General features: G+C 40.4%; 2 protein-coding genes across 5 annotated transcripts; one reads left to right on the top strand and one right to left on the bottom strand.

Moving 5' to 3' along the window:
- Window positions 1-5,532: 5,532 nt before the first annotated feature.
- MDH1B (malate dehydrogenase 1B) lies at window positions 5,533-27,690 on the bottom strand. Of its 2 annotated transcripts, XM_032479993.1 has the most exons (12): window positions 27,665-27,686; window positions 25,648-25,760; window positions 22,156-22,290; window positions 21,810-21,952; window positions 19,758-20,254; window positions 16,438-16,579; window positions 14,902-15,065; window positions 12,443-12,582; window positions 12,095-12,146; window positions 7,336-7,398; window positions 6,439-6,504; window positions 5,533-5,619 (listed from the first exon to the last, which is right to left on the bottom strand). In XM_032479993.1, exons 1-12 carry the CDS (start codon window positions 27,684-27,686, stop codon window positions 5,591-5,593), a joined length of 1,566 nt encoding a protein of 521 aa, XP_032335884.1. In that variant the 3' UTR covers window positions 5,533-5,590. The 2 variants fall into 2 exon arrangements, with proteins under 2 accessions (XP_032335884.1, XP_006182198.2); XM_006182136.3 differs by lacking the exons at window positions 5,533-5,619; window positions 6,439-6,504; window positions 7,336-7,398 and adding an exon at window positions 11,216-11,265 and having other exon boundaries at window positions 27,665-27,690.
- A 146-nt stretch (window positions 27,691-27,836) lies between these two features.
- FASTKD2 (FAST kinase domains 2) lies at window positions 27,837-42,929 on the top strand. 3 transcript variants are annotated; one of them, XM_014557125.2, is made up of 12 exons: window positions 27,837-28,059; window positions 29,131-29,563; window positions 31,879-31,982; window positions 32,642-32,750; window positions 33,054-33,177; window positions 33,454-33,593; window positions 34,742-34,914; window positions 36,940-37,103; window positions 38,090-38,302; window positions 38,711-38,798; window positions 40,494-40,608; window positions 41,585-42,929. In XM_014557125.2, the coding sequence occupies exons 2-12, from the start codon at window positions 29,348-29,350 to the stop codon at window positions 41,702-41,704; spliced, it is 1,566 nt and encodes a 521-aa protein (XP_014412611.1). In that variant the 5' UTR covers window positions 27,837-28,059; window positions 29,131-29,347; the 3' UTR covers window positions 41,705-42,929. The 3 variants fall into 3 exon arrangements, with proteins under 3 accessions (XP_014412611.1, XP_006182197.1, XP_032335883.1); XM_006182135.3 differs by having other exon boundaries at window positions 27,843-28,059; window positions 28,746-29,563; XM_032479992.1 differs by lacking the exons at window positions 27,837-28,059; window positions 29,131-29,563; window positions 32,642-32,750 and having other exon boundaries at window positions 31,887-31,982.
- The last annotated feature ends 22,519 nt before the right edge of the window (window positions 42,930-65,448 follow it).

Genomic DNA, 65,448 nt, shown 5'->3' with positions numbered 1-65,448 from the left:
TTAACTATCTGAAAAATAAATATCCACTTGATTTCCTTATCACACATGTCATATGTGTGTCTGTACATAGAATTCAGTTTGCTTTCAACAAAAAGAATGGGGTATATTATAATAAAACCATATACGGTTCTAAGAATAAGACATTTCTTAATTATGAGCAGTTGAAAACCATTTTTAAAAGTTATATGATAATTAAGCTTAAGTTTAGATATTACTTTTCCTCCTCTTCTAATGAGTGTATTAATTAAGGCACACATTGTTGGACAGATAAACAATGTTTTACAAAGAGAGAAACTCAAATAAACCTGATAACATTAGTTTTTTAAAAATATAATAGCAATGGTGATAATCCCAGACATGCCCCAAACCAGGAAGGTTCCAATTATACTCAAGTAAGATTTGTTTTGAAAAGTTGTAGCAAAGGCAATAAAGTTAGACCTTGTCTTGGTGTAGAAACACCCCCCTCCCCCACGGCCTCCTGGAGTCCCCAGGTGGGTGCAGAAGGCTCCAGCCTCCCATCCTGCCAACAGAGCACCTGGAGATACCATCCACCTGCCTCCACCCCAGGTCCCTACCTTTCTTAGTTTCCTTGGAGAAGCAGTTTAGTCAAACACTGTAGAGGTTTCTCAGCAGTTTTGGAAGAAGGAAAAGCTGAGTTGTAACAGACTTCCAGATGTGGCATTCCTGTGGAGAGCTGATGTCTTGTTCTCACTGCCCAGCAATTGCGCAGAAAACTGATGTTCAGGCTGCCCTGTTTTTAAGGGCTCACAAGTTCATTCATTAGTAATAAAGATGCTGCATAATTTAAGGCCACTCCTACATCTCTGTTTCCAAGGGCTGTTTCCATATTGATTTCATGCGTGGGAGAGACAAGTAAAACTTCTTCTGGGTGCTGATGAGAGCAGGGGTTACCACAGAGATGAGGAAACAGTTACGAGGGCTCCACATCCCGGGTAACAGCCAACTTACTAACCATCCCAGATAAGAGTGACCTAGGTGTGGAATCTAATTCATTTGATTATCAATTCTTTTCAAAATACTGTGGTGCGGCTACACATTTTTAAAGGGCATCAAATGTAATATAAGTCTTCAAAAGGATAATAATAATTGGTTATGAGTACACATTTCCTCTTAAGTTAAAGTGTAATCTGAAAATATATTTTTAAGTTCAAATTAAAAATAAACCTGCTGTAATCCTAGTAGGGTTTCATTATTTAAAAAAAAAAATAGCTGTCCCATGGACCAAATGTATTAGAACTTCACCATTAATGTCTTCAGGTGGCTGGAGACAGGTCTTTCAAAAGGGCTGGAACCCAGAGCACAGGCATATTACTCCTGTGCTCTGGGTTCCAGAGGGCCAGAACATCTGGGAGTCCGTGGTCCCAACTGACACTCCTAAAACAATTATGATAAACGGTCACTGATCCACTCCAGAATATTCCATAAGAAAAATCAGTATGATATCCGAGAACAACCAATTTATTCCTTTCTTTTTGAAATGTATTAGTATCACACGACTGGTTCCTTAAAAACAAAATCCAGGAACATTTTAAAAAGTGAAAGTTGATTAGTAATGGGGTAAGAATGGGATCAAATGCCGGGGGTAAAATCTACCGTTTGCTTTTCTCTGTATAAATTATGTTGGTTTTCTGAGAGCAGATAAGACAGTGTAGAAAGAAAGAAAGTATATCTCATGGAAACAGGAAATCTATATCTGTTTGAGTGCTAGAGACTCAAAGCTGAAATCACATTTAGAATTTCATTGTATTTCATCATATCTCCATCAAGACTTATGATAAAATCTGAAGTATTGGCAACAGAGGGAAGTTGGAATGTTTTCCTAAACGCTCCCATGTGGAGATCTGAGCAGATCTCTGGCATTGATCAATTCAGTGGATCAAAAATCTTGGCACCGAAAAAAAGTTACCTGAAGTTCCAATCAAAATGATGTAATTAAATAGACGAATGTTTAAGTACATGAGCATGAACCAGGGGAGGCTGGGAAGTAATTTAAGCAAATGAGCGACCGATAGTTGTGAGCGCTCAGCCTGGCTGGCTTTGGACAGCTGAGATGAAAGACCCGAGGACTATTTTGGTTTCTCTCACTTCTCCTAGCTGGAAACTTTTAGTTACTGTTGCATCTTCTAGTTCAAGCTCAGACAGACTTAGCCACATTAAAGTCGTCTTTTCTCTCCCTTTCTTTCCCGTAGTTTGTTTTGGGTTATAAATCAAAACCAGTTATTGCAATTTTACAATATTATAGGTAACTGACAAGGGGACATTTTTTACTAGTACAGCAGTAGTTTCTGTAAATCCTAACTTTGTAATTGACACTGTCTTTACCTTCTGAAACAAGCAGCTTCACCCTGAGGAAGCAGGTAGAAAGGGGGTTCAATCTTCTTGTACAATAACGACTTGCCCTGGTTTAGACAGACTCCACACCAACCAGAAATGGGGTGACTGCTCTTTATTGTGCATGGGTACTGTTTTTTGAGGCAGCCAATGTTCTGTTCAGTGTCTGATAGCTATCTCTTTGCACATACATCTGAAGACTCTAATCCCAAGACAGAAAGAAAAACCTTGACACATCATAGAAGGTAGGCCCTTATTAAATTACAGGGTAATTTTATATATATACATATTTACATACATGATGAACAATTTTAACAAATTAAATTACTAAAATTGACTCGAGAAAAAATAGAGAAAAAGGAACCTTTGTACACTGTTGGTGAGAATGTAAATTTGTACTGCCGTTATTGAAAACAATTTGAGATTCCTCAGAAACTTAAAAATAGAACTACCATATTATCCAGCAATCCTACTTCTGGGTGTATATCCAAAGGAAATAAAATCAGTATCTCAAAGAAATATCTGCACTTCTAGGTTCATTGCAGCATTATTCACAGTAGCCAAGATATGGAAACAATCTACACGTCCAACAGTGGATGAATGGATTAAAAAAATGTGATGTACCTACACAATGGAATGTTATTCAGCCTTAGGAAAGAAAGGAGATCCTACTATTTGGGACAATATGGATGCACCTGGAGGATAGTATGCTAATTTGAAATTAGTTGCCCGTTATGGAGGGTGAGGGGAGGTACACACATGCCTGAGGACTCGTTATGGGATTTTTTAATCATCACGGTAACTTCTGGGGGATGCGGATGAAAACTTGACTTGATGGCATTACTTGAGTGTGACTATTGTGTATCGTTCTTAAGCAAGACACACTTGGGTCTGTGGCCACTTTCCAGAGATAGGTGATATACCCACCGGGAGGGAGGAGACCGTGGCTCTGCAAAACCCCTGCGTATGGCCCCTTTGTATAGAAATCATGCTTCCTTGGACCAATAAAATGAGAAGCTTGTGATCATAGATTTCTGTGGGCTCGTAGTTTCTGCCCAGAAGAAATTAGTCTGAGGCGCAGAGCAGCTGCTCAGTCTTGGGAGGGTTACCACTTTTGCTTCCAGCAGCTCAGCTGCAAGCTTGGGTAACCTTTCTGTGTCCTCTGCAGAATGAGTAAGGATTCAGCTCTGGGCCAGGACCAGTTGAGAGTTAAAGATGCTCATGTTAAGGCCAAGAAAGGAGCAAATGAAGGTTATAGAAAACATTATTTCCCACCTTGTAAGGAGTAGAGGGAGGAAAAGGCTCTTTAACCCATTTCTGTCTGTTGGAATTCCACAATTTTCATTTCTCTGATAATAAAAAGAAATAATGTGGCCAAAGAGGGAAATTCACCCCATTGTGTCAGACCTAGAGGCTTCAGTGAGATGAGATTCTATGCAGGGCACATGGTCTATGCAAAGGTGGGGAGGCAGCAAACCTAAGGCTCACAGGATTTTGATGGACCAGCCTGGATGGCATTAAGAAGTCTTAAAACAAAGTACTGGTAAGTGGGGAGACGAACCCTGTGGTCAGAGTGAAATCCAGACGAAAGTGTCTGGGGTATGGTGGATAAAGGGAACTGAGGAGGGGGCTGACTTAGGAGGCCGCTACCCATTGGCTGGGGCAGTGGTTGTCAAAGCCTGGTCCCCAGTTCAGCAGCATCAGCATCACCTGGGGACTTGTGACTTGTCTTACCTAAGACCACCCGGATCAGAAACTCTGGAGTCCAGCAATCAGTTTTTAACAGATGATTCCGATTCATGCTAATGTTGGAAATGTTAATGTTCAGTCTAGGACCGAACTAGGCTGATGCCATTTACTCACTGGAAGTGAGAGTATTAAAGATACGAAAGTCAGTACATGTTTTTGAACTGAGAGGGAGAACTGTCTAAATTATCTAAATATATTTCTTATTCATTCCCCTAAAACAAATAACAGCAACACATTGAGAGATATTTCTCTATCAAGTTATGTAGCTTTTGGCTACAAGTATATACAGCCATAGACATAAGTATGTATCTGTTGGTTACAAGTAATAGAAACCACAACTCACAAGGGCTTAAATTAAAAAGTTATTTGTTATTTATTTGACAGAAATTCTGAAGTTGATTATTTGTTATTTACTTGACAGAAATTCTGAACCTATTCCATCTAGGCTAAAATAAAAGTGTGATCTATTATAATGGTACTTATACAAAGCACCTCCAAGGGAAATCAATACACAGCCCTCTCCTGTGAAAGGGGTGAGTGAGTCTGACCAGCGCTGACGACCTCAGACGCAGAACTTCGCGGCCTTCTCTTGTTCGCTACCATTACCATCACTCAGACACCAACTTACTCTTCCATTTTTCTTTTTCTTTTTTTTTTTTTGAGAGAGCAAGAGAAAACTCTGATTGGTTCTCCTTGAGTCAAGTGTGCCCATTTTGTTTTTTAAAAAAAACATTTTGTTTTGTAAAAAAACAAAAACAAAAACAAACAAACAAACAAAAAGCGTAAATAAAGGACAGAAATAGACTCACAGACAGAGAATACAGACTTGTGGTTACCAGGGGGGTGGAGGGTAGGAAGGGATAGACTGGGATTTCAAAATTGTAGAATAGACTACACTGTATAGCACAGGGAAATATACACAAAATGTTATGATAACTCACAGAGAAAAAAATGTGACAATGAGTGTGTATATGTCCATGAATAACTGAAAAATTGTGCTGAACACTGGAATTTGACACAACATTGTAAAATGATTATAAATCAATAAAAAATGTTAAAAAAAAAAAAGTGTGCCCATTTTGATCCAATCAGTGGAGGCCAAGGTGGTAAGGACGCACGAGCAAGCATGGCCTCCTAGGGCCATGTCTCAGGTGTGACTTACAGGAGGAACAGGTTCTCTCAGCAGGATGTATGGGCAGGGATGCAATGACTGACAATTCTATTTTAATGCAGTTTTTAAAAAAACAGCAGTTGATACCAAACTATTTATAGGAAGTGCAATAATAAGAGAAAATATACATGGATACAGGCAACACAAAATGACTAACTGTTTGCATGTGTGCTGTCGCTGTTATTTAATTGTCTAGATAATATTATCTCAGACTAAAGTAAATCTTTCAAATTACTCTTCTGTAAATACAGATATTCATGGGTCTTTCCATATTTATTACACTACCAAATAATTTAGTAGTTGGTCTCATTTGGTCTGTTACTCTTCCACACTTTTGCCTTCAGAATCTGTAAAAGGAAGAAAATGGAAGGATATAACCAAATTGAAAATACATTAATAACTTATGTTTTGATTAGCTTTTCTTTGGCCACCTTCTTCCCTCTCTTTACGGGATTCCTGTATTCAACCAGCCGAGGGAGTGTATGTGTGAGAGGGCTTCTGTGAGGGAAATCAAACCACAAGCTCACCATTAGATACTTTAATACAGCAGAGCTAAATTCTAACCACTTTCCTGACCTTAGTCTATTTGATGCACAGTCTCTCTTGGCTCCTTTGCTTCTCGTTCTGAATTCTGTTTGCAGCTGTATTGTCCGTTCCATTTTCTCTTTTGGCCCTGCTTCTCCTCTGTGCACCAATTCTAATTCCCCATGGCTAGCCCCACTCCAAAGCCCATCGCACGGTACATTTTCAGAATGGATGGTGCCATAGATTTGTTCATTTTATCAGACCTTTAAATAAAATTGTGAAGCTGTGGGTGAATATCCTGACTGATCAACCACAAAGAAATCTACATCTGCTTTGTCTTCATAAAATATTGTGACAATTCAGTTACATAGTTTGAAAATCTGGACTTTCAGACTATATTTGCATCCATTTCCTTAGTTACTCGTCCCGAGGGAAGGATTTGGTTGTCCCCGTCAGCCCTGGTTATAAAAGTCAGAAGCTATGCTCTAGAGAGTCAGCAAACAAGGCTGTGTTTCTGGGGATATGGGAGTTGGGAGAGTCTGAAAAAGAACTGTATCACAGAGACACTTGACCTCTTCTACCTAGTTCCATTTATAAAAGAAAAGACCTCTTTTTAATGTTAACGTCTGTCTGCCACCTACCATTTGTGTGTTCTTGACTGTGTGACTTTTCAGAGCTGGTCTGAGGAATCAGATCTAAAAAATCCCCTGCAGTAAATAGAGAATTAAAAGAGTTTTTAGTATTTAAAGTGCACTGATTTTTTGCAATAAATCTCTTTTTCTCCAATCTTTTTTCTTCTACTCCAAGTTTCTCTGACTGCCTTGAGCTCTTTGAAAGATACAGGCTGCCACATCACTTTTATATGGAATCTCAACCCAGTGTAGTATCTTTCTACCAACCTCCCTATGAAACCTTGGTCCCCACAAAATAAATCGCTGGTAGTGTTTCAGTGTTTGCCAGCTCCCTCCAGCAGAAAGAGTTTCAGGTAAAGAAGTAGTAAAGACAGAAACAGACTAGATACATTATTACTATTTTCTGGATACACAACTTGTATAGGCAGATTTAGAAAATATGCAAGCTCTACACAAATACCTACCATATACATGTTTGTATGTATGAAAATGCCCAGATTTCCCCTGTTAAAGAGAATTCTAACTTGGCCTTCTTGGTTTCCTCCTTTCACCCACCTTCTGGGGAGGATCCTGACTTGCCGCACCAGCTATTTTGAGCTTTGTAAGGAAGAATTGAGACGAGGTGGGAAGGATGAGCTATGAGGGGCGACAGCTGAGGTTAGAGTATTTGGGGAGAGTTTGCGATGAGTATGGCACAGAAGAAGTTTCAGTATTTAGAAAACATATTTTGCTGCCATCTTTTATCCCTCCTTCTAAGTGTTTATGAATAAAACAAGTGGAGTATTTCAAAATGACTTTGGTTGCTGGATTACGTTCTTTGGACCACAACGTCATTCTCTAAGACTGGACGACGTGCGTCGTGACCAACAGCACTGCAGAGGTTGCTTTATCCCTCGACTGACTTACCATCTGACATAACTAGATCTTTTTCTTCAACTGGGATTAGACCAGCAAACAGATCTTTATAGTCTGAAACTAAAATTACATAAACATGGTGGGTTTAGAATATAACTAACAACCTGTGAGATGCTCTACGTGGGTGCTTTTCAAACTCTGTTGACTATAACCCAGTGTTCAAAAAATGCATTTTACATTACAGTCCAGTACATGCATGTGTGTGCATATAATGAAACAAAATGTTGCATGAAAAAATACTTACCCTTTTCTAATCTATTCTTACCCTTCTCGTATCTTTTCTACTTACCTTTCTCTTTCTATTCTAGTCTCCTAACTTACCCTTTTATTATCACTTTTATTCCAGTTCAAGGAAAATACTAGTAATTAAGTCCATCTCATGACCCACTGAATTTTTTCACAACTCACCTAACCTGCAGCACGGAAAGCACTATGTTGTTATATTTGATTCCGGTGCTCATCTAGCAACCCCCACAACTTGAGATCATCCCCGTTTTCCCTACTTCACCACCACTGAAGTTCTTTAAGATGATGAATTAGTTAAGCCTAAGAACCTAATATTTTCATGAACAGCTTACATCGTTCTGATGCAAAGACTTGGGAATACATGCATACTCTACCATTTGGCTTTTCGTCCTCCATCCTGGGAAGCTGCCCGTCAGCTCTTTCATGGCAGATCTTAGAGCTTTTCTCAGTTCTCTCACAGGGGCCTGAGTGCCCTTCCTTCTTTCTGTGGGTGTTGCTCAACCCCAGCTGGGCCAACTAGGATCACAGTGCTGCCACCAGACACCTAGAGATACTATCTGACTGGGCCTCTTAAGATACGTATTCTGGCTGGAACTGAGTTCACTGCGCTCCTCTGGCCAGTGATGTGGGCTGCCTGCTCATCTTTCCTAGTGGGCCAATGGTGAAGCCAGACCAGTTCTCTAAGCCTGACCCCATCTACTTCATGCTTGGTCCAGCCACCCACCAGCCATGTTGCTGAGCTCTTGACCCACCATTCAGTCAAACAACAGCTGGCCTCTGCCGACCATTCATTTCCAGCTTTCCTCATCCTTTTTGGATCCTCTGTTCTAGTCCAGCTGCCCTGCTTTATCATCTTCTGAGTCTAATTTGATGCCACCACAGGTCCATACTTCTGGCCATGCCTCGATCCCCTGACACACCTGCTTTGCCCCTGTTTTTCCTTCTGGTGGGACACCTTTCACAACCTCTTTCCTATCTGCCCCTCCACTGGCACCCCTCCTTTTCACTGAAGTACCCAAGAAATTCCCACTCCTCCTTCTAGACTCAGCTCCCATTTCATCTCTCCCTGAAAGCCTTCCCCGATACTCTCTGTGGCAGGAGACGCCCTACGAGGTCCCGTTATGCCCTGGGCCTCTCTCTATCACAACACTTTCCTTTCAATATCATAGTTTTGCTTTGCTTTGCATTTCCCACACTAGATGGTGAGCACTTGGAGAGCAAGGATGATGCCTGATGTATGCTTACGTCCCTAGCGCCACTCAGTTACTTTTGTTGTGATGGTGGTGGTACAAACACACAACATGAAATCTACCTTCTTAACAAAATTTTAAGTGTACAGGACAGAACTATTAACTGTATGCACATTGTTGTACAGCAGATCTCTAGAATTTTTGAATCTTGAGTGACTGAAGTAGCACTGTTTCTGAATAAATAAATCCTCCTTTGATTATCCTTAGCCATCCTTAAGTCCCAGCTAGATTTCAAGATATCATTAAATTTCCTCCTCCATGCATTACAAGGATCTTTTCCTATCTTGTGAGTTTCTAGATTGCTTACATACTTTCCTTCCTTGTAACTTACCTTGTCCTGTTTTATTGAGCTTTTTAATTCACTGTGTATCTTGGTGTTCACTTTTTCATGTCCTCACGGCTCCTTTCCCCCAGATGTGTTTGTGTGGCCTCAGCTCCCTTAACTGTGGACCTCAGTGTCTCTCACAGTGACCACCATATAGAAGTGCTCAATGAGTATCTGGAAACTTCCTTCAAAGGTTTCAATAGATTTTAACCATCATTTTATTTTTGAGGATAGGATGAGGGTGATGAAAGACTTAACTCCCATTTTATGGCTATTAGATGATCAAATTCCTTTCTTTGAAATTCAATGTTAAGCTTTGGATAAAAAAGGGCATTTTTTTTTCAAGTGATAATACCTACCATCTGAGAATTTTTGATGTTCCTCATTGTCATCTGTGGTGGGTGAGGTGGTCTTTTTATCCTCTTTGGCTAAGTCAGCTTCTAAAAGTCAGGAAATTAAGTATTAAATTAATTGAAAAGATTAAACAAACTTCGTATGAGAATTATTTCATTGATATGGTAATAAGCAGAGATCTCCAAAATCTGCAAAGCTCTGATTACTTTTAATGCTCTGACCTTGGAACTTCTGAAACAGTGTTTTGGCAAAGTCCAATGGTGACAGAGTCAAGACCAATTGAATGGACATTATAGAATGTAACTAACAACCCCTGCTCTCAGCACCCAGCACGTTCCTCAGCCCCACAGCACGGAGCACACCAGCTCCACAGCGTGACTGTGGCTCCGAAGGCCGGGGTCCTCCCCTCCCACTCTGGTTTCATGTCTGTCCCTCCTCCCACCCCACCCCCCAACGCCATTCCACAAAACTGCTCTCATCAAAGTCACAAATGACCTTTGTGTCATACATCCACTGGGTACTTCTTAGGCCCCATTTTCTTTGACCCCCCCACCCCACCCTAGCCGGGCAGCATCTGACAGTGTAGACCAATTCTCGTTCCTGAAACACTCTGCCTTTAGGCCTTCCATGACAGGAGATCTCAGGGGCTATCCTGACTCTCTGGTAGCCCCTTCCTCGCAGTCCTCTGTCAGCTCTTCCTGCTCTACTTAACAATTAAAAGCGAAATCCCCTCAGGTCTTCTCTCTCTCCCCCTCTGGTCTCCATCATACTCACGGCCTCATTTCTATTTACGAGACAAAAAACTTCCAATTTGATAACTGCAGTCCGGGTCTTGCTGAGCTCCAGAAAGTATGCAGTTCTCTACCTGATGTTTCTATTTTAGGTATTTCATAGGTATTTCAGAATCAAAATGTACGGAACTAAACTCACCCTTCCTCTCCTCCGACACTGTACCCTTCCTCTCCCCTGACACTGCACCCTTCCTCTCCCACCTAACACACAGGCACACACACACTCTCTCTCTCTTTCTCAAATGATGATCCTTTACTGTCTTTTCCCATATCACTAAATCCACCCTGTTGCTCAACCAGAAGAAGCCCAAGTCCTCTGGGATTTCCCAGAGCCAGTCCGTCATCAAGTCGCTATAATTTCATCCCCTAAACATGTCTCAGAATTCTCCAGCCTCTACCCTCAGCTGTAGTATCTCCTCCCGTGACACGTGCTAACCTCCTCATAACCAGTCTCTCTGCAGACAGTCTACCCTCATTCCCATCTGTCCTCCAAACTAATCCCAACCTGATCGGGTCGCTCTCCACCCAGAAGCCTCTGTGACTCTCATCCACCCGCCATGGCTCTGTCTCTCAGGTTCATCTTGTTAGGCTTTGGCCACACAAGCTGCAGTTTTTCGAACACGATGTCATCTGCTTTCCTGTCTCAAGTTCTCTTCTTACATCCCCAGGCATAAGCTCCCACAGCATAGCACCCTGTATTTCTCATTCCTGAGACTTCCCATAGCTGCAGTCATTTGTAGAACATATGATCCCTTGATAGACTGTAGGTTCCAAAGGTCAAGAACAGGTCTATCTTATCCACCCCCATGTTTCTAGCTCCTGGTGCTGGCTTACAATTGCTATCCCGTAAATACGGGTAGAAGGAAGGCACACTGGGCTTTCAACAGGCTAAAGCACTCTGCGTAAGTGAATTTACCTATTTCTGTTTCTATTTCCATATTTCAGATGAGATTTTCTTTAAGGCAAGAGAAAGAAAGATGACAACACTTCCTTGTGAGTTTATGATTAGAGAAAATACCAAGAAGGAAAATAAGCTTTTTGAAATTTATTTTTTTTTTACGTTATCTAAAAGTAGTTGTAGAGTTGTGGGTTGAACCATGTTCCCTAAAAAGACACGTGGAAGCCCTGATCCCCGGTACCAGTAAATGTGACCTTATTTGAAATATCATTTTAGCAGACATAATCAAGTTAAGATGGGGTCATACTGGATTAAGGTGGGCCCCCAGTGCAATGACTGATGTCCTTATAGAGAGAGAGAGATTTGGAAACATAGACACACATGGAGGGAAGACAGACTTACGAACAGAGGCTGAGATTGGAATGAAGCTGCTAAAGGTGAAGAATGCCAAGCATTGATACCAGAAGCTAGGAGAGAGGGTCAGGGAAGCATTCTTCCCTAGAGCCTTCAGAGGGAGCATGGCCTCACCGACATCTTGAGTTAGGTCTTCTAGGCACCAGGAACATGAGAAAATACATTTCTGTTGTTTCAAGCCACCCAGTTTGCAGTAATTTGCTATGGCAGCCCTAGGGAACTAATACACATGGCACACACAAACTTTATAAGGTTATAGGTGTTTTTAAGATATGATTTCTTCAGCATCCTTATGAGATGTTTTATTTCAAAGGACACACTAAACCTGGCAGTTTATTTTTTCAATGATTTACCTTAAAAGTGGTGAACCATGGATTATTCTTATCTATATTAAATAATGATTCAGTTTTAAAAAATATTTTTAATACTCTTTTAATAGCAACCCAATAAAACATCATATCTGAAAGATTACCTGATTGATATGGCTGAAAATTGATCAGCTCTCCAAGTGCAACAAGTTTCTCCTATGGAAAAATTTTTTAATCAGAGAATTAAATGACCACAATGACTAACTTAATCATTCTTTAATTAAAAAAAACCCACTTTGATTCTTAATTTTTAAGTCATCCACAAATGTCTCTAATGTATAGAAATTATATAACCAAATGAGTAGTGTGTTCTGCTGATTTCTTCAAACTTGTATTGTCTCCTTATTGTTCTTAGGAATAAGATGCAAATTGGACCCACAAAGAAACCAAAATGGGGAATTGTTTTAAGGCCATTATCGAAGTCAGTTCCCCTGGAGCTATTCTGACATTACCTGAATTAGATCACTTGTCATTCTGGTCATTATTTGTTCACTTATTTCAATATCTTTGAGATCGGTAAGAACCACCCACGTTCCATTCTCAAATTTCACAGGCATGGAAAACACGATCCCTTCAGGGATACCAAACTGGCCTGCAGGGAGCAAACACAGAGCAAAGCAAAACAAAAGCATTCAGATAAATTAACCTTCCTGGTAACACTGTAGAAAAGGATAGACATGGTACATGATTTTAAATGATAATGGTGGATCTAAATTTCTATGAATTCCTCCCCAGGGAAGACTGAAGCATTTACTCAGCAATTATTGACTGAGTGCCTCTCCAAGTCCTGACAACTCCCTGTTCTGGGTGTCTCTCGGAAGGAAGAACCACTTCTTTATCCTTCTGTTCCTGCTGGGTTCGGACACCCTGCCTCTACCGCGGGGACTAATGCAGCCTTTCTCCCCCATCTCGTCTGGATTCCTTTTGCCTCTGCTTCTTCGGCTTTTCCCTGTCCCCCTAGGAAGCCCCTGAGCACAAGCTGGCCTGTGCTCTTCTCACTACTGCAGTCACGTGGCTACGCCGCGAGGACAGGGAAGGGATAGAGGCGGCGCGGAAGAGTCAATGATTTCCCAGCCTTTCTCAGTTCCCAGCTTAAGCGTGCTCCAAATAAAAAGACTGATAATGCTTATTACTAAAGGAGCAACTTCAGATAAAATTGCCCCTCATTTTTTGTGCCTCAATCAAATAAGAAAATTATTCCTGCCATTCTAGTCATCAAAAAAGTTGTCACTAGGGCAAAATATTGAGGATAATCAAGAAACCAGGATCTAAAAGACTTTTCTGGAGAGGATGTCCCAAGTCATCTGTTCACTGTGTGTTTTATCTGTAAAGAGCCAGTCTTATGAACGAACAATAGATGAGGGTTTACCTACATGGTACCATTCCAGGGACACAATGATCACTTGCTCCTCACCTCCCTTGCTCCAATATTGCACTACTTATTGATGAATTCCTATAGAGATTAATTAAACTTTTAATAAGTGAAGATAAAGCTTTAAATGCCTATTTCACTAAAAAGGTAACTGTGATTTGAATTCACACTCTGGGGATGCTCATGCACCTTAATTTCAATTGACTAAGACTCACTGAGTATCTACCCATGAAGGAGCAGCAAGAAGACCCAGCCAAGGCCCTGCCTTCAGGGTGTATGAACTCTAAGGGGGGATATATGCAACTAACCATCCCATCAATAAAGGCGGCTGTAATGTGCTCGCTGAGAAAGGAACAGATGCTATGGGAGTGCAGAGGAGAGACAGAGATTAACTCTCTCTTGGGGGATTTTGGGAGATTTCCTTGAGCTGCACCATAGTCACTGAAACAATGGGGAGGATCTTGGTTCCACTAATAATAGAAAGAATACAGGAGGTGGGCCAGACTGGGGAGGAAGACAACAGGTTCAGTTTGATGCGTGTTGGTTTGAAGTAAAGCGTGACATCCAGGTGGCAATGTTTTGCAGGGGAGAGCTCAGCCGTGAGGCCCAGGCCGGAAGCTCTGGTAACGTGTGGGCTTGTGCAGGGAGGACGGAAAGCATGGAGGGAAGAGACACTGTAGCTGGAAACTGCAGAGCACAGGGCATCAGCTATTCTCTCTCTCCTATTTTTCAAAAATGGTAGAAGTGTTCTGAATAGTTTTTAGCAGATGAAAATAGTAAGGATGTAAAAATATATATACAGTACTTGTGGTTGGACAGCCAGTTTTCCACATTCCCGCTGCTGCCTGGTACCCTAAGATCTGGGTCCTGCATGCCCTTTGCATCCTGCCTCCGTGTCTTTGCTCCTGTGGCCGCTGTGCCTAGATGTTCTTCCCATACTTGTCTGTCAGGTAACCACTACTCAGACTTGCAGGCTTCCTGGAGTGTCACCTCCTTCATGAAGCCTGTCCTGATTCTTCCCGCCGCCTGCCTAAAATTGACCTTGCTATCCCTTCCTCAGTTGGAACACAGTGAGGAAAACTTAACAGAACTATTTCATTTGTGTCTGTGGCTCTCCTTTGCTCTGTCGTAGGTTTCCTAAAAGGCAAAGGCCAGGCCTACTCCCTGTATGTGTGCCCAGAGCATGCACACAAAATACTGTTGCATTTCTGGATGGATAATTGAATGAACGTATGAATGAATGAATGAATATGGAATTGTGAAAATCCAGATAGCTTACAGACCCTGTGAAGAGGTAAGGACACAAAAGCAGGTGCACAAGGCATACGTGGAGGATTTTTTTAAAATATTCTTTTTGTTTGGTTTTGGGGGGGAGGTAATTAGGGTTATTTATTCATTTATTTACTTATTTATTTATTAAATGGAAGTACTGGGGATTGAACCCAGGATCATGCATGCGAAGCACACACTCTACCACTGAGCTATACCCTCCTTTCTGAGGTTTTTAAATATCAGGAGATATGAAAAACCCAGATTTACCTTCACTCAGTACCCCTAAAGACACGATCTCCCCAGGAGGTGAGCCATGGAACCAGTATTTCAATGTAGTGGCTACACTGTGTGCAGCTAAGATGCCTCCAAATTGTCTTCCTGTGGCGGTCAAATTTTTAAGAGTTATCACAAAGTCTCTGTTTACCCACTCACTGTAAGGAGAGAAAGAAACAATTTTACAATGGAGGAAGGGATGGAAATGAAAAAGAATGTTCCCAGGGTCAACAGATCTATATACAAGAAATCATCTCCACGAGACAGAAGTATGAGCTCCTGTGCCCCTTCTTCAATTCTGTAAAGAGTCAATTGAAAAGTAATGAAATATAGCAGAAAGGAGTCCTGAAATTTCGAAGTAAAAACACACTAACATAAATATAGAACACAGAAAAGTGGTCAAAGACCGCAAGAACAAAGACTTTCATCACAAAGAGTTTATTCCATGTAGCTGCTATCTTGGAACCAGTGGGATCCCTCATTTGAAACAAAATAATATCATGAAATGTTGGAATTATTCACACTGAGAACTAGGGAAACAATTAAGTATCTATAATCTGAAGTTTAAATTCAGGGTGTGGTCCAGCTGGACTAGGGCAAGCATTAAACCGCTGCCTCTGTTAACCCAGCATGATGCAGCTCGAGACGCTGCCCCTCCCCAGGAGCAATGCAGAGGAACTGCATCCAAGAGGGTGAATCCAGGGACACGTAATTTCTAGGCATGGATGAAGGTCCTATGCTCTGAGGAAGGAAAGGGAAGGAAGGAGTGATGGAAAGGAAATGCTACAATGGGGAAAGTGCTGCAAAGTTTAGCAAACTGTTTCAAAGGTGCTCCTCCCTCTTCTCCCCCCATGCCCTTTCATCATGGTGGTGGTGACTGTGACTGGCACAGTTCTAAGCGCTTTGCCTGTCTTAATCCATTTCATCTTCCCAATGACCCCATAAGGCCCATACTCTGCTACCATTTCCACTTGGCAGATGGAAAACCTGAGGCACAGAGACGTTAAGTAACTTCTGTAAAGTCACACAGCTAATGAGTGGTTATGTGAGAATCCCAAGCCAGGTGGTTGGCTCCAGGGACGGTGCCCCTCCTCACGTCTCGATTCTGCCTCTCTTGGGACAGAACACCCAGCGTGGCCTGGGCCTGCTCACATCATAATTCCTCTTTCTTAAGGATGTTTCAACTCATTTTAACTTGGACACATATCTCTGTCTTTATGTTAAATTTGATTCACTTTACATATCCTTACTTCAGCGATAACGTTAATGGAATATGTGAGCCACTTTAAGGATAATCTGAAATATAAACATTCATAATTCCAAAATCATATAAATTGGGGACAGGGACCAACTAGTTGAAATTCTGTGGAACTCTCTATGTTTCTTCAGTTGAGAGCATAAACAAGGATGAGTGTCAACAATGTCAACTTATTTTTGGACACAGATTTCTAAGATGATTTAAAAGACTGTAACAGCTATTACACATTTATTCAATATTGTGAGAATACTTCACTTAAAAAGATACCGTACCTATCAAAAATCAGGCTTAAAACAGGGCGAGAATAGTCAGGTGGTCCCCAAACAGCACTCTCATATCTGTAAATCTTGGCTTTCCTCAGATCAACATAGTTATTTCCACTAATATTACCCCAAATTATCACATCTTTGATGCCTGTGAAGAGAAGGCATTTAAAAATAACATAATAATGAACATTAATATTAAAAAACTGCCTGCAGCCTACTTTCTGTTTGTGTGACTGTTTTATGATTGGTCCGTTTACAAACAAACTGAAAATAGACTTAAGTTTCTGCTCTGTAAAAATGTGCAAATGATGTGGATCACCTCCTTAATCATTCAGGTTTGGCCATTCCGAATAATGCTCACGGATGGTGTGGGCATATGACTGAAATACTGAAATGCTCCCCAAAAGAAACTGCTAATGAAAATTATACGATCACTGTGGTCCTAACTTCACCACTCTGCTTGCCATGAAAACTTTTTACCTGGTTTGATTCTGACAAAGAGTCCTCGATTCCAGACTGGAATGGCAATTTGAGCGAGTCACTTGACTCTCTGGGTGGCTTCTGTTTCCTTCGGGATAAGGGTGCTGGAATAAGAGGACCCTGAGGAACATCTTAATCAATGAGGAGTTACTGACTTGGCTTGTAGGTGTGCGGCACTTTTAGATGGGAGGCTCAGAAGAAAATAAATCAGCCCAAATCCTTGCAATATTCTGGGCATGGAGGGGAGTGGTGGTTGAGAAAACAACTATATACAACATAATATGTACGACAAAGGAAAATAAGAGGATGGGGTTAGAGAGAAATGGAGATTGGTATTTAATATAAGTCTAATAATTGTGGATTTTCTAGGAATGTGTCTGAAGTGAAAATCCGAAGTTCTTTATGAACTTATTTATTTGATTAAAAATTAAATTCTCTTATAAGGTCACACTGTTTTCTATCATGGAGATTAAATTCTTTCCTGCTCTGTATTACTGTTGGCTTCAAGGAACAGAATATCCTTCTGACTTGGCTTAACTAGTAGGAGTTCACTTTCTTCAGATACCAAATCTAGGCAGGCAGTGACACGGGTGCTTGTTTGACAACTCAAGGATGTTATTCTATTGGCCTTCCCCTCCTGGTCCTAAAATGGCTGCAGCAGCTCCAAGTATCATACTCTTAAAGACTTGTGTTCAAAGGCAGGCAATAGAGAAAATTTTTTTCCTATCAGTTTTAAGGCCCTTTATGACTCTAAATGCCTTAAATTATGCCAGAGAAAACTATGGTGGACATCTGCCTTTTTTTTTTTTTTCCTCCTAGCATCTCTTCTTACTTTTTTCCCTTTAATGGAATACTGGCTTTTCTTTAAATAGCTACCCTCCCCCAATTTCAGTCCATTTGGTTTGAGTGAGGCTGTCCTCACCCCTCAAATCTATCAATAGACCTAGATCGAGATTCCTGGCCACAGCGATTTATTTGGAGAAGGGCATGTGGTCGAAGCCCAGCCAATGAGATATTAGCCTGCTACTTTTGTACAGAGAATTGAGACAGAAATCTGTTTCTACTGGGGCAGCTAAGCTACTGATGCCGGTGGCCATTTTGCCACTTTTCAGAGAAAGCCTGCCTGAGAATCAGACCCACGCTGAGGAAAGCAGAGCTGAGTGATGGGCCACGAGAGGGCACAAACGAGGCTTGACATCATCATTTGAACCTAGCATCCGGCTATGCCTGAAATAAGAACCCCCTCCTGCTCTCCTCGCAAAAAAAATCTCTCCATCTGACTTCAGCTGCTTTGAGTAGGCTTTTTGTCATCTCCAGAGAAAGGGTCCCAACTAAGCAATGCACAGGGTTAGGAGTGAATTGAACACAATGGATAGCCTGAAAAGGTTTGCTACCCTCTTGGCATCTAGAATTTTCCCGGAATGATTCTCCTTGATGGTTTTTCTAGTTCACATCACTTTGTTTAACTCAGTCTTTGTCATTGCCAACTTCCTCCTTGGTACTCTACTGACAAATCCACTCTGGCTGCTGTCCCTCTAATGTTTCTCCTTCCGTGTCCCAATTTGGCTCCACTTTCCTTCTTTTTGCTTCTCCTATGCTTATTGACTTTGAATACGGCAGGGCTTTGAATTTATAGTACCACCACACCCACAAAAGAGCAGCTTTCTGGTTGAAAGCACCTGTCTTCTTTTAAATTTTATACCACTGCCTCTTTTTGACACTTTTATCAGTGTATCATAGATCTTTTGTAAGAAATCAGTATCCACACGTATACATATAAGGTTGATAAGAGATAAATGATTAGGAAATGTTTTCCTTTCCTACTGCATAATTTTGGTATCCATTTGGCTGAGGTAGGCACTGACGCTGGGGTAAGACACTAATGATTTGTATGCAAGAATGCCAGAAGTCATGGTCCTAAGGCTTTGCTGTAAAGAAATGGACAATATAGCTCTTGCTGTAATGTGTTAGGGGCTCACCAAAGTCCTTTATAGCTCTGATTTAGAGCATTCTAGGCTCCCATTTCACTGTCTTCCCAATTTTGCTTGAGGGAATGCCTTGTACTTCCTTGCATTCTCAACGGACTCTGTTGCAATGGCTCCATCTAAGGGCACAAATAGCTGCCGTCTGTCAAATACGACAAATATTTTCAGATACAGCACTCCCCCTTAAACACAATAATCCATTTCCTAAATCGGTCTCATCCTCATATGATTCTGATGTCTACCAGTTCAAAGATTACGAGGAGCAGAAACTGATCAGATACCATAATTCCTTTAACAAGTTTAATGTCCTTGCGAATGTTTTTCATGTGCCAGGCACTCCTCTAAGCACTTTAAAAATAGTCTCTTTTTGAATCTTCACATCAGGTTTAGGAGACAGGTGCTATTAACACCCTCCTTTTTCAGATGAGGACAGTGAGGCACAGCAAGGGTGAGTGGTTAGTTACCCCAGGTCACGCAGGTGGGAAGTGGGGTGGGGCCGCTTGAACAGAGTGCTGAGTATTTTTTTTTAAAAACACTGATTGCCTTAGTTGACTATTGTCATGGGAAAAAAATTGGAATCTTAAGTTTCAAATTACTACTTGAGAAATATAAAACGTATTATTTAAAATCTTTGTTAATTTTTATAATTATTTTTACAATGATGGAAAAAATCAGATAGTCATAAAAGCTGGTAAAAAAAAAATGTTTGCACAGTAGTGAAATCACACAATCAGAAGTTCTTTGCATCTGTTTCATACTTTCTAGTCCAGATATCCCGAATGGCTTTAGAGGGGACAGTATTTCTAGATGCTCTGAAATCATGCTGTTTAAAACCAGAAACAGAAACGGGAGCTCACTCACATGAGGGAGTTGTCTTCAGTTTCCTGGCCAGCGTGGCCTTTGCTTGGCCTTCCACCCCCAATGCCACAGCTATAATATTGCGGGAGAAATTTGGGGCATATCTCATAAGTAAGGCCGTTTTGAGATTCACGAAGCTTTTTCCTCCGACAATAATTCTGACGGAATCGTGAGCATTCTTCTCAATCAGGGACCCGTAGAGCTGACACAGAGGAGCCCTGCTTCGGATGCAGTCTTCTAAACTGTACACCTCCCGGTCAGTGCTGTGGTCCAGGACGATGATCACCTGGGCCTGGCAGAAGGCCTCTTCTGCTCGAGTGCAGATGGAGACACTGCGGAGGATGGGCGAGGCCAGGTCCTGAGCCTCTTTCATGAGAATTTTGAGATCTTCTTCTGCCTGCTTATGGTCAAATAGGTTTATGCTAATTTCCGTATGCTTTCCGAACACTTCACCACTTGTCAAGATGGGAATCAGGTTGTAGCAGGCCAGAGAGGATGCACTAACAGAAATGAAAAGCTGGATTATGAATGGTTAAATCTTTTGTTCCTTTTCAGCCTTTATTAAGAATAGACATTTTTCTGCATGTGCATTAACAGGATGATTTAATATCTTAAATAGGCATACACAGCTGCACGGACTTGTTTTAAATGGAGGTACTGGGGATTGAGCCCAGGACCTCGTGCATGCTAAGCATGTGCTCTACCACTGAGCTATACCTACCTCCATGTACAGACATTTTTAACCCTAGAAATCAAAACTAGGTCAAAAAAATTCTCACTATTAACCCCTTGCTCTGGCCATCTTAAAACAATCCCAAAGTAAGAAATGTACCTGTTTATAAGGCTTTTCAAGTTAAATAGAATACACAGAAAGCAAAACTTAAAAAGAACTGTGTCATATTACTCAAATTACATGTTTACATTTTTTTCTTAAAAAGATAAGGAAATCAGTTTCATTTAACCATAGCTCTTTTCTATATCATACCTTTAGCTACAAAGTAATGACATCTTTAAGAAGGGAATATTTTTTCCAAGTCCTTATAAAGAAGCCTAGGACCAACCCAGGCGAGGTATCATGTATCTGTTCCTACGATTCAGCAGGTATCTGAGTGCCCTGTAGCTTGTCTGTCAACTGAGAGCCGTAATGACCCCTGAGGGAGTTCAGAAATGCATCTGGGCATTTTGGGTTTTCAGTGGGTTCAGGGAGGGGTGCAATGGGGGTTTCAAGAGCATCTGTACCATTTTAATCCTTTAAAAATATCTAAAGCAGATGTAATCTTTATTAAATCTGGGTGTTAGGTTCATTCTCAATTATTTTCTGCATTTGAAATATTTCATAATAATAATTTTTCAGATGAGCCTCTACATTAGGATATAGGCATATGTAGTAAGAAGGGCAGTGTGAGAGACAGGTGGGGAAAGGAAAAGGTGGTGGTGGGGTGTAGATAGAGCAAGATGGACAGCAGGAGAGAGAGAGAGTGCAGAGATGGAGAGAAAAAGTGATGACAGGGACTGCGTGTGCCCATGGCTGAGAGTGACCAGGAGTGAAAGTGAGAAGGAGAAAAAGTAAGATGGGGCGAGAGTGTGGGGGGTGAGGTTACTGAGAATGAGTGCATCAGGAAGAGCTAAGGACGAGGACAGCTCTGGCAAGTGGGAAAGAGGTAGAGGGCAACGGTCAGTGAGATGGGGGAGGGGAGGAACTAGGCAAGGGAAAGGGACAGAAGGACAGACAGCAGATGGCCTGAGACACAGAACAAGGGGATGAGAGCTGGAGACAGTGATGCAAAGTAAGTATCTTTGCTATAAAGTTGCTCTTAGATTTAATATGTATGTATATTACATACCTATTAATAAATTATTATATAATCTAAAACTCAGGCATGGAGCTATATTAGGGGATATATATGCATATACATATTTTATATACACATAATATACATACAAATCTTAAATTTGACATTCGGATATTATTCCATCATGGAATTAATCCACATCATTGTCCTTTCTGAATATAAAATACCCAGTCTCACGAACCCTGGGATTTGACTGTCCCACCTGGTGATCCAGACCTGCAAGGGGCCAATGAGACCTTTCTGGGATTCTTCCTCCAGCTCTTTTTCTATGTGTGTCCCCAGGTTCTCTTGAGCAACCATCGTCATCAGCTCAGTCGTCATGCTAGAGGTGACACCATAGTAAAGCTAAATAGTGGGAAGGAAAAAGTCAACAGCAGAGAATAGATAATTAGCCAACAATGGCTAAAATGGAAAGGTTTTGTTTAAAGCTTGAATAGAGTGAAAAGAGAGAGCTGAGAGGACACATCAGGAAGTAAAACATTTGAAAAATAAAACAACGTGAAAGAACAATAATGTTTCGAACAGACAAGCCAGCTTAGTTGGCGTACCTGGGCATATTCCAGGAACTCATTGTATCCTCCCAGAAGCAAACCCTTTCCTCCACGATCCAGCAGCTCTCTCCAGATGATGGGGGAGTTTTTGTGACTCCACTTATTCTTTTCACACAAAGCTTTCAGCCACTCCTATTGAATGATATTCCACAAAAAAATCATACATTGGATCTGCCTCAGAATTCAATTCAATACTTTAGAGTTCAAACATTAAAATATTAACTTTCTTTTTCACTACGACTGGGTACACAGAATAAAATTAGGTATCTTTAAACTGTGAAATACAAACACAGAAATAGTGAAGAGTTAAGTTACAAATTAATCAAGTAAACAAGGATAGACTTCAAATTTGCAGACCAATAAAGGTACTGAAAGTTGCTCTCTGCTGAGAAGACCTGAAGTGAAAGTGTCTAGCTTAAAAACAGAATTCAAGTCTTCCAACATAGGAGATGTTTCTGGCTTTAGGGCCATATAAATTTGACATTCCTTTACAAATATGAAAGTATAGTTTATATGGTTTAGATCAAATTAATAAGCTAAAAGTTATCTAGGGGTTTCTGATAGCATTTATTAGAAAAAGTTTAAATCATTATTATCTGGTAGGTGTGTTTCCAATGACTATCTGAACAAAGGCAGAGGGCAACACTGCTATGGGTAAAGTACATGGTAACATTATTGTCTTTGATGCAATGAGGCTACCTTACAAATAAAATCTTAGAAATGAATTCCCCTTGTAGATGTTTCCACTGTGGTCCCTCTAATCACAACATAGCCTGACCAGTGAAGTGCTGAGCCTCTGGAAGGAAGGGACTCTACCTCAAAGGACCTTCAGCACCAAGCAGGGCATGTTGATGTCCTAGGAGGAGCTGGGAGAATACGTATAGGACTGGACCCTGAGATTGCTGAATCAAGAAGGGAATGCAAAGTTGGACAAGGGAGAATTTATCAGAAGGCATCACTCTTCTGCTATTCAAGAGCATACATCTTGACAAAGACCTCAAAAGATAGAGAGAACATGTTGCTAGGATGGCTCTCCAAAGCTTGCAGGAAGTGATGAAATAAAATGGAAATGTCAGAACCATCATGAGAGACCAAGGAAGAAGGGATCAAAAAGCTTAGAAACATGGATATGCCAGAGTAGATATACTCCTCTGGAAGGCTGGAAATAAACTAGTTAACTATTTTCTCCAGAAGGGCCCAGAGGACACTACATTCACCAAAGTGATAAGGAATGCATTGGTGAGAGGGCTCTCAGCATCACTGAGAAGCCCAGTGTGGCTGTCCATTCTGGACCATGGCTGTTAAAGGACATGCTGTTATAAAGCTGGACTCCCTGGCAGTTGGGATGATAGAATCCTGAAATAACAGAAGCCAGGGGGCGGTGCCCATCCATTATGAAAGAAGCACTCAGCAACTGAGCAGTGAGATAACTAAGACAGCTGAAAAGAAATAATAATAAAAATAAAACTTAGATAGCTGAAGGCACAATGGGGACACAAAAATGTCAGACATTATGCAACGGCCCAGGTAAACAAGCTACCACTCACCAAGCCGATCTAGCCATTGCTGCTGCCATTAACAGAGACCAACACTGACCTCCTGTTAACAGCACTATCCCCAGCCTCTTGGTGGCAAATTGATTACATTGGACGCTTCTATCCTGAAAAGAGCAGTGATTCATCTTGATTTGAATCAACATATATTGCCTTTATTGCTTGTAGGACTTTGGTCAGCATCCTGTTCAAGAGGTTACAAAATGTTTAACCTACCAACATGGGATCTTGCATAATCTCACTCTGAACCAAGGAACCCATTTTAAAGTAAAGGATGTGTGGCATTGGGCATGTAACCAGGGGACCCATTGATCCTATCATATATTGTACCACCTAGCAACCTGACAGAGGGATGGAGCAGCTGACTGGAGGTACAGGCACCAGTACTTTGCAAGGATGGGGCATCATCTTTCAGGATGCAATATATACCATAAGTCACTGTAGAGTTTTGCCCCAATAAGTAGAATACCTGAATCCAGGAGCCAAGGGTGGAATTAAGAGTGACCCTGCTTACCATCACTTCCAGTGCCCCATGGAAGGAATTTATGGTTCCCCACACTCCCTAACCCTCAACTCTGTGAATTTGGAGGTTCTAAATCCCAGCGTGAGGGGTGCTTCTAACAGGAAGAGTTCCACTAAACGTTAAGCTATGGCTGCCACATGGTCACTTTGAGCTCCTGTGCCAAGAGACCAGTGAGCAAGGAAATTGCCCCCTGTTGATTAGGAGAACATAGGGCAGCTGTTACCCAATGTGGGCAGGAAAGAATGTTTGGCAGCCAGGCGATCCACTGGGGGCATCCTTGGAACTGCCTTGCTCAGTGTTGACAACAAATGGACACGTGCAGCAGTCACATCCTGAAAAGGGAATAGAGACGTGGGCCCAGACCCCTAAGGACACAGGTCTAAGTCACCGCACCTAGTAAGTCACCTGGACCAGCAGAGGATGAGGGGAATCTACTACAGGCAGTAGAGAAGAAAGGTGACTCATGTTGGTTACCGTGCTGAAATGATGTGCAATGGAGAATATAGTTCATTTGACTAAACTTCCTCTTGCAAAGTTTCCCCAGAAAGAGATGCCAACCAGAATTCTGCAAGAGCTGTTCCTGGATGGTGTGAACTGACTATATGGAGCACGTGGATCCACAAGGCACAACTGGTGAACTGGAGCAGATCTTGTCACGTGTAGTCTCTAGTCCTCCTTCAGGACCAAGGCACTCATTCCCTCCACCACCAGCTGTATTGGCTGCTGATGGCTCAGTGCTGAGTCTCTCTCCAGATCCTAGCCAAAGGATGTTCCCTTGCCTAAGGTGAAGTCCTTTCCCGAGGGCAGCCCACATCCAACAACTGTTAGCTGTGGAAGCACAAAAGCCCGGCCCCGTTGCCTGTTTTGGGGTATCTCTGAAGGGCCATCCCAGCTTCAGTGATCCCTGTAGGGCTGGCTGAGCTCTCTGTCGCAGGTGGATGGCAACGCTGCCCAATGCTGCTGCCCTCATTCCTTCCGAGGATGTTCTTCCCAAGAGCACTCCCCCATAAAGGAAACACCTTCTCCCAAATTTCCATCTCAGTCTGTTTCTGGGGAAACAGTCCCCAGTGAAGGGTATATCAAAGAAACAAGTCTTTCATGTCATTAGAAATTAATGTTAAGGAGAATTTAAAGTTAATATAAGCTACCTGGATTCTTGGGAGGAAAAAAAAAACAGCCAAATTTATTCAACTTATTAGTTAGGGCTTCATTCGCTCTACTAGGTACTAGGAAAAAAAATATAAATAGTGCTTTGAGACTGATACATATGGGTTTATTTCACTAGTATTAAAATACCAATAGTACATGAACATTCATTACTGGAAAGCTATCTGATACATCAGCTAACATTTAATTAAATTAGAAAACATTTTTATGTGTGTGTGAATTCAACAAACTGCAAAGGCTTCTTACCTCCCAAACATGAGGATGTTGTGTAATTTTATGTATCCGAAAATCAGGAAGATTCTTTTGTAAATAATCTGCCACAAGTTCTGCTTTAGCATAATATGGGCAATCTGCTCTACCTAAAAGAGTTCAAATTATCAATGTTTTCTTTCATCACATGGAAATCATCACGTAGTTACAAGTATTTGTCATATAGTTACAGAATTAATCACATAGTTGTATTTCATACGGTTATAAATACCATCACATAAACTTCTAATTTTTATTATACTGGTAAAACAAAACAAATTTCATAGGAGGTGAGAATCGTAAGTAATAAAATGTGGAAAGGAAAAAAAGACCATTAAAAATGTACTCTCCTCCAGCGCTACGTTAGTCCTCACTTTCTCTAAGACTGCCATGCTACTAATTACACATGAACCACTAATAACGAACCATGCATTAGTAGCTACGCAAGTCAAAATGTGAATGAGGAGTGGTGGTAAAATCACATGTGGATTTGAGGGTTTTGGGAGAAGGAAAAGTGGAGGGAGAGAGAAGAGTTGGGGATAACTTCTATTTTCTGGCTTAGGTAGATGATCCTGACCTTACTAGAGAGAAATCATGGGTAAAAAGTTTTAATTATAGGCGAGAACAGTTAGAAGTATCTGTAGCATATCTAAGTGGATATGACCAGCAGGTAGCTGTACTTCTAAGTTGGAAGAGCAGGCTTCATGAATTGGCTTAGGATACAGATTTTGCAGCCATCAACATACAGAGTTAAAGCCACCAAAGTGGATAGGATTGAGTGTCTGATAGGGGGCAGGGGCCAAGTGCAGAACCTTATCTATAGCATTCTTCCCCACTTACTCCCAGTCTAGAGTTCTTCAACTTCATGGTGACTTCTAAGTCATCAACCCCTCTCAACTTCCCCCTGTCTATTAGCCTCCCTGTCTAGTTCGAACCCACTGTTCATGAATTCAAACCACTCTCTGGCTCATGTCTTAAATTATCTTGCCTTACTGTGCTTCTGGCAAATTAGCCTGGTAAAAGTAACCTGTCCTGCCAATGCCGCAAATGCAACATTCTTTGTACATGTGTTTACCACTGTCTTCCCAGAATACAGTCTGTCATGCTCAAAAATATTCGTCTGAATGAATAAAGAAACAAAGGAAATAGGTTTACAGCCAAATGAGAGATAATTGTGCCAATGCATCAGAGAGGTCAAGTGAGACAAGGACAGGCTTCGGTGAAAGTCATTGGTGACTTTGGTGAGAGGAAGTGAGGCCAGACTGATGGAAGGAGGACCTGGAAACTGAAGAGTAGTCTACTTTGGGGGGTGGGAGGGACTTGCTGAGAAGGAAAGGAGGCAGGTATAATAGCCTATTGCAGTGAAAGCCTCTTCAGTGGTTTTCTGGATGTCAGTCGACATTTCCAACCTTTCCCCTCCATTGCCGACAAAGTGGGCTTCCTAAAATGCAAGCCCATTGAGAAACTTTCCTGCTTAAAAAGTTTTCAGTGACTCCTCATTGCTTTCAAGATACCGTTCAAACACCTCTGCTTGCATCTGGCTCTTGCTTCCATTCCAGCCCCAGGTACAGTCACTTCCTCCATATTCAGATCCTCCGTGAGGTCATGAGACTTCTAGCTTCTGTGCCTTTATCTGGAATGTCCTCCCTATTCCAAACCGTCACAAATCAGCTCTTGTAACTCCCCAGAGCCCTGTGCACATCTCCCTCACAGCATTAATCACAATATATCAAAATTATTCGTTTACGTGCTTCTGTACCCAACAAGACCGAAATCTCCTCTAAGGCAAGGATGTGTCTTCTTCCCCGCCACTGCAGCCCCTGTGTCTGGCAGTGCTTTGCACACACTCACTGCCCTGTAAAGGTCTTTGACCGCATAAGAAAGCCTGGGCGGTTCATATAAAGGCTGGAGCTACTAAGACAGAAGCCAGTTAAGAAGATCATTGCCAAGTCATAGGAGGTGAGCTGTTGTCGGTGTTTTGAGCAATCTGCGGACGGACGCCGGGATCACTCACCAGCGAGCACGAATTTGGCCATGGTGAAGCCGGGACCCAGCGGCTGGAACCGCGGCTCCACGGTTTCCAGGCAACCACGCCGCTGAGGACGCGGCGCAGGCGCACTCTGAAGCTGAGAGCGGAGTCTGGCGCCCAGTTGGAGGGGTTAGGTATTGGGGTATATGATTATACATTGCCACTGAAAGCTGCGTGGACACCTTTACTCCTATTCCTGTAGCTAGGAAAAACGAGTCGTTCCTTTCAGTAAGCTTTCTTCACGCTAAGAAAACCGTCTGCAATTGCCGCGAACGTACACTTTTTGACCTAGGAAGGATCCGTAAAATCTCGCGATACGCTCAGCTCTCGGGGAAACTGTCATGGCTGCGCCTGCATGTAACTGGGGGTTTTGATCTAAGGTGAGTGGACGACGAACATAGGCAAAACTCTTCAGGCTTCTTTCCTTTCGGAGAAGGGTCTCAGGAGTTTCCTAGAAAGTAAGTTTAGGGAGATGGGTTAATACTTGGGGGCCCAGCTCCGAAAGGACGGACTCCCGACACCAGGTTCTGAGACCTGGTGTATACTGGCTGCTTGTATCTGTCTGTTTAGCGCGGGCCACGTGCAAGCGTCACTTTAATTTGCTGCTTCCTCTCCTGAGCCGTTCTACTTGTCCAGCTACTTATTCTTAATAGTCCTGGTTCGGCCGTTGTTAAATCCTCGTGTTAAAAAGTATCCATCAACGTTAAACCCTTAATTTTCATTGAAGACATCTCCAAGGCAGTAATAACATAAAATCCCTTACTGCAGAGGAAGCTTTGTAGGAAAACTTTCCCATCAGAAACCCACGTCATGTTTTAACAACAACAACAAAAAAAAACCCTTGTTTACACAACGACGGCTTTCAGAGTAACGTTGCTCCTTTAAGATGGTGTATATACATTGGTAGAAGTGGAGGAAGACTATATTGGTAAAATAGTTTTACTTTTTTAACGTAGATCTTAATGTCTCCCTCTGTTCCCACTTAAGTCTCTGTTAAATACATTTCATATATTTAAGTAGAAAGTTTACTCAAATTTTTATTTTTTCATAACCCCTTCCCCTACAGGAAAACAACGGCATGTGTTTTCTTTCATTAATAGAAGCGACGTGTTTGTCATCTTGACAACTTTAAAGCCATTAGAAAGTGTTTCAGCGGCTGGCAAAATGAATAACAGAGCAGGTTCCTTTTTACAGAACCTCAGGCAATTCAGAACTTTAGTTCCAACGGGCAGAACTGTGAGGCTGTATCCTTTGGGATTTTGCAGACCACAAATTGTTTATTCAAACTGGAACCCAAGAAACTTCTTAAATAACTTTGGTAATACAATACAATCCTCTATTAGATGTCTCTTTCAGGGTGCCTTAATTTGTAAATCAGGAGATGATGGCTTTCAAACAAAGGGCATAAGAATTGTAACAGCGCTTACAATTGACAGACTACTTTGTCCTAGGAGACTGTCCTTTGACTCAAAACACTTCCTTGTCTCTGATAATGGATTGAAGAAAATAAACTTTCATCATGAGGCCTCCAATGAAGAAGTCACCAAGCGAACAAAACCAACCCCTGTGAGCTGTAGAAAACTGTCTGAGAAGTGTAATTCCCTGAGTGATGTATTAGATCTATTTTCTGAAGCACCTACATTTCCTAGTAGTAACTATTTCTCAGCAATGTGGGTAATTGCTAAAAGGATGTCTGACGACCAGAAGCGCTTTGAAAAACAACTGATGTTTAACCACCCTGCGTTTAGCCAGCTGTGCGAACACAGTATGAGAGAAGCCAAGATCATACACTATAACAGCCTGCTGTTCAGTCTTCATGCTATGGTGAAGCTCGGAATTCCTCAGAACACCCTACTCATACAGACTTTGCTGAGGGTGGTCCAGGTAAAGTCAAAAGGAGACTTAAATATACTTTTATTTGGTTTAGTGTATCTTGAAAGAATGATGGGAAAATGTCATGTAGCCTCCTTGAAAGAGACTTATCAGTGAAATGGTAGTTTACTTATTTTTATTTCTACATAGGTAATGTATGATTTAGAGACCCTAAGTTAGCTAGATCTTCCTTCTGCTATAGAACTTTATGAAAGCTTGCCCCATTTTTCTTCTCCAGAGTTCAAAAATAGCGAATAAGCTAAAATGAGGAGAGATTCAAGATATGCAAGGAAAGATTGGGTGCTTGAAAGAGAGTGAAAAGGGAAGGGAAGGGGTCTAATGTTTATTGAGTAACTACACCATTTACCTGTATAGTCTTAATCAGTCTTCACAATAACCCTGTAAGGTTGATGTTATCTCAGTTTTGCAGATGAGGAAACAGATCTAGTGATGTTAAGTCACTTGGCTAAAGTCACACAGCTAGTGGATTCCTTTATTGATGCAATAAACATTACTACACTTAAAGTCACCAGGGATGTAGCGATAGAGAAGACATCTTCCTGTCCTTATAATCTTGAAGGGAAGACAGCTATTTTGTAGGTAATTACAAAAATAACCTTCATGTAACGAGTCACACATTTACTATGTTATAGGCATAAAACTGAAACAAAGGGGGGCAAATTATAAAGAACCTTTTATTCCTGGCTAAGGAGTTTGGGTTTATCCTATGGACAATGGGGATCCATTGAAATATTTTAGGCAAAGATCGACATACTCAAATTTATATTTAGCTCACTGTGTGAGTGGGAAATGGATTGGAAAGAGAATGAAATTGGATAGGGGAGCCACTTTTAGTTTCAAACAAAGGAATCAGTGTCCTTTTTGATGTCACCGAAATGACACCAGACTTGGCTAAAGAAAAATTCATTAAAAAAGTCATTTACCTTTTAAGAGTGGACTCTTCAGACTTCTGAACTCAGTGATCATAATGAAATAATTTTTTAAAAGACAAGAATTTCCTGAGGATGATCTGACATATATCCTATCCTACTATAGAATTCAAAAATTGAGTTCATAGATATATGAGAGTTTTTAACCTCAACTTTTTCATTATTGTGATTTCCATATATTCTCAGCCAGGAACTAATTTGTATTTTGTGTGTGTGTTTAAACTGCAGTATATCCATTTTTTTGGTAGACTGTGTTTCCTATATAGTTATTTAAAAGTGATTACAGTAAGTCATTCTACCTGGTCAGTGACGCTCTAAGGTGTTCACATCATAGCATCTGCATTGGTGAGGTATAAACAGTGAATATTTGGAATCAGAATATATAGTTGTATCTCACCTCACTAACCTGTTGAAATGTTGCAAAGACGTTTTAGCTGTGGTTGAAAGGATAATATATCATCAGGGAATTTGCCCTTCAAACCGTTGGCCAAGTGGTCTTTTCTTTTACAGCAGATTTTGACATAATGCTCTAAATTGTTAGTGGAAACCCTCTCATGGGAATGAGACCTTTTTTCCTTCCAGTAGTATCCATTTTTTATCTGGTTCTGACTTGAGACTTTGTAACTTAATAGTCATGTAATTTTAGCAAAAGAGCATACATCTTTCAGCCTGCGTTACCTCAGATACAGTCACAAGTACTCTTGAGTGTATAGACTAGTTGTGATTAAATAGTAGAGTGCTAAGGAAGGTGTATTGTTACTAGTCACTTTCTAAGGGAGGCCCACCGCCGCTCCTGGAGCCTGAATTAGTACCCAAGTCAGGGGATTTGAAAGAAGGATCTACGGAGCCTGGGGCTCCTCTTGAGGCCCAGATAGTGGTGGTAAAATGTGACAGCAAATGTGAATCAGAAAGTTCACAACTGAGGCTGCACTTTGATACCCAGGAAAGGATATAGGGAAATTGTAAGGGCACTGATGTTTAAGATTCTTTACGAATGGGAAAATAGGTCTTATATTACTGGACTTCTTGTCGTTGTGGTGGCCTTGGGTCTTAAGAAAGGGTAAAAATAATGTTTGATAAAGAGTTATTTAAGAAGCAGAGGAATATAATCAATGTCAAATGGATTTTCAGTGATAATGGGAATGTAAAAAAGGTGTTGATGCATAAAAGAATGTGTATTAATTATTTGGAAGATTTTTTTACATATGACATCTTATTTTCCAAAGATGCTGTTTACTGTGGACTGACTCTGTATGAAATTATTGGTTTGATACTTAATCCTTTACTTAAAAGCATCGGTTCATTAGTTTTGCTTGGGTGAGATAGTCTACTATCAGCTCATCATCTATAGTGTTTTTTGTAATTATATTTCAACAGGAGCGTATCAATGAATGTGATGAGAAATGTCTTTCAATTTTGTCAACTATTTTAGAGGCAATGGAGCCATGCAAGAATGTGGATGTCCTTCGAGCAGGGTTGTGGTGAGAAATCTCTTATGCTTTCTCTGTTTCTCTTATCGTGAATAAAAAACCAAGATGAAAGTCAAGCTTCTCTTTTTTGGGTGGCGGTGGTGGGGGGGGACTTTATTGGTAGTTATAGTCTTTAATACCATATTAAACTTAAAGTCCTGACTCTGCATCAGTTAAAGCTGGAAATAATGCTTCTTTCAGGGTCCAACATAAAAAAGGTGCGGGTAGCATTGAAATCTAAAGTTATCTTAAAGCATAGTACTGATGTGCGCTGGGGGAGAATTGTTATGTACTCAATTCGTAATGGTTATTTGAGCACTATGTGGAGGTCACATGACACTGGCCCAGCTAGAAAAGGAGGTTGAAATTAATGCAACGTATCTAATGTCATAGGTTGGTGAGGATAATTCTTAATTCTCTTTTTCCTTGACTATGCATTGAGATATCCTGGTTTAATCTCCCAATATTTGTTCATGCATAAAGATAGCAGAATAGTGTGAGAGGAAACAATATGAGGCTGGTCCTGGAGCTCTCACTCACTATTTACACTCTCTTGGGCAGGCAGATCTTTTCTTTGGGCCTAGAAGTCGGAGCTGGACCAAATGACTTTTAAGATTTCTCTTCTGGTTTTAAGATCTTAGGACTGTGGTATTTATTCTGTTCAATGACAGGATGCTAGTTGATCAGCAAGTCTGGAAAATAGAACATGTCTTCACTTTACAAACTGTAATGAAATGTATTGGAAAAGATGCACCGATTGGTCTTAAAAGGAAATTGGAGGTAAACACCTTCTGAATTTTCTCTGTTGGGTGAAATTTGAAAAAAAATATTTCTTGTGACTTGCTATCACCTCCTAAAGTCAGTTTTTTAGAAGGATGTTGTTGTGCTTTTGGCTTTAACTTTGCTGAATTGAAATAACAGAAGTAGATTTATATTTATCTGTATATATAAGTGTTTACATATATTTATCTATATATCTAGTTGTCTGTCTTTGCTCAGACTTAATCTTTTTTAATTTAAATATAAAAGTTTAGTCTATTTTGCTACAAGTGATAAACTAAATTTAAGTTTGTTTTTCTTTAGATGAAAGCCTTGAAGGAATTAGACCAATTTTCTGTTTTGAATAGCCAGCATATGTTTGAGGTACTGGCTGCCATGAATTACCGTTCTGTTATCCTTCTGAATGAATGCAGTGCGATGGTCACAAGTAAGGGCAATTTTTCTTATGTGATGTGTAGCATCTGGCCTACTGTTCTGGACTTTATTGTTTTGTTTGTTTTAAAAACTTTGCAGTTATATAAAAAATACCTGATGATATGGTTAGAGCGAAGTTTTATTTTTGCCTATAGTTTTGTTTTGTTTTCTTTTTTTTTACAAAATATAGTGATACTTTTTTTTAAAGAAACAAAAGTGTTGCATATAGAATATCTTGGATCTTACAGTCAAAGCCATTAATTTTTGTTTATCTAACTCATTCTTAAAGGTAATATCCATGGATGTCCTTTAAAAATGTTAATCAACATATTGCAGTCTTGCAGAGACCTCCGATATCTTAATATGGATCTTTTTAAGGGAATAGCAGATTACGTGGCTACAACTTTTGACATCTGGAAGTTGAAACAAGTACGTATGTTAATAGTTTAGAATAAGCCTCAGAAACTTTCAAGACACATACTAATTTCTTTAGCATTTGAAGTATTTCTCTATCAGTTTAAAGCAGTTAAGATTCCAAAATATTCCAATGCTAAACTGACTTGAAAATTAACTCCTTATTATTTCTATCTGGGGGTTACCTGTTAATATACTGTTCAATGTCTTGACATCCTTCTATATGAAGCAAAAATTATATCGTCCAAAGTTTGCTTTTCTGTTTGTTTTTTTCAAAAGATTATATGGTACTTCAGTTGGAGACTCAGGGCTGTTTCTGTCTTTCCACTTTTCCTTTGTTGGAATAATAAAGACAGGTGATGTGACAGGCTTATGCTTTTTGAAGAATAAAATGTCACTAGTTAATGATTGTATGTGTTTTCTATTTATGAAATGTTTGCTTGTTTCTTCCACAGTAAGAACCTTTAAATTCAGGGGCTGTGTTAATAATAAAACATCTAAATGAAGCAGCTGGTAAAAAACTTCTTTTGGTGGTGAAGTAGTGGCAACCAGGTCAAATCCCTGGTTTAGTCAACTTTGGAAGGGAGGAAAGGGTGAATATTGAGTTTACTATGGAAGCTGATTTTGGAAAGGGAGTTCCTAATTGTGAGAAGTGCTTATTGTGAGAAGGACTAAGAGGGAAATGAGAGGTGAACTGGAACATTTATGTTAATCATAGTATTTCAGCTCCATTCTCATTAATAGGAATTAATACTGAACATAGAAAATTTTGAGTTATCTATTAGAATCTAGGAAGTGTCTAGGTTTAGAAGGGGGAGCAGTTCAAAATTGACTTGGTTATTTTGAAAAACTTCAGAAAAGGTATATTTAAAGGTAATTTTCAGGTCTGTTATATGAAAAGCATGTAGAGAGGATTTCTTTTAAATGAAATGGAAATAAGGAAACCATTGTATGCTCTGGTTCTCAGCTTAGGAAAAGAGATTACACTGATTCAAGAATAACTGGAACAGATTTTGTGAAGAAAAGACAATCGTTCCTTTTAAGGGGATATTTGGTCAATCAGGACAATTCTATTGCTGTTTACATTTTCTGAGATTTAAAAAAGTTACCCTTAGCATACTGTAATCCTTTAGAAGTTTTCCCTCAATTCTTTATTTTTTTAGGTTCTTTTTCTCCTGATTTTATTTGAAAACTTTGGCTTTCGGCCTGTTGGTTTGATGGACTTGTTTATGAAGAAAGCAGCAGATGAACCTGGCTTCCTAAATGTGAAAAGCCTTGTCTCCATTCTTAATGTGTATTCTTCTCTCAATCACTTGGACACATGCCAGGCCCGCGAGTATGTACTTGTTCTTTTTGTTTTTTTTTAACTTTTTTATTGCCACGCCTCACACTTAGAGGAAAGGTTATAGGTCATCATAAGCTCAGTGAATTATTACAAATGAACCCATCCATGGCCATCATCCATTTCAAGAAGCAAAACATAATATTCCTTATTTATGAAGTTAAATAGAATCTTTTATTTTATCTTTGCTGTTTTTCATCTTGCTTGTTTCTTTGTTTTTTTTTTAAATGATTTTCTTGTTAATTCAGCACAGAAGTTTTCATTTCAAGCTCTCCCAGCTTATATCCTCAACCCCTGAGTTTATAGTTTAGTTTTGACTCTAACTATTCATTTGGTCCCAAAGTGCTGCTGTCTCTTCTTTTCATGTTTAGCCACAGCCATGCATTTCTGCTATTAAATACAACACTTCTTCAAACATGCCATGCTCTTTTGTATCTCTGCTCTCTACCCAGAACATCTTTCCTTCCTCTCTACATTGTTAGGGCTCATTAAAAACCAGAAATGCACGTAACATGTCATAACTGGCAATTAGGTATAGCATGAAAACTGAAGTGATAGTGTTGTATACAGAATGCACGGGACTAAAGGAGGGACGTGCGAGCATCCTAGCCTGGTGAAGTGGCGGGTCAGGGTGCTTGCCGAGCATCCTGCCTGGAGGAGAGGGTACCTGAGCAGATCTTGAAAGGAGGCTGGGGAGGAATAAACCATGGGAAGATAGGCAGGAAAGAGCATTCTTAGCAGAAGGGACTCCGTGTTCAAGTCAGGGAGGAAAGAGCCAGCAGAGCATGTGCAGGAGCGACATGTTTTGGTGTTGCTGCAGCACGAGGTCCAGCGTAAGGAGCAGGATGAGAGAAGACTGGAGGGGTGAGTACCACCCGGGCTGCAGCCCCGCCCTTCGGCAGGTGCTCTGGATCCCGTCAGTTATCCCTTAATAAGTGTCGCTGTTGTCTCTGGGACCCATTACATTCTCCCCAGCCTGCTGTCGCTCTGGAAGCCCTGCTCCGCCTTCCTGAGCCTTTCTTGCTCCCCACGGGACTGCCCAGTTGATCTCAAACATTTCCTTTTAGGGCTTATGGTTACTAAGAGCTTATTGCGGGGCGTACTGACCCTGCTGTGAGTCCCTGCCTGTGCCTCAGCCTCACAAGTCACTGCAGCTTGAATAGCATATGCTTTCAGGGCTCCATTTCCTTGCTAGTTTCAAGTGATCTTCCCTTTGCCATCTTTTCCACTTATTGACATTCTCCCTTATCCCCAGAGCTACCCTACCTTCTTGCTTTCCTGCACACTATCACAGTACTTTGCAAGTACTTCATTTTTTCCTATATAATGGTATATAGCTTATGCCCTCAGAGTCACACAGATGTGGGTTCAAAGTGTATCTGTGCCCTATATTAGCAGTGGCCCCCTGGGCAAGTGACCTGGCCTGACTTTGATCTCTCCTCTCTTGCGCTGTGCTTCACGGCTTTGTCATACTGCATAACATGAGCTCTGGGTGGTAGGATTAGACTTACAATTCTTTTAACTCAGTATTGATAGCTAGAGAATTTTAACTGGTCACAAAACTGCAATGGTGTTCCAAGCCTTATAGTCTTACTCATGATAAAGATCTAGCACAATGGTTAAAAGGCTCTGACCCTGGCAGCTTGGTTTCCAGTGTTGTCTCTGCTACTTCCTGGCGGTGCATCCTCGGACAAGTTATTACTCAGCCTTGCTCAGCCTGTTGACTCATGTTTATTATGAGGATAATAATGATACCTGTCCCACAGAGTTCAGGACTTAAATGAGTTAAAGCCTAGAAACATTTGCCCTGTGGTAGACACACAGCAGTAGTTAATGTTGGTTGCGTATATATATTTGTTATGAGATAGCTACCTGACCTGAAAGATGTGTAAATACTTACTGCAAGCCTGATTGTTTTAGCCCCTTAAAGCCATTTGGTTCCTTGACACCTCACTAGCTCGGCCATGACCTTGTCTTCTATTCATATTTGAAAGCTGACTTTCCTGGCTTCCCCTGCAGGTTCCTAGACGTTATGACTAATGCTCTGACTGGTAGTCTTCACCACATCTCTTCTGAAAACCTATTAAATGCTGTGTGTTCATTTTGCTTGATGAACCATTTCCCTCTGGCCCCTGTTAATCAGCTTCTCCAGAAGGACATCATCAATGAGCTGCTGACCTCAGGTAGGACATCATTGTGCCACGGTGACTGAAATAAGGCAGAACCAGCAGGCCGCCTGGTGATTCTGAGTGGGGTCTTAGCTGCAGCAGTGTTAGCTAAAACGTGTGGAGCGGCTGCTACTGATGAAAGGGCCAGTAACGGTGAAGTCAGGGCAGTGCCTCAAACCAGCAGACGTAAGGAGCCACCTTTAAATGAATGACAGATCCTGCACGTAGGAGGCAAGAATAAGAAACACAGCATCACTGTTCCTTCTGTTTACACTTTATGCACCTGCACAAAGGCCGAATGTCCAAGCTGTTCTTTATGCCTTGATCAGAGGCGTTTGTGCTTCTAATCCTTATATGTCACATCTAAAGCCAAGTGAAGTCAACTTTTGCAGCTATAAACACTTTCTATTCACGGCCTATAATGAGGGCATAGCCCATTAGATCAAGAAGCCAAACACGTACCAAAGTAGTGAATTTATTTACTCTTGGAGCCAAATTAATTGTTGACTTTCAGTCTTTAATATTAAATAAGGAAAAGCAATATCAGGATAGACATATACAATTTGATGCTGTGTCTGGGAACATAGTAGTTTAAATTCTTTTAAAAGCAACGTATGAAATTTCGAAGTTGAACAGGGATGAAGGAACACCATGTGCTGATTTTTCAAGCAGTCTAATATGGAAGAAACAGCCCTGAACCCAGGAGACCTGGATTCTAGTCCCAGATTTGCCTTTACTTAATCATGAGGCGTTTTAACATTCCTGGGCATTTCCTCGTCTGTTCAATGAAGAGTTTAGGCTAAAGCACCTTGGAAGAGACTTTAAACCTGAAAACATTATCATATACAGGGCATTGATCCACACTGCTGTGGGAACTAGGGAGACCTGGAGAGATCCCTCCTAACAAGAAGCAGATGATCAGAATTATAGGTACATTAATACGTTTCTTAAATGCACTAACTTTTTTCTTAACTATATATTTTCTTTCTCTTCTTTTTGAGGTGACGTGGAGAGGAATGTTCACAAGCTTCATATTTTGGCCACTTGTCTAAAACTTGATGACGCTCCGTATCACAAGGACATCCACTTAGCGCTGCCAAAGCCTTCACTCGCGCCGTTACAGCCAAATGCGAAGGCTGTGGAGGCCCTCAGTAGCCTTCTGGGAGAAGGATACTTCTCAAAAAGTGTGCAGTTGCCACATAATTATTATATTGGTATGGGACTTTATATGATTTTCTTCTCTTTTATTTTCGTTTTCTTCCGACAAAAGAGCAGGAGTTCTGTGCGGCAGTTTAGCGCAGCGCAGCTCTGGCTCTGGAGCTGGACTGCCTGCAGTTGGATTTTTCTGTCTACTACTTACCAGCACTGTGCTTTGGGCACTTACCAGCCTCTGTTTCCTTGTCTGTAAAATGGCAGTAATAATGGTACCCACCTCATAGGGCTCCTGTGATGCACAAGTGAGCGTCTACACACAAAATCCAGACTAGTATCTGGCGCGTGGTGAGTAAGCTCGAAGTGTATCTTAGCTGCTGCCATTATCATTACTGGTCTTCCCAGTATTTTGAAACAAAATATCACTCTGAGCAATATTTGAAAAGTTAATATCAATTCTTTTCTTTCAGATTTCGAAATCAGAATGGATACTAACAGGAGCCAAGTGCTTCCATTTTCTGACGCGGATGTGGTAACTTCTGCTACAGATATTCAGAGGTTATTTACACATACTCATTTGCTGAGCTTTCCAGATTTAAATTTTAATTCTCAAAGACTTTATACCAAATTGCAGTAACAATACTAAGACCTTATATTTGTATGGGACTTGTAATGCACCACGAGACTTCTCATCCTTTAATCTACTCTGTAGGTATAAATGTGGGCACTGTGGTTGAAGACAGTGGATTGGAGTTGGCCATTTAATGAAACAGGCTGTTTTTAAAAATTAGGTTTTAAAACTAAACAGTTCAGTAAAACAATGTTGACATAATTGAAACCAACAGCTCAGTGTAAACTTTTGACAAGATAACGCTGTAGTGGTTGCAAAGAATTAAGGCTTCTACCAAAATCAAATACCCGGTAAATATCCTGCTCTACCACCAAACCTTTCTAAAGATACAGAAACTTTAGTTGTTTTTAATTAAGCTGTATTGCATATGGGTCAAACCATATCGAAGTTAATTAGAAACAGTTTCCTTGACTCACACACTACAAGAAGGTGTCTCTGGGAGACATACGGTGCTGCACCCTGAGAGTGTTCTGCCTTTTAGGCAGATGGATCAGGTCATGTTACACACAGCCTGTGTTCAGTCTGTCTCTGTGGAAAGGCTCTGCTTGGGCCTGTGCAGCACAGAAAGACGAGTCAGCCATGGATCCTGGCCCCCGGTGACTTACATCCCCTACTGCTTTGTAGGACATGCACATAAATATGGTAGAGAGAGGTATGGAAAAAAGACCTGTCGGGATTCAGACTCTTACCTGCCCATCCCTCTCCATTCACATATGGTTCTAACTCCTGCTCCTTTCTGGATCCATCTAGCTTGTTCCTTGGCCCTCTTTTTAAACTACTCTCTTCCCTACGCATATTACCCTTCTCCTCTCAAAAAAAGGCTTTCTCTCTGATCTCGTTTAAAGATCATTTTTTCCTTTTCAAGTATTCACCTGTTCTGGCATAATAATATAATATAGGAACTCTCAGCCTAAAGTACAAAGAAGAAATGAGGAATCAGAGCTTTCCTTTAAAGATACAAAATTTCTCTTTATCTCAGATAAGAGCCAGAGTATAACAGAAGGCAGGAAGGATACAAATGTCTGTTTTTCCCCCAATGAACTTAATCTTTCCAGAAGACCAAGAACAATGAAAAAACCAAATTATACCTTCCACATTTTTGTTACACATCTAGATTTTATCGTTCCAGCAGTCTTGCCTGTCTTAGTGTTTTCTTCTTTGTATTTGGTCTCCCCATTCTGGCTTTTAAATGCCCCTCTCTCTGGGAGACAGTGTGTCTAAGAAGAGCATTTACCGTGTGGCGCCATCTGCAGCAGTGCTTCTGGTAGCAGGAATCATATCTAGATGAGTGGTTAGCACTGCACAGGAAGGCCTTAAAATGGGTGCTTTCAGCTCTGAAAGTTTTCCTCATCAAGAATGTAGCCGTCCTTAAAGATGGTTAAGGGATAGCTGTTCATAGAAAGCATTATTATAAGTTTCTGGTTCCTAAAGTAGCCTTCGTGTGCTGGGCTATCTATATAGGCCAAGTGATAAGGAAGTGAAGGGTAACACCGTAGGGAATGGTGAGGAGTGTGGTCAGTGGAGAGCTCAACCTGGAAATTTCCGAAGAACAGGAATGCAACAAGATTGTAAGTGGTCATCTCGTTAGTAACTAGTCTCATATTTTGTATTTTTGTTTTCAGAGTAGCTGTACTATGTGTTCCTAAATCTACTTACTGTTTGGGTTCAACCCACCCCAGAGGATTCCTTGCTATGAAAATGCGGCATTTGAAAGTAATGGGTTTTCATGTGATCTTGGTAAGAAAAAAATGCAAATGAAATAGTCTTCAGTTACTGATGTCCATTCTGCCAGGAGTGTTGTGGTTGAAGTTGGTCACCAGGGACTAAAAGGATTGCAGCAGTATTGGAATGTTTTAGTTTTTGTTTTCTTTGAAAAAGAACATTCCTGGTACGTGATTTAGCTCCTACCCAGCTGATTATTCTCATTTACTAGGGGCTTTATAAATGCTGCATTTGGTCAACTCTAATCTTTTCTGTCAAGAGGAAAAATGTAAATATATGTTTTCTTATTTAATTTAAGACACTCAAAACCTATCCAATTTCTAGATCATCTTGAACAAGAGAAGAAAAGATGTTAATTAAAGCCTTGTTTTCATGGGCCAGTGTGAGGCTGTTGTAGGATGTCTGTCACCAGAAAAAGCTGGACGGTTGTAAGAGGATGGTTCTTCCTCTTCCCTTTTATGCTTCGTTTGATTCTGAGCATCACAGCTTTTCTTGAATAGCCTCTCCAGATGTCACTGTGTGGAGCAAGAACCTTACTGATATATTTATATTTACGTTAATTTTGGGACTGATCTAAATGCAACTCATTTAGTCCTGCATATAATGTGAAAAGTAGATTGAATTTTGATTATGGTACTTCAGTATCCAAAAATGGATCACACTTGGATTACGGAGGTTAAGATGGCCCATGTCTCTTAATGAGCTACTCTATAACCCTTTTCCCCCCATATTGGCTATTATGTATAGTTTAAGGAAGGTTATCCAAAGAAAGGAATTTTTGCACCCTTTAGAGGATGGACCTTTAATGTTTTTGTAATTCTCACCATGAGAGCTTTCTTCAGTCCTAGCACACAGTCTTACTAAGCTTTTAAAATGTGTGTCATTATAAGCAGTTGGCTGGATGTCACTTTCATATACTTGCATCTCGAAACTAGCTCTTATATGTCATCATCTGCTTGCAAACTGATTATTTTCCTCTTTCTTTGGTAAGATCAACAACTGGGAGATGGAAAAACTAGAGATGAAGGATGCAGTCACATTTTTGAAGACTAAAATCTATTCAACGGAAGCACTTTCTACTGCTGATGTAAATCTGCAAAGCACCTGCTAAAGTCAAAAGCAACCTTTTAATGTTAGGAGACATAAATGTGTAAAAATAACTTTTAAGAAAGACTATAATTCAGTTGTTGATGGAATTTTTGGGGACTGCTCACTATAACAAAAAGTGTTATTTCAGTTCACAGTTAAAGTTAATTTTAGGAATGAAATAAATGTTGTTACTGGCATTTTAGAATATGCTGAGAAAATTCCAGAAGTGTCATTTTTCAATCATACGTATTCCTTTGACTGTCCCAGATACTCGACAAATTCATGAGCTGTAGGTTGTACTTTCTCATTAGCTTTGAATGCATTAAGAACTGGTTTCTTAGTTGTGGTGGGCTGCAGGTAAGTTGATGTGGGCAGTCCTTAGGTTTGGAATCTGCACATTTATACTCTGGCTATAAGCTGTTCAAGAACTCAGGCATTGGCCACATTTTCAAACACTGGCCACAAAGCAATTGGAGTAGGTTCTCAAATTGTAGAAGGTGTAAGAATTAATGAGATAGCATGTTAAAAATGGGTGAAGGTCGGGCACCTGCAGTTGTAACAAGCATTCTAGGTGGAAGTGGTTTGTGGGCCGTACTAAGAGAAACTAGATAATACAGAGATGGCGGGGAACTCAAATCTAGTGCGCTTGGTCGGCTGCAGGGTGCTCACACCACAGTCCTGGCCGTTGTTGAAGTCCTTCCTTTCTCTTTCTTCCCCTTTCCCCTCCCACCTTTTCATGAAGTCTTTTTACAGTAAATATATAGCTGAACTGTTTTATGAGTCAAACCCGAGGGCTATTTTCAGTTATGTTGTTCACTCTTCTATGGAAATATTTGTTCAAGTTTGTGGTATGTCTATCTACCTGGTATTAACCTGCTGGGGATACAGCATGTTTCACTTGTGAAACCTGAGTGTCATGTGAGTTGGTACTATTTACTCCCATGGAAAAGACTGAATGTTTATACCTCCCTCTCCCCATCTCCCTCCCCGAATTCATATATTGAAACCTAACCCCCAGTGCAGTGCTGTTTGGGAGGTGACTAGGTCATGAGGGTGGAGTCCTCATGAATTGGATTCGTGCCCTTATGAAAAAGGTCCCAGAGAGCTCCCTTGTCGCTTGGAAGATGACCATTTTTGAACCAGGAAAGGGGTCCTTGCCAAGCACCAAATCCTCCAAGAGCCTTGTTCTTGGACCCGAGCCTCTCACAATTAGTTGTGAGAAATAAATTTCTGTTGTTTTTAAGCCACACAATGTATGGTATTCTGTTAATACCAGCCCGGATGGACTACGATACCTCAAATACGCAGGCATGCAGTTTACTGGGCATCTTACTCTGTGCCAGGCACCGCCAAGTATTCAGATGCATTCCCTCTTTTCATTGTCACAGCTCTTTGAGGTGTAGCTGCTATTATGATTCTCTTGGGGCCCTTATTTCCTTATCTTTAATAAGAGGATAAATTATTTGCCAAGGCTCCATAGATAGGTCAGGGCTAGAGTTTGAACCTGAGCTGAGATGGACTTGCAAGAAAAGTAGTTAAGAAACCCCAGGTTGGCAATAAAAAAAATCTCCAGAAATATGACTACATCTGTCACAAGTTTTATCAACTTATCCTGCCTGCATTTAGAAAAGGTTAGAGCTGAAAGGAAATACATCAATCATTTAATCCACGTCCCTCATTTTATGGATGAGGAAGTAAAGCTTCTAAGAATTTGATTTTTCTGGAGTCTCAGCCACATCATTGATTTCCACATTTCATCCTCTACTGCTTTTCAGCGTGTGTCTCAGGAAATCTGGACTTTTGTTCCAGATTAGACATCATCTAATTTTACCATCTAACTTGACCAAATGATACAAGCTTGAGAATAAGAGTTGAAAATATTCTGTTATTAAAGAAACTGAAATTCATTCTTTAAATGTTAAATGTGTTTCTGTTTCTTCTCATGACTAATTATGACTTATTTTCAAAGGACTGGACAAATTCACGAATACTTCTAACTACCTTTTGGGGAAGTAGTTTTCTTAAATTTGTACCAATTGGTATAGCAGATAAAAAGGCGTTCATCTTTTACTGGTTTTACTAGTATTAGCATTCTTCACTGCTGTGTAGTCTAAAAACTTATGGACTCAAGGTACAGAGTGAAGGAAAACAGTTTAAGTAATAATATTATTAATATAAAGATTTACTCTTCACTTGAGGAGAATATGTAAATATTCTCTTTTTCTGGTATTTATTCACTTGACTTTGAAAACAAAAAACACTCAACCCCAGTTCGATTTCATGGACTCATTTCTCACTCAGGATCAATAAGCAAGAAGTAGGAGTTTATAAATCCAAATTCTGCTGACTCTTGCTTAAGTCATAAAATATTTTATATCTTAATACAATCTTCATTTTAAGAAAGATGTTTGAAACTGGCCATTTTACCAAAAGAGTGAACGTGAAAGGTGTAAGTTTGATACGTTTTCATATATGGCTTGCTTGTGATGTAGCTTGTGCTACTGGCAGCCACCTTGTGGAACAAATTAAGTGATTATAAAAGATGATTTTTTTATGTCTAATTCTGTCTGAGCTTTTTTTGTTTGTGTTTTGAGCATTGTTAAGATTTTTTTTTCCGATTCTTGAACTTTAAAATGTCTATTTACATTATAATTACATCAAGTATACACGAATGTAAACATCTAGCCTAGGGAAAGAAATAGATGATATATTTGCAATCACATATCTAAATTAAGAGCTCCTATAAACTGATAAGAAACACACGTTAAAAAGAGAAAAGAGCAAAGAGCTGATCAACATGAACAAATTTCAGTCTCGTAATCAAAGAGACATGCACATTCAAGCACATGAGAGAGATTGCCTCTCTAAATTAGCATTGTGTTTTTGTTTTTTCCTTTAAGAAATATAGTGCTGACAAAACTAATGAAGCGGGAGCTTGCATATGCTGCTGGTGGGATGTAAATTAATACAGCCTTTTTGGAATACACTTCGTGACTTTTTCCCGCATATTTAAAAAAGTTGCTTCATTGAAGTATAATTGACAAACAATAGACTGCATGTATTTAAAGTGTATAATTTGGTCAGTCTTAACAGATTTTATATATATATAAAATATCCGTGATAATATCAGCACAATTAAGATAATGAACATCCACCACCCCTAGAAGTTTCCTCCCTCTTTGCCTTTTCCTTTGTTCCCTGGAAACCCCTGATGTGCTTCCTGTCACTGTGGAATGCCCTTTGGCTGTACGCATGCAGTCTTGAAAATATTGATTCCTATTGACGTTGACCAGTAGTTAAGTTTTTAAAATTATCTTTGTGCCCATATGCATGCTTAGTATACACTTGATAAATATTTGTATTATTTTCACACTGTGTAAAGGATTCTTAATCACTCCATTGATTTGATATTTTACCTCATGTGAACCAAACACTGGAAACTGAAGTGTTCATCATTAATGGATATATGTATCTTCTAAGCTCTTGCTACCAGAGTGTGCTCCACAGACTAGCAGTATGGGTACCACTGGGGAGGTGGTTATCCGCATATGCTGTCAGCTGGGTTTACATGTACCTCACCCTCAGGAGGCTTCTCCAGGCAGCAGTAAAGCTTCACTGGCAGGTGAAGGGCAAAACCAGCCCACCTGCCTTCATTTTCTACTTATTCTCCTAGTACCCAGTTTTGACCAGACTTCCCCATTTTGCAACTCTGCCAGTCTTGGGCTGTTTCTTTACACTAGGACCTGCAATCCTGAAGCAGGAAAAGAGATGAGCATCAGACTTTTGCACAGTTGCCTCAGGAAATTCACTCCTATTTTTGCTAAAAAATGCAGGGAATAAAGAAACACAAGGAATTTATTAAACATATAAAGACTTTCATCTTGTCACAACTTTTAAGTTAAATTAGACAAAAAGCCAATGCTATCACATTTTAGGAACTTTGAAGTGCTTCAATGTCCCTTATACTCATCAAAAAATATTCCACCTAGCTTATTAAATGCTGGTCTCAAGGAAAATGAAAGAGAATTGAAATGGAGAAGCAATGTCCTCTTGGCCAGCTTGAGGTTCAAATGAAGTTGCAGCCACTGCTGTTGCTCCCGCTGCAGGCTGTAGTTAAGACAGGGTCCCAAACAGTCCAGCCCACAGGCTGTGCCTCTCATGTGCCTGCCCTATACTGCACAGCCACCGTGCAGGACTCTGCAGGACTCTGCAGAGTTTTAAGAGAGCACGACACCCCTCCCTCAGAGTTCTCCTGAGGATGCACCGTGGTCCACAGCTATTTCTCTCAAAGCACTCTCCCAGGCCAAGGCAGGAAAATCAGCAGGTTTTCCAGTCTCAGCCTCTTACTCTGCCCCATAATATTTCTCAGGTGATCCTGGGTAAACATGTAGCTTTAAAGAAAAACAGAGGCAACCAAAGGAGTGCTGGTCACATTTTTGAAAATTTACTTCATCATTTTAAAAAGCTTGTATGCTAAATGCTTTTCTAAGCCACAGTATCTCACGTGGCACTCTTTGTTTTAGAAATACAAACAAAGCAAGGCATTTCTCAAACTCACATTAACTGTGATTTTGGTATCAGTGTGGGTTTTTTAATTTAAATTTTTTAAAAAAATTGTAGTACAGTAGACATAAGATTTACCATCTCTCTTGACTATCCTTAAGTGTACAGTTCAGTGGCGTTAAGTCCACTCACATTATTGTGCAGCTGTCACCACCACCCGTCTCTGGAACTCTATTCACCTTGTCGAACTGCAACTCTACCCATTAAACAATAACTCCCACTCCCCCTTTCTCCAGCCCCTGGCAACCACATTTACTTTCTGCCTCTGTGAATCTGATATTAAATTTATTTTATACTATAAATTATAACAGTATATATAAAATATGTAAATTTTATGTAATATGCAGAACATTCTACATAAATCACAGCACTATTTTTTTTTGAACCAGCTCCTACAGTAATGGAAATAAAAGCAAAAATAAACAAATGGGACCTAATTAAACTTGAAAGCTTTTGCACAGCTAAGGATACCATCAACAAAATGAAAAAACAACCTACAGAATGGGAGAAAAGATTTGCAAAATATACAAACAGCTCATACAGCTTAATATAAAAAAACAAGCAACCCAATCAAAAAATGGGCAGAAGACCTAAACAGACATTTCTCCAAAGAAGACACCCAGATGGCCAACAGGCAGCATGAAAAGATGCTCAATATTGCTAATTATTAGAGAAATGCAAATCAAAAATACAATGAAGTAGCACCTCACACCAGTCACAATGGCCATCATTAAAAAGTCCACAAATGATAAATGCTGGAGAGGGTGTGGAGAAAAGGAAACCCTCCTACACTGTTGGTGGGAATGTAAATTGGTGCAGTCACCAAGAAGGACAGTATGGAGTTTCCTTAAAAAAACTAAAAATAGCATATGATCCAACAATCCCATTCCTGGGCACATATCTGGACAAAACTATAATTTGAAAAGACACATGCACCCCAGTGTTCATAGCAGCACTATGTACAATAGCCAAGACATGGAAGCAGCCTAAATGTCCATCAACAGATGACTGGATAAAGAAGTTGTGGTATATTTATACAATGGAATACTACTCAGCCATTAAAAGGAATAAAATAATGCTATTTGCAGCAACATGGATGGACCCAGAGATAGTCATTCTAAGTAAAGTAAGCCAGAAAGAGAAAGAAAAATACCATATGATATCACTTATATGTGGAATCTAAAGAAAAGACATGCACCTATTTACAAAATAGAAACAGACTCACAGACATTGAGAACAAACATGGTTACCAGTTGGGAAGAAACTAGGGGGAGGGATAAAGTGGGAGTTTGGGATCTGCAGATACTACTATGTGTAAAATAGATAAATAACAAGTTTAAACTGTATAGCACAGGGAACTATATTCAGTATCTTATAGTAACCTATAATGACAAAGAATATAAAAAGGAATATGTGTATATCTATCAGTGAAACATTATGCTGTACACCAGAAATTGACACAATATTGTAAACTGACTCTACTTCAATTAAAAAAGGAAAAAAATAGGTAAATACTATTTATTTAATTATATTATATATGTAAAACATGTAATTTTATATTTTTTATATGTAATATATATTATATAATATTTATACATCATGGAATATACAGTATATTCTGTCCTATATAGTAATATAACATACTATGTTATTATAATATATATTACTAATATATGATATTATAGTAATAATGTATAATAAAGCAGATTTTCTATGGTGATTGTAATGTGAACCACAGCCCTTGGCAGTGGTCCCTGTGTAATAAGCCAGCTGAATTAAGTATGCAGCTGAATCTTGGAAAATGTGTGCAGAAAAGCTTCTGTATCTATCTTATGTATATACAGGGAGGTGGTGGAGGTAGGGCTCTGCAATATTTTAAAAAGGAATTTGATAGTGGAAATACTAAGAAATTAATGAAAATGTCCCCTAGGTGGTGCTGCATCATTGTGAAAATGCTAGTGGGAAAGTTGGTATTTTAGAGGTGACTTCCTTCTGCTTTGAATTTCAAATAGGAGCAGGACAGCTCCCTGAGATGTCTGGGAAAAAATGACCAGGAAGAAAGAGTCTTTTTAGAAGGCCTGAGTATACAACCCTCTTGCCGGTGAGGCCCCCTCGGGTGTTGGGTTTGCTGCAGTTGGAAACAGGAAGCTGAGTCAGGCCAATTTTTACTCATTTGCTGTTGGAGCCGTGGCTGATTTTGACCGATCGAGACTGTTTATAACTGTGCTGTGGGGGTAGTTTAGCCTGGGATGTTAGTGCTTGTCCCTCAGGGATTTGAGGGATGTGAGAACCCCTGGAATATTCAGATGTAATTTGCTAATGAATTTTAACAAGAATAGCCCTTTCCTGTTTTGTGTGTATTGCTGTGCATTTCTCAGCTACACTCGTCCTTTCCAACCTCAATTTCTGGGCAACCTATTTTTCTTTCGGCATCAGAAGCGATAGCATCTGGGAAGTGAATCTGATAAATTCTGTCTGGCAACCAGCATCTTTCAGACTGCCAGATCCTGAGGGAGGAAACTGAGATGCTCAGGAGCTGGTTCAGGGCCAGATATACCTGTCCTTGAGGTCCCAGTGATGAGGGAAGGAGACTGGCCAAATGTGATGCAGAACTTCTGAAACTCCACTTCCTGAGTTCATTTCCATCTTGGCAAAATGTGACTTTGGTTTCCAAGGGAAAGAGTTCACATGTATTAAAATGTCTCAGTTGCTGAAGTTGCTTTGTGTCCCTCTGCCATCAATCCCCATCTCCCAACACATTTTCAAACGTGGTGTCTTTGGAAGGTATCCATAGCAACTAGGCTAATTCAGGAATGACTGAATCTAGGCAATAAAGGGAGTGGTAACCCCATGGTATTTTTTACTGGTATTTTTTCACTGTTGATTCTAATTGTATAGGTTGAGTACTGTTATCTATGCACAAGGCGCTGTATGACTTTAAGACATTTGATTCCCACAACCACCGTACGCAGGAGTCATCATTATCCTTTTAAACAGTTGAGAGAGCTGTAGTGCAGAGATTTTGATGGCTGGTCCATGGTTGTACAGCTAGTTAGATCTGCTGGACCCTGAAATCAAAGGGCCTCCGATGTGCTGCATATGCACTGCCTTCTAAGGAAAGCTAGAGAGAAGTCTTTTGATGTCCATTTTGCAGGTAGAAAAAGTGAGTCACAGAAACAGGGAGATTATTCAAGGCAACAGCAGAGCTGCAGAACCTCAGTCCCCATCCTACTAATACCTTCCTGTTGTAGACAGCTTTGGAGTTCCCAAGATTGTCTCATCTGATGCTCCCAGCAAGTCTTTCTGATTATTGTATTTACAGATGAGGGAATTGAGACATTAAAAGGTTAAATGACATTTCCCAAGGTCACAATGATTATATTGAAGAAAATAAACCAAATCCATCTCTAATTTCATGCTGTCTTCCTAGATTTGGTGCTTTAAAAATATTTCATCCATCTACCTATCCATCCACCCACCTATCCATCCATTCCAGAAGAATTTATGAATGTATTAGGTACCATATATTATGTGTGGTTGACAAGGTTTTTGGGATGAAGTTTAATTCATCAGAGATGAATTTTACTATACTATATATAATGGGACCCTCTCTGACTTGAGTATTGTGGAAATACTGTTCATGTGTATAATACTGTTTATGAGTATTTTATATGTGGGAACTAGATATTCTAATTAATCTAAAAAATGCATGCTATATATGCTATAGATATGATATCATAGGTTTCTCTCTATAAATTACCTAAAATGATCACAGGGAAGGATGTTATGCTTAAATTTTTTAGTTAAGTCAAAGGCCGATAAAGTCTCAAGATCAACCGGACGAGTAATCCTAGCTGGAGCCACCTGGCAGGCGGGGAGCCCAGGGTGTGGAGAGGAAGGGTGGGGAGCGGCCCCTATCCTGGAGGCAAGTCTCCTGGCTTGGACCCATTGTTCACTCAGTGAGGTATAACCGTGACTCAGAGTGACACTCAGAAACCTGGACTTGGAATTCTTTTTAGAGCCTGATGCGAGTCCTTGAACATTGTAGGGGTGGCATGGAGATAGCATCCTGACTCTTGCCTGGAACAGCCCAAAGGCAGGAGGCTGCCCAGAGTGGCTGTTGATGGCAGAGCAAAAATAGAGGGCAACGGGAGGGGCTCTAGTCTTCCAAGTTTCGCTGGGGAGGGGGACAGTATGGATACTTAATCTTTTCCATGGATTAAACAGACACACCACCCCCTTTGCCTTTACTGGAAACAGGGTGGCACAGCACACGTCAATGACTGTGTGGAAGAACTGGAACTCTCATGCACTGATGGTGGGAATGTGAAATGAGCATGAACATTTGGGTAATTTCCAGATACGTACAAGCCTTTGTAAGGGTGTACCCTTTTGTTTCTCTTGGGTGAATACCTAAGAATGGAATGGCTGGGTAGTATCTAAAGCATATGTTTAGCTTTAATAAGTACATGAACTGTTTACCAAAATGGTTGTACCATTTCACAGAACACAAGGTCACCAGTTAATATTAAGACCTTCACAGAAGACCTTGCCCCTGTACCCCTTGTCTCTCCTCTCCATCCTGACCCTGCGGGAGCCAGAGGCAGTGCAGTGAGTGGGGCAGGAGGAGTGAAAGAAAGAACAAGGTGAACAAAGAGCAAAAGAGGACACGCTGCTCCTTACTGAGTAACGGGTGGGGGGAGAATCTTAAGCTGGGTGAGAGATTCATACTTCGAGAATCGATCAGTAGATGGACTTTTTAATATCTGAAAATGAGGCAATTCTAACATCCAAGGGTGGCCAAAAATGTTCCAGGATGTGCTTAAGGTCTCCTTGCTGGGGGAGGAAGGAGGGCTGGCAGACCCATGTGATGGGCAGAGGATGGGAGACAATTGAGCTGCTTCCAGTCTATCTACTGATCCAGCCTGTTCAACAAGTTGGTTTCACTTCATAAAAGCCTTCCAAGTGAATGATACACCATCAAAGAAACCCCCGGACTTCTTCCCCTTACTCCTTCGCCCCCAGCAGTTAGACTCCTAGAATTCATATCCTCTGGGTTTTTCCCTCTTAACTTCTGGTTAAAGAAGCACTCCTTGCCCTCTTCTGCTTGGTTTCACATTTGTTCACTTTAGGATTATTATCAAGGAGAGAGAATGCTTTTTCCAAAAATTGCTGGCAAGAGCCACAAACTCCCTCTAGGTGACTTTGTTGGGCCTTCCAGATGAGGTTGGAATCTGAAGGGAGTAAATACAACAATCAGAAAAAAATTATCTCTTGCAATAAAATACCCTCTACGATGCTTATAATTGCACAGAACGTTAGGTGGTGCAGGGCCCAAACAAGAGGTATTTGTCTGTAATTGTTTATGCTCACCCGGGAAAGGGTTTTTTGGTTTGTTTATTGTTTTATTCATGATTAACCAGCATTGTCATGATAGAGTTATAATGATAACAACATGATGAATGAAAATGTTTCAGGTGCAAATTTGCAGGCAAGACACTAACCCTAGAATCTGAAAGTTTCAGAAGCAGGGAGTCTATTCTGTGTGTGTGTGTGTGTGTGTGTGTATGCGCGCGCGCGCGCGCCTGTGAGTGAGTGTATGTGTGTCTCTTGGGGGAAAAGGGAGGAAGAAGGAGATAAGTTGACCCTGAATATGTGAATATAGGTGGGGCCCACGTGCTCCTCTTCTGTCTTCCAAAGGCTGCTTTGCTTTCAAGGTCAGGGCTCCTGCCTGGGGCTCCCACAAGCCTTTTCCTTCCTTCTGTCTCTCACACAGAACACGAATTAATCATTACCAGAGCTTGCGAAAATCCGCATGGAACTGTTTCTGAGAGGCCATCATTCTCTCTCATTCTCTCTCAAAAGTTCCAGAAAGTTCTAGCTTCCCCAGGGCTGATCTTGAGTCATCAACACCCCCGTTTCTCACCTTCTTGTCTCTGGAACAGTTTGGTTCCCTGCTTATGACTTTCCCGAGATTTCTGGGCCTGGTCCAGCAAGCAGAAGAGGTATCCCCTCCTCCCAAGGAAGCAAATTCTTTTGAATCTCCTCAGTCATAGTCCATCCTCATCTTTTGTATGTGGCTGTGGTTTTCACCAATAGTTAAAAGTGCCTCATAGTTAACCTTGGTGAATGAGGTGGATGAAACTAAGTGAAACTCTTTTTGGTCAAAATGTAGGCGTAAAGAGATAATTTTCTCCTAAGATGTAACACTAGCTCTGGGGTCAGTTCCAGAAGAAAAATGCAACAAATATTTTAAGCAATGTCAGCATCATGGGAGTGAGTATGTGGTAAGTCTCCCGGGGAAACTATTTTAAGCCCAGACCCACATATGCATCACAGGATCATAATAGCCACAGTCCTTTCAGCGTGTTCCTCAAAGGGTAATTACATTAAAGACCCCAAATTTGAGGTATATATTATTATGCCCATTTCACAGATGAAGAAACCTAAACTTAGACTTAGCCACATGATTTGAGCAAGTTAATCTTTCAGGTGTGATTCCAGAGTCATATATGATATATTACATAACTGCATATGAATCAAACAAAGGCAAGTCATTTTCAAACAAATGCTGTCAGTTTTCTCTCATTTTAATACTAGGATATGAAGGTACTGATATATTATCATGGGGGTTATTTCTGAATTTCATCATGGATAGGTAAGACCCTCCTGCCACCATTTTTTCCTTTTTAAAAATATTTTGAACTGTAGGGAGGTGAAGGTGGGGGTGAGAGGAAAGGCCACTGAAATGAGGATGAATAGACCTGGGGTCCAGCTTCCGGCTCTGTCACTGAACTTCTCTGGGGCTTGGTTTCCTTGTCTGTATAACAGGGAGGTCAGATGGACCGTCTCTAAGACACGCAGTTCTCTCTTCTTTACAGAGGATCAGCATAAGCCCAGCTTTTGGTCAAAGGTCCTCCCCATTGCCTCCAACCACGATTTAAGCTCACAGGTGAGCAGGCTGTCATCTGGGACTAGGAATACGCAGTGCTTTGTAAATCAAATTCAACATTCAATTGCACTGCAAACAAGGAGTTCTACACAGTTGAAATGCTGGTGCTCGGGATTTAATGATCTCCGCGTGCCTGACCTCTGGGAAAAAGTGGTTTGGGGAACCATAGCCGTGGAAGAGTCTAAGGGCATCGGCATCTGGGGTGAGTTACTCTGAGTGAAGGAAACCGACCACGTTTTTGTATTATTGCCAAGCTTGGGAAGGTAGATATACTATGTCATCTGTGTGCTCACCTTCTGAGATCATGCTGATGGTTTTCCAAACTTTTCCTCACTCCTCAGGACGGTGTGGAGTGGAGCAGGGTCCTGGCTTCCTTCCTGGCTCCTCTCCCAGGCTTCTCGTGCCCTTGAGGCTGTGGGGTTTGAGGTCTGCCCTGTTGAAAGCAGGCTCTCTTGCACATGTCAGTGACTTTGACCATGGGTACTTATTTTGGTTGACCCTGCAACTTCCAGGGGAGCTTGCCTAAAACCCAGATCTCTCAGGGTCATTTCTCTCCCTTATTCAAAAGAGGTCAGGACTCCCCATTGTTAATGCACGTCCTGAATGCTGTTGGGTGTGCACCTGCTTTTTGAGATTCCTTAGTCTTTATCCGGCATCCTGGGCACCCCACGTCCTAGCCACTGGGACACTTTCCACATCCCAGTCTCATTCCCCAGGCCTCTCCACCTGCTTTCCCCTCTGCAGTGTCCCCGCCGCCCCTTCTCCACCTGGAAAGCCCCTGACCAATTCAATTTGAACAGCACACGCCCTGGGATGTCTCTGCTCACTCTTTGCCTCCCCATTTGTGATTAGTCTTTGCCATTTCTGTGTTCCCATGGCCCCTAGATTCAGTTGGAGCAAGAAATGAGGGTTGTATAATCACCCCCCAATAAATGAGAGAGCTCTTCATGAGTGAAAATCTGAGTATTCCTTCTGATTTCCAGACTAGAGCATAGTTGATTCTCAGTAAATGTTACCGAGCGAGCAAAGGAACAGAAAGTCCTTGGAAACCAGGCGGGGCCTCAGTTTTCTGAAGCTTCTCTACCATGTTTCTCTGATTATCTTCTACATGATAATTTATGCCCATCAGGCTTGCATGACACACTAACATCCCTTTTGAAGGCTACTGTTCAAGGATAGGAAAACAACTAATGCTCCTCTGACCGTGGGGAGTGGCTATGAAGCAGCTCAGAAAGGAACAAGCCTTAGACGCACTTTCTTCACAAAATGCCGCTGCTCCCCGAGCTCACTGACCACATGGATGGACACTTGTCTTAGGGATGTGCTTTGAATGCAGTCATTTCCTGCAGACAGTCTTGCACACCAATAGGTGTTCCAAATGAGCAACTGATCAGCAGTCATTTAGGTTTTCCTTTATTTATACGATAGGATTCAATTCTGATCTTTTTGTTCTAATCTTTATTTCAATTTATTTCCTAAACCTCAAGACACCAAAGCCATAAATTAGCACCTAACTTCTTGGTATCAGATTCTGAAAATAAAGAATATTCATGTTTTGGAGATTCTTAGTGTTGGTTATCTGAAATAAAAATTCAGAAGAATTGGAATCTAAGAAAATGATACAAATGAACTTATTTACAAAACAGAAACAGACTCACAGACATAGAAAACAAAATTATGGTTACCAGGGGAGAAAGAGTATGAGGAGGAATAATTTGGAAGTTCCAGATTTGCAGATACTAACTACTGCTATATAAATTAGATAAACAAAATTTTCTACTGTATAGCACAGGGAACTATAGTCAATACCTTATAATAGCCTATGATGAAAAAGAATAAGAAAAGGAATATATATGTATAACTGAATCACTATGCTGTACACTAGAAATTAACACAGCATTGTAAACCGACTATACTCAAAAAAAAAAAAAAGAATTGACAGTAATATTTTAATAAGACATGGTAGCTTTCAAATACCTTCTCTTATGTGATGCTTGCAACTGTCTTGTGAAACAGATGGGGCAAAAATTAAAATTTCTGTTTTGTAGACCAGGAAGCTGAAGCTCAGAGAGCATGAGTGACTTGTCCAAGGTCACACAGCTGGGAGATGGCAGTGCTTACACCTGAATCCATTATGATTTTGTGGGTAACCCACATCTCATTACAAGTATTTACAAATGAGAAGCACACACTTCATAGCGCAATATTTTTGGCGACCTTCGCAAGTCTCCAACCTCCCAAGGCAAACGATCTATGTTGGGTCCCTCGTTTCCCTGGGTCATTTTCATGGTCTAATGAGAGAAGCATCTATGAGATAAAATGGAGTCAAGAAAGGAAAACAATGAACACTGACCATTCGTTTAATTAAAGTTTTGACACACAACGCGATTGAAATTACTTGGAGGGATAAACAGATTGTGAGTTTTTGTTTCGTTTTGTTTTGGTTTCTAAACTGGGACTATCCCCTTCTTCCATTCTCAGAAGGATTCAGGCAACGCTTAAGCGATCAGGATTCCATTTATCTGACTAACTCTTCAAGAAAAGGTGAGGGTGATAAACGTGTTAAGAACTCATTTAAAAACAATGGACAATTTCAAATTCAGTAAATCGGGTGTTCCCTGTTTAGCCTGCTCTTGTTAGAATAATGGGATTTGAGGGTTTAAAACATAGCTTGTTGCGAAATGATGCATGAGTTCCCCCAAATCTTGTTTAACATATTGCTGGAATAATGCATATGAGATGGTTAAAAATGGAAGTTAGAAAAAAAAATCCCCAACACCCTTAGAGGAATTTGCAATTCATAAAGTTACTGCCAATTTTGCATTATAGTTGCCATGGTAACCCTGCTAGGCTTCTGCTCAAATGTTTCTCAGAAGGGGAAGAAATAGTATATAATAAGCTCTTCAAGTGTAATTTTTTTTATTGTAGTTGAATTAGTGTGTAATTCTTATGTGAGTATTTTAGTAATCCATGAATGTGCATTCTAGTTCTGGTTCTGATTTCTTATCTCCATGTGTTTGAGCAATGTATGAAAAGTTGCTGGCCACTAGCAACACTTGGTAATTTATTATAAAAATAATAACACAAAGCATTATCCATGTAATTAATTACAAAAGTGAAAACAAGAAAGAATTTCAGAACCGATTATAGTAAATTTCCCAGCCCAAAGCATCGGCTTGCTTACTGATGCTAAGTGCTTTCAGCCGAGCTTTTAGGCTGTGTTCACAAGTCACCCCTTGCCTCCTCTACCCTTTCCCTCAGAAGAGTTCTATACAGTGAATAAATGAGGATCAATTAGACCAAAATACTGCTTTCATTTGGCCATTTGGATAGGGAGCTATTTTTAAACGGTAATTGACTTTTTGTGTGTGTGCTTTGTTCAGCCTCCATGGAACCAGTCTAACAGCTGAGCGGGAGCCGTGCATATCTGGACACGGAATTAAGGTCATTGAGGGTTTGGTTTCACATGGGTCAGTTTCGAATAGAGAAGAAATATGGGCTCGGGAGTCAAGTAGACCTGGATCGCACTCTGGCCCCGCATTTTACTAGCTGAGGCTGCTGGCAAGTTGCTTAAAATCGGGAGCCTCAGATTTTTCATTTGTATGAATGGGATGACCATGCATCTCTAGAGTGTTTGTAAGAATTAGAGATAATTGGACGTGATATAGTCTGCCCAAAGTTGGACACAGTGTATTAGCTGCCTAGCATTGCTGTAACAAACTACCACAAACTTAGTGGCTTAAAACAGTAGTGTATTTGAGATCTTACAGTGCTGGAGAACAGAAGTCCAAACTGGGTCATCCTAGGATAAAATTAATGTGTCAGCAGGTCTGCCCTCCTTCCTGGGGTCTCTAGAAGAGACTCTGGGTGAAGAGATTTGTTTTCTTTGTTTTGCCTTTTTCAGCTTCTAAAGGCTGCCTGCATTCCTTGGCTCCTGGCTCCTTCTTCCATTGTCAAAGCCAGCAATGGCTGAGTGATGCTGAATTTTCTGCCTCCTTCTTCTGCTTTTAAGGATCTTTGTGATTATATTGTGTCCACTCAGATAATCCAGGGTAATAGCCTTATTTTAAAGTCAGTTGATTAGCAACCTTAATTCCATCTACAACTTCAATTCTTCCTTGCCAATTCACATAACATATTTATGGTTTCTGAGGATTTAAACATCTCTGGAGGTGAGGTTGAGAGTCATTATTCTGCCTACCATACACAGTAAGCATAAATAAATGCTAATTTTAATGCTAGTTTTCTATCAATATTGTTTGTAGTGTTAGTAACAGTAGTCCTTACCCCATCTAAAAGAGGATTCAAACAGGCGTTGATAGAACAGCAAGACTGTCAAAATTCAGAACTGCCTGAATCAAATGCTGGGCTGCCTGGAGCTCTTTGTTGCCTCTCTGTTTTCTGATAATCACACTCAGAAGGATTTGGGTGGGTCCTTACAGTAGGAACCCATACCTGGAGAGATGCCACTGGGACTGAGTTTCATTTCCCAAGTGTCTTGCTTTTATGTGTTTTTTACTTATGAGAAGATTTTTTTTCATTAACATGATTTTTAAAAAGCTGTCTTCTCAAAATGCACTAAATTCTAAAGCCCAAGAATTCCCTCTCTGGAGGAAAGACTTCAAGGATCCAGATGAATGTGCCTGGAGATGACCATAGCAGTTCTTGGTAATGGTTTTCCGCAAGACGGTATCTCTGCACTCTGAAGTCATGCCAGTGCCCATCAGCTGTCTAAGAAATCAAGGTGGTGAGAGCTTGTCTGCTCTGTCTCCACTGCAAACAGAATGAAAGAGAATAATCTTATGCATGGGGTGTTAATCAGTAAGAAGGAAACCATTCTGACCAATATTCCAGCCTGGAGCTCTGTGACCCAGGAGATCATGGAGCTGCATCTCTGGAGGTCTTGACTGCATGGGATGGTTTAGGTGTGGCTCTGGGTAATGACAGGGAGATGGCTGAGCGGCTGCCTAATTCCTTTCTTCCCTTATGAGTCCGTGACTTTCCTCTCTGTCTCCGTCTCTGTCTCTCTGCCTCCTAGGTGGAGTTGGTGTTATTGCTCCCATAGTTCTCTCCAGAACAAGCAAGTGACTGAAAACATCTGTTTTCATTGTCTAAAATGGATTTGTCCCCCATGAGCTAGAGGTGCTCTGGCTTCAAGCAGCATTTTGTAGTTTGGGACAGCAATGTCTTAATGTCACCAGCACTGTCTCCAATTATTCTATGCGAAGGCCTTATTTCTCCTTCTCCTTTCCTTTCACATCTATATGTGCTTATTCTCATTGCTTTTTTTCTTCCTTCACTCTTTTTTGGTCTCTGTTCTTATAATTTGGACTGATTTCTACGGCTGTCATTTTTCTGGACTAGTTATTTCTTCCTTCTTTGGTTTACTCAACATATTTTTTCAAAATAATTTAATAGCAATTCTTTTATAAGAGCAAACAACCACCCCTCCAGATTAATTATTTTTTTCCCCAATTTGATTTGCATAAGGAGAGTGTGCTCGAATTCCTTATGTATTAGCAAAGGGCAGTCAGTATGATCTAAAGAACCCCAGTGATTGTCTCTTTTCTCAACAAATCTGTTCATGAGTAAATACAAGGACAGTTCTTATTTGCATTTTCCCCACAGTTTTCCTCTTTAATTCTGCTACATATTTGTGCTACTAATGTATGTAATCCCTACTATGGGTGTGTGTGGGTTGGGGAATTTGAAAGAAGAAATTTATTGTTTTGTTGATTTACATTTTAACCAAATTGACCCTCTTTGGAAATGCAAACTATTCTTCCTATTGCATAATAGGAGATAAATGTTGCTAGTTTACTGGTGACAAGATAAATGAGAAAGAGGAAGGGTATTCAAACTGTAAAGTTGTCTTCTCTTTTACCTGAGAGCAGGGAGAGAAACTTGGACTCTTCAATGTGCAAATTCAATAAATGCAATAGCAATTCAATAAGTAAATTGATATTTAAGTATCTAAAAATAATGCTTTAATTTCTATCCAGAGGATTCATTTCAGTGACTTTGCTTTGGAAAGCAGCTATGCCATCTTCCTTTTCCAGCTCTTTGGGCAATTCATTGCTTTCCAGTCTTTTTGAAATACAGGTAGAATTTACTCAAGTTCCATTTCATAGTCTTATTACATTAGAGCATCTCCACACTCCCAGTTAAGGTGGCAGCACTGGAGGAATAAATTTGTGTTAGTTACCATTATGGTTGATCTTGTAAGACTATGAGGATTTTAGTGTGAAATTGCTCACTAAAAGGTGTCAGAATGACCTACCTTCTAGTCTTAGCTCTGTCATTTACTAGCTATGTGAGCAAGTTTCTTAACCAGGGTGACCGAGCAACCATCCAAACCAAGGCACTTTTAAGATTGTAAGGGGGTATTGTCAATAAGCATGCCAGGGCAAGTGTAAATCAGGACAGTCTTGGCCCAACCAGGATGCATGGTCATCCTACTGTTGGCACTATAAGTTTTTTCCAATGTAAAATGAGTAGGAAAAAGGTAAAAATTTGAAAAATACCCATCTTATAGGATGTTGTAAGGATTCAATGAGACAATGAGTAAAGAGTGCTTAGCACAGAACCTGGCCTATACTAAAAGTCAATAAATGTTAGTTGTTGAGCTAACGATACATATACAACTTTTCATGTTCCTCAAGACAATATGGAATGTTAACTACTATCAGTAATTATTATTTATCACTTGTTTATCATATGGAACTCACCAAAGACTGACCTTGGGTTTATTTCTTGGAACAAGGGTGCTGTTTTCCTGTTTCTTTCAAGTATAGTACAGCAATCTCAGCTTCCGAACCCCTTGACTTGGGTGAATTAATTTTTTATTAAATCCTTTGCACTAGAATGCTACTTAACTCTTCTTGGATTAGATAAAAGGGATGTATCAAAAGCTACAGCAGTTCTGAGTTTCAGTTTAAATTTTCTATTGCAATCTAATCACCAGCAGAAAAATTTCCCTCCATTAAATGTTCCTGTGTAAAGATCTGCCTAAAAACTCCAGAAAATTTTGCACAGCCTTGTCAGTGGTTATCTATGGTTCAGCAGTATTATTACTGCTCTTGCAATAAAACAGCTTATATTTGAGATCAAATATATTTCTCTGGTACCTTAGCTTTGTTTAGTAAGAAAACAAGAGTTGGAGATATTAGAATGCTTTTAATACAACTGTGATAAAAACTCAGCTTAGTTGCACAAAAAGACTTGTGATAACTGAAGAAGGGTGGATGCCTTGGAAAGCATTTCATGTTCATCAGAGAAGGATGCTGAGGACCCATCCCCAGAGATGCTTGATGGACCCAATAAGAGTGTGCTTGTTTCTATTTTTGTAAGATACTGTATTGGATCTTGTGGAAATCTCTGGACAAATGTTTTCTTGCTGGCATCATCGAGTTAATAGTTGAATTATTGATGACTAGTCTCTGTTAAGAGCTCCATAAACTAGCTTCATTAATTCATCCATTCATCTATGCATTCATTGATCTGTGCATCTGTTCAGCAAATATTTATTGAGCCTACTATTATGTGCTAGGGGCAAAAGATTTAAGTAAGCAATATTCAGTCTTTACTCCTGTGGTAGATTTGCAAAAGTGGCTCTAATTCTCCATCCTTCTGTCTTTGCTACATAACTTTATAGTTCCTTTTCATGTTGACTCTGATCTCAGCCATGAAACTTGCTTTGGCCAATGAGTTGTTGATAAGCATGACATAAGCAAAGGCTTGAAAGCTCTTGTGCAATCAGGCTTGTCCACATTCTTACCTGCTTTATCACTGTAAGAATGTCTGTGCTAGCCTGTAGGATAATTAGAGACACTTGGGACAGAAATGAATTAGCCTAGTCATTCCAACCAAGGAAAACATCCTATATTGGCTGAAAGCAAGCTGCCTCCCTTACACCAATACATTTCCCTATACCTGTGAGATTGTCCAACTGAGACCAGAAGAACCACCCAGTCAAGCCCAGCCCAGATCAGCAGAACTTCCAAGTCAACCATCTCAGAGTCATGAGCAAGAATTGCTTATTGTTCTATGCTATTGAAGAGTTGTGATCAACTGAGAGTCAGCATCACTTTGGAAAGGTTAATGATTTAGCTTCAAAGACTCTTGTTCTCATAGCTTTTCTCCTTGACAAACACACTTTCATTTCCCTTAAGACATGTTACATGTCTGCCCACTTGATATTCTCACACATCCTATAATAATTTCTTTGGACGAATGTAATAGCTGTTTTGAGGTATTTGCTTCCATTGGGTCCATGCTTCTGAAAGACTTGGATTGAAACTGCAAAAATCTTATGAGTGTCTGAAATGGAGGAGATTGATTCACTTATTTGCCATTTATCAGATGCTTGGGTCAGACCTGGTGCTGGGCATTTGGGTATGGAAGGGAGAAATGTAAATAAGCCTATATGTGCAGACCTCCTTTTCTACTGGAGGACACTCTAAATGAGCAAATAAGACCAAAAAAACCCCCAAAACAGCACAACCTGGAAAGTACTAATGTAGAGGGATGGGCACAGTTTTGTTTATTTTCAAGTCTAGGGAGGCACATCTTTTGATGGAGACATTTGAATTAAAGAAATACTGAAATACTATTAGATTATTCATCCACTCAGTAAACACAGGTTGAATAACTGGCATAGACAAAACAGTAAACCAGTTGCTTGGAGGCTATAAAAAGTAAGTCCTTAGAGGGTTTCTAATCTAGAACGGGACACCAATAGACAAAATTAACATAAATCAGAAGGAATGAAGTGCTCCAACTGAGGTTCAAATTATAACTTAAGTGGAAAGCAAGGAATAATTCATTCTTATTAGGAAAATCATGGAGTGCCTTTAAGGACATCATGGAATTTAAGATGGACTTTGAAAAACTCTGACTGATATCTACCCAATAAAAATAATTCTATAAGATAAAGAATATCAGGGTGTGGCAGAGCACTCAGATCACTGGCTGTAAGATTTGGGAGATAGAAAGCCAAGGGATACTACAGAAGACAACTTAGACTTGATTAGAGTCTAGAGGCCCAGGTCCTCTCCTTGGCAGTTCAAGTCTTTGGTTGTGTGACTGTCACCAATTAACTTAGCCAGTTTTAATTTTCTCATCTCAAAACTGAGTAAAGTGATTCTGGATGATCTGTATGGATGTGTCTGGCTTGAAGACCCCAAGAAATCTGATTAAATTACTCATCATATGCTTAAACACAATAAAGTGGCCAATATTTTCCACTAAGAATTGGTCAGCTTGGGCTCAGTTTTTAGGTGTCATGTTTAAATCGATACAATTGGAATAGTTCATACATTTCAGTTATTCATATACGAATATACTTTGATCTTAATGTAGAAAACAACAAGCGGGGAATTCTATACTTGGAGTGACAGAATCAGTCAATGTGATGGCGGGGTGGGCGGGGCTTGTGGTGAGGTTATATACAAGAGTAGAGATCATCAGACCAACCTGGGTTCAAATGCTGGCACTGCCCCCAGCAATGTATTTCTGCACAAGTCATTTAGCTTTTCTCTGCCTCAGTGTTCTCACCTACAAAATAGGAATAATAATTCTGCTTCATAAGGTGAAGAGCAAAGAATGGAACACAATCCATGTTATTCAAGGATGGTCCTTTGTGGATAATATATGCATGAATACGTGAGATCTCTGTGTGAGAGGGTCCCTCCCTGTACACAAGAGATGTGATCTTGAAAGATCATACATGATTTAAATTTTTTTATATCTCTTTCATATTTAAAGTGTGCCGTTTCAAAAGTCCCTGTTGTGACTCTTCTTGCTAAACAATTATTTCTTAGATTACATGAAATTTGAATATATAAAGCAGGTAATTGTTTTCTTCAGGAACGGGTTATAAAACTAGGTTGAATGTGGAATAAACTGCTAGTTGCATAACCATTGCCACTTTCCCCCTCTTTCTTAATAAGATGCTATTTGAGATGTCAGTGTGTTTAACTGAGAGAGGTCATTTCACAGTGCTCCTTGCATACAAGGATGGCCAATGTGATACAAGCTGAAGGCAATAGGTAAGACATTAGGAAGGGTCCCACTTTATCCCTCACTTTCCCCTTTTTCTTGTTTGGAATGAAAGTTGGTATAGCGACCCAGGGACACTTGGGTTTAAGAAAGGAAGTCATTATGCTAAAGACGGTGGAGCAGTTAGAAAGGAGGAACTACAGCTCCGTATGACTTTGTGGGGTTGCAGTACTTTCCTGTCCAGCTTTAGACTTCCCTTTCTGTCAGAGCACAGTAACCTTCTATTTTGTTTAAGCCTCTGTTGTTTCTGATCTCTGATATGAGCAGTTTCTTGTAGATTCTAACTGAAGCATTTAGCAATATTGGTGATGTTGCCCAACTCAGTGGGTAAAGGTGGTGGTGTTAGAATCGGAAATCACAGTAATAATCATGCTTGAACCCCTCCCCCACACCCACACCCACAAGCTAATCATCTGTGCAAGATCTTACGGGACTAACCAGTTGATGTTGACAATGCTGACAAAGTTTGTCAGTGAAACGAATCAAACATTCACTTAGATGCTGGGGAAGCATATAGGAAGGGTACCTAGTCTTGTCTTACAGGACCAGGGATGCTTTCATTAGGGAGGTGATGCGGGTGCTGAAAACGCATGGAAAGCAGCAGTTAGCTACTGGGGCTGAGGTGGAAGGGAGGGGGGAGGCCGGGGGGGAAGGCATTCTGGGAAAAAAGGAGCAGTGTTTGCAAAGACACAGAGGTAGAGTTGAGCTTGGTCTGTCCGAGGGAATTGTAAGTAGTTAGTATATGAAACACAGTGTCGGACGTAAGGAATAGGGAGTGGAGGGAGGCAGGAAATGAGGCAGGAAACCAGGGAGGGGAGCAGATCAGGTGGACATTTAAAGCCATATTTAGGCATTTTGCTCTATCCTGAAAGGAATGAGCTTCCATTTTTGAAAGACTATGGTGACAGCAAGGAGGAGGAGGATGGGGTGGGCGTGAGTTGGTTATTTCAGTGAACTTAGTACTACACTAAGGGGGTGGTATTAGAAATATGAAGAGCAGACAGATTCAGGAAATTACATGAGGTAGAACCAGGAGAACCTGATGAATGACTGGCTTAGTGCTAAGGAAGATGCCCAGGTTTCTGGCTTGGGATCTGTGTTAGTGCAGATGTGAAACTCTCCTGGATGGCATATTTGCTGCTTCTTGTAAGAATCCTAAATGTCTGTCTCCTACTTAAAAATGAGCTTGGTTGCAATTGGCTTAGTGAAAATTAAATTTTATTGATAAGGAGAGTAAGCCATCTGGCGGTTCTCTGACTGGTGGGCATCTATATCCCTGGGTATAATAAAGATGTAACCTCTTGCCACAGGAAGCTATTACCTGATATTATTTATTTCCTGATAAAAAGGAGCAAATCATGCCTGGACATCTGTGGAAAATGAGTTTCTAATAAAGCTAAGGTAGTTAATGTCTAAATGGGAGTGTCTCCTGTGATGATAAATGCCTACTCTGCTGAAATAGTTTCCATAAAACTCAGTAGGTAAGAGGGTAGAGATATTGTGTAATTGTCAATGAGGCAATAAAGGGATGTTTGTTTATTGGGTTTATAATCAACAATGAATCCTAAGTCTTATGAAAAATGAAAATGTTTTGGTGTACCAATTCAGCAATAGAAGCTTCTCTTTCAGAGAAAAATTATATTTTAATATGTATTTAGTGTAACATTCAATGGATAATGGGAAAAAATGTAGAGGATGCCATTGGGAAAAATAACAAACTGTGACCATGTGTGGGAGTGCGGTGCTAATAGCTCTCAGAACAAATAACAGCATATTGCTGACCATTCAGTGTACACAAAGGATGTTTTTTTCTCATTGTTCTGTGTAATTTTTGGCTATGAAATCCTCCACTGCCAGACTACCGTCTGTATTGGTAGGCTGCTGGAATGTGGCAGCAAGGATTGAAGTACAACTCTTCCTTGTCTACCTGGTTCTTTCTCTGCCTTAAACACCTTGATGAAAAATAACTGATTCTCTGGTATTGGGTGTAACAGAAACTCACAAGACCAGTATGCTCCAGATAGGTATGTTATGTTCAGTTGTTGTCTTTGTCTCAGGTGCTTTCTCTAGACTCAGGTTGGGTGTTGGTGATCTTTAGAGGTCTTGGTGGTCACTGGGCTCCAATGGGATACGTAGCTGTTTTCTACTAGCTGTGAGTAGGAACCAGCAGGGGTTCCTCTCTTTGGAGACAG

The sequence above is a fragment of the Camelus ferus genome, chromosome 5 (genome assembly GCF_009834535.1).
Source record: "Camelus ferus isolate YT-003-E chromosome 5, BCGSAC_Cfer_1.0, whole genome shotgun sequence".
NCBI classification, from domain to species: Eukaryota; Metazoa; Chordata; class Mammalia; order Artiodactyla; family Camelidae; genus Camelus; species Camelus ferus.
This window is presented reverse-complemented; position numbering and strand designations above follow the sequence as displayed.

What these genes read in the sequence shown, in the direction of transcription:
- MDH1B (XM_032479993.1), bottom strand. Translation starts at nt 27,686, where the DNA reads ATGGCCAAATTCGTGCTCGCTG. An exon ending in AACATCCTCATGTTTGGGAG is followed by an intron (nt 22,291 to 25,647) that starts GTAAGAAGCCTT and finishes ATCATTCAATAG; the next exon opens with GAGTGGCTGAAAGCTTTGTG. An exon ending in ACTGAAGACAACTCCCTCAT is followed by an intron (nt 16,580 to 19,757) that starts GTGAGTGAGCTC and finishes TTCTCTTCACAG; the next exon opens with GCATCAAAGATGTGATAATT.
- FASTKD2 (XM_006182135.3), top strand. Translation starts at nt 28,844, where the DNA reads ATGAATAACAGAGCAGGTTCCTTTTTACAGAACCTCAGGCAATTCAGA. An exon ending in GACACATGCCAGGCCCGCGA is followed by an intron (nt 34,915 to 36,939) that starts GTATGTACTTGT and finishes CTTCCCCTGCAG; the next exon opens with GTTCCTAGACGTTATGACTA. An exon ending in GCCACATAATTATTATATTG is followed by an intron (nt 38,303 to 38,710) that starts GTATGGGACTTT and finishes CTTTTCTTTCAG; the next exon opens with ATTTCGAAATCAGAATGGAT.